The 72089-nt window shown below is 36.7% G+C and overlaps 1 pseudogene; it reads left to right on the top strand.

Moving 5' to 3' along the window:
* The first annotated feature begins 19273 nt into the window (after positions 1-19273).
* LOC145121889 (putative mitochondrial saccharopine dehydrogenase-like oxidoreductase At5g39410 pseudogene) lies at positions 19274-46916 on the top strand (annotated as a pseudogene).
* Positions 46917-72089: the final 25173 nt, after the last annotated feature.

Genomic DNA, 72089 nt, shown 5'->3' with positions numbered 1-72089 from the left:
TATGAATGAAGCACACAAAACCCGATACTCCATTCATCCAGGTTCAGACAAGATGTATTTGGACCTTAAGAAACTATACTGGTGGCCTAACATGAAGTCCGAAATCGCTACCTTTGTGGGCAAGTGCCTTACTTGTGCCAAAGTCAAGGTAGAGTACCAGAAACCTTCAGGTTTATTACAACAACCTGAAATCCCTGAATGGAAGTGGGAGCGGATTACAATAGACTTCACAACCAAATTACCCAAGACTTCGGGTGGTTATGATACTATTTGGGTAATCGTCGACAGATTAACCAAATCCACACACTTCTTGCCAATAAAAGAATCCGACAAGATGGAGAAACTAACCCGAACTTACCTCAGGGATATTGTTAGACTGCATGATGTACCAATATCTATTATTTCGGACCGAGATAGTAGATTCACCTCTCGTTTTTGGCAGTCTTTACAAAACTCTTTGGGAACTAGGCTGGACATGAGTACAGCCTACCATCCACAAACCGACGGACAAAGTGAGAGGACGATTCAAACACTAGAAGACATGTTGCGAGCTTGCGTGATAGACTTTGGAAAGGCATGGGATATTCATTTATCCCTTGTTGAATTCTCTTATAACAATAGTTATCACACTAGCATAAAGGCTGCTCCATTCGAAGCCCTCTATGGCCGCAAGTGCAGATCCCCTCTGTGATGGGCTGAAGTGGGTGACACACAGCTAGCTAGAGGTCAAACTCCTGACAGTGCTCTCACTGGTCCGGAAATCATTCGAGAAACCATCGACAAAATCGTACAAATTCGGGAGCGACTTAAAGCTTCCAGAGATAGACAGAAAAGCTACGCTGACAAACGGAGAAAACCCTTGGAATTCCAGGTTGGTGACCGCGTCTTATTAAAGGTCTCACCATGGAAGGGCATGATACGCTTTGGAAAGCATGACAAACTGAGTCCAAGGTACATAGGACCCTTCGAAATTCTTGCTAGAATTGGTCCTGTAGCTTACAAACTCCGACTTCCCCAAGAACTAAATAACATTCATCCTACCTTCCACGTTTCGAACTTGAAAAAGTGTCTATCTGACGAGACTCTTGTGATCCCACTCGAGGAAATCGAGTTAAACGAGAGCCTCAACTTTGTGGAAGAACCCGTAGAGATTCTAGACAGGGAAGTTAAGAAAACCAAACAAAGCCGTATCCCGATAGTGAAGGTTCACTGGATTGCAAAACGGGGACCTGAATTCACTTGGGAGCGGGAGGATCAAATGAAAAAGAAATATCCACATCTTTTTCCCTAGTCTATTTGAAATACTAATTTCGGGACGAAATTCTCTCTAACGGGGCGATAATGTAACAAATCGTTATTTCAAACCTATGTAATAATATAGGTCAATGTGTATTTCTTTTTATAATAATAAAGAGAAATTTTAGCATAATGTCCATATTTACATAATTGACCCTCAAAAATAAATTATTTAGCAATCTCGATTGGGATGAACCAAGTGATAGAGATTGTGACAAGGTTTCCAAAAACATAAAGAACACTAAAATCCGAGTTATAACGAAGAAGTTATGACCAATAGAAAATCCGCGACAAAACCGGCAAAACACTGTTCAGTGTAAAAACTGAATTTTCAATAAAAGGCTTTTTAGCCTTAACAATCTAAATGAAAGTTGTAGTTTATGTTAAACCGAGAACTTTCATAAAAAGAACGGAAAAATCTGACTTCGTATGAGGAAGTTATGATTTTTCTAAGTTCCAGTATAGCAGTGTACAACTAAAAACTCGAAATAAAGATCGAGCGATTTTAGCCGACACAACCTAAACAAGAATTGAAGGTCTCGTCGGTAGTAGTACAACGGTAAAAAGACAGACGAAAACGAACGTCGGATGAAGAAGTTATGAATTTTTAACGGATTCTCGTCCCGGTCTGTTTAAAACAAAAATATTAAAAATAAATCAAAATTAGCCGACGAAGTCTAAACGAAAGTCGTAGATTATGATTTTACCTACGTGTGCATATAAAGAACGCCAAAAACGGAGCTCGTATGCGAAACTTATGATTTTCGCAAGTTTTGGCACAAAAATAAAGAAAAATAGGAAAACCGGGCAATTTCGCATGTGCCACGTCACCCTCGCACGTGGCAGCTGCTGAGTGGACCGAAGCCATGCGTGGCACCTCCTGATTCGACCAACTCTGCGGTCCAATCCTACTCGGACAGCCTCGCATGAGACACCCCGGAGACACACCTCGGATGCTGCCTTCGCACGTGTCCTTCTTCTATTGGACCGAAGTCCGGTCCAATCCGAGCCAGCCAGCAGCGAGCCTGCGGTCCGAAGTAAGCCAGAAACCTCGCCACCTGTCCGATGCGTGTCAGCCTCGCATAGCCTCGGGTCCGAACCTTCGGCCTATATAAGGCATGCGAGGGCTTCCGAAGAAACCCCATTTTTCACCTCAATTTTCACACACTTTCACCCCTTTCACTTCCACAAACTCATATACAACCCCTAAAGCCCCGGTATCAAGTGTCGAACCCTAAGCAAGCCTCGAAGCCCCGAGATTCCCGAGAAGTAACCTCTCTCCTGTCGAAACTCTGCCCAATTTGAGCCGGTTTCTCGACAAACAAACTCCTTTTCGTGAAACGAAACTCCGTCCAATTCACCACCTATCAAGTGAGTACATACCCCCGTATTTTCTTAATTTCTACTGTTTTAAGGGGGGGAATACAAGCATAACACAAGAACTTTTTGTTATAAAAATCATGATTTCAAATCATGATAAAACAACATTAAATCATTAATAATACTCAAAACATAAACTCTTATCATCTTATATTTTTCCCAAAATTCATATTTGTATATATATATATATATATATATATATATATATATATATATATATATATATATATATATATATAACTAAGATTTAAAAGGCTTAGGACTGATAACTCATTCTGGGTCATTTTCCTTGTTTGGATGTGGGCTTATAGTTCCGGTTATTTGTCCGAGTGTCGTTTAAATTTTACTTGTATATGAAATTGTGTATGTATATAAATATAAAAGTTATTTCATCAATTCAAACACCTTTGTAACACGTTGAGCAAGGGGTTACATGCTAAATACAGTTATATACACATTCAGAAAGTACATATAAATTATAATAGGTATAATTTATACATAGAATAATAATTCATGATACAAGAATACATAGTCTTACAAGAAACTAGGGTTTTGATACAGAACAAATCAAGGTTTACACTTATTAAATATATGTTTGAAATACTAAATCAAGAACATACTGTCAATCATTTATTTCAGAATGATTGGGTTTTCATAACTAATATACATGTAACGTTTATATGCTTTTTATGAGACATTCAATTCAGGTTGTTTAATTCATTTTAGACAACCAAGGTAAAGTCCTGACAATATAACCAGAATCTCCAGCCTTGGGAATCGAAACAAGTTGTGTGTAGATCTATATCGGGATTGACAACCCCGCACTCAGGCTGCTAGCTACAGTCAGGCATACACGCCGATGAGTGGCAATTGTTATCAACAGTTTAAACGCCCACAAAGCGTTTGTTTCAGGCCATCCGTCATAGTATGGTTATAAGAACTCATTAAAAAGATATTAACAATACGTTAGTGTATAAACAAGTAAACGAAAGTACACCTTCAAAGTACCAGTTTTCAGAATACAAACTACAATAGTTCAATACAGTTTTCAATAACAGCTGGCGGAGCCAGGCACACTCTCAGTTACAAGTTTTCATAAAGGAATACAAATACAAAACATTGATACAAAGAGAACGGTTTATGGGAATAAAACTACTTTTCATATACAACAGAAAATATAGGATTTTCTGGAACAGTTTACATATACAAGATACAGAGATACTCTTTCAAACATAAACACTTATGCACTCACTCAACTTTATGTTGATACTCTCTTTTCAAATTACTTGTATTCTCAGGGAAATAATACACAGGTACTCCCCGAGCTTTTTGAGAAGATGGAGCTTTGTTGAGTCATATCTTCTTTTGTATAACTATATTTTGGTTCAACATACAATTATTGAACACATGTAAATACTTATACTTTTTAAATACAATGGTTGCTTGTACTTTGATTACTATGATGCATGTGTTGTGATACAACAATTCAAGTCCTCCACCCCCAGACGTTTCCGCCGTCTGGTTTGGGGGTGTGACACTTGGCCCGCCATGGCTTCCCTGTAGTTGTTAGGTTCATCCAAATTTACCAGTGTGATATCACTGATAAACGTATCACCTTCACTTGTTATATGAAAACCATATAACACAGGTGGAACACTAACTCTACTGGAACGTCTCAGAGGTAAGGACTGGTCAACTGGTTTAACAGGAGTCTCATCCTCAGGTTGAGTGCTAGTGTTAGAGGTTCCTTCATCGCTTAACTCTTGAAGCTCTTCAAGGTCAATTTGCCTCCCACTATCCTCTTGGCATATGAGTTCTCTTTCACGAAAGACACCCCTTCTTGCTACGAAGACCACATTCTCAGTAGGTCTATAGAAAAAATATCCAAAGGATTTCTGTGGGTAGCCGATGAAAATACAACGTTCACTATGAGTTTCGAGCTTATCGTGAGTCTATCGTCTTACGAAAGCCTCGCAACCCCAAAATTTGATATGTGCTAACGAGGGAACCTTCCCTGTCCACATCTCGTGAGGTGTTTTAGCAACCTTCTTAGTTGGGACTAGATTAAGGATATGGGTGGCAGTCTCTAAGGCATACCCCCAGAATGAGATAGGTAACGAAGCTTGACTCATCATGGAAAGAACCATATCTAACAAGGTTCGATTGCACCTCTCAGCCACACCATTAAGCCGTGGTGTTCTAGGTGGCGTCAATTGTGAAACAATTCCACATTCCTTAAGATAGTCGTGAAACTCAATACTAAGATACTCACCACCTCGATCATATCAGAGCATCTTTATCTTCGTGCCCAATTGATTCTCCACTTCTTGCTTAAACTCTTTGAACTTTTCAAAGGTTTCCGACTTGTGCTTGATTAAGTAGATATATCCATGTCTGCTATAATCGTCGGTAAAGGTTACATAGAAGCGGTTAGCATCCCTTGTGGTGGATCTGAAGGGCCCACACACATCAGTGTGTATGAGATCCAACAAACCCTCACCTCTTTCACAAGTACCAGTGAAAGGTGACTTGGTCATCTTTCCAAGCAAACAAGATTCGCACATGTCATCCGACTTTAAGTCAAATGATTCCAACACTCCATCCTTTTGGAGTTGGGCTATGCGCTTCTTGTTGACATGTCCAAGACGACAATGCCACAAGCATGCTTTGTCCAAACCATTGGACGAATAAACATGCAATACATTATTTCCTAAGTTATCTAAAACCATCACAGTTTCATATACACCGTTACAAGGCAATGCTTCAAAATAAAACTTATCATTAAAGAAAGCATAAATAGAACCAATTTCATTGTTAAATGAAAATCTAAAACCTTGTTTATATAAACTATGAAAAGAAATAATGTTTCTCGCCATATCGGACAAGTAGCAACAATTGTTCAAATCTAGCCCTAACCCATTACTAAGCAATAAAGAATAAACTTCAATCTTGGTGAGATGCGACACTTTCCTATTCCCCATGATCAAGTTCATCTTCCCGTGCTCCACATCCCTACTTCTTTTTAGACCCTGCAAATCAGAAACAAATGTGAAAACCACATCCTGTATCAAGGACCCAAGAATTAGCATGTGATGAGTTGTTAGATTGAATAGTGTAAATACATGTGAAGGTGGGATTTATCTTCCCATCCTTAATGTCCTGCAAGTATTTAGGGAAACTTCGTTTCCAATGCCCTTTTTCATGACAATGGAAGAACTTTGCTTCCTTTGGATTGGATGAAGGGAGTAGCAGAACCACCTTTGGACCCACTAGAAGAGGATCCATCACAAGACTTTCCTTTGTGATTCTTTGAAGGAGCTTTCCTTTTCTTCCCTTTACCATGTCCAATTGCCAGGACTGGGGAAGCAGTAGTAGGATTGGGTACAACAGACTTGCCTTTCAAACTACTTTTAGCAGTTCTTAGAAGGCCTTGAAGCTTAATTAGGGTGCCCTCCTCCTTATTCATATGATAAGTCATACGGAACTGGTCATAACAAGAAGGTAAAGAGTGTAGGATAATGTCGATAGCCAACTCTTAGTTGAAATTGACATTCAACTTAAGCAAGCGGTCCACATATCTTTGCATCTTTTGCAAGTGGGTCGTGATGGACTCTCCATACTTCATTTTTGTTGTTATCATGGAGGCAATGATTTCATACCTTTCTTGTTGAGCACTCTGATGGTACCTTTCCATCAAATCTTGGTGCATCTCAAAAGGCCAGAAGTCCACGTAGGACTTCTGAAACTCAGAGGTCATAGTGGCTAGCATGATGCACGACACCTTTGTCGCATCCTTCTCATGAGCCCTATACTCAGCGAATTGCTTAGGAGTAGCAGGTTCTTCATCAATCTCCTTTAGCTCTTTATCGAGGACATATTCCTTTTCCTCGTATCGAATGGCCATATGAACGTTACGAATCCAATCATTAATTTTTGAGCCATCGAACATTACCCTCGCACATAAGTTCATGAGGGAAAAAGAGCCATAAGAGTTGGAGCTAGAAGCGTTGTTTGAAGTAGACATCTGAAAAAGAAAGACAAGTTTCATTAGATAGAAATTCTTTAATATGACACCCAAATGAAATATCAAGGCTAGGACCCAAACACAATAATTCACAACTTAGAAAAGGGATGCCGTAATCTAATTGTAAAGTATGTGAAAGGAGGTAAATGACAATTTATCAATTTTCACCACCCAAAACCAAAATTTACAAGGATTAAGTTTTATGAAAATTCTAGATCTTTGAGATTCATTGAACTTTTCAATGACATGTTTAATCTCGATTATGCCCTTCAAGTTTGTGACTGGGATACCGAGGATCAAAAACAAGGTGTGAATAACCATGCAAATGTGCTTGGTACTCTTGATGTCATTTATCACCTAATTAAATGTGACGGTTAACCACACACGCTCCATTGATCTATTACAAACATCAAGCTACCCTTTGCCACCCTTTTTAGTCCATGTTAGTGTGTCGGTAAACCACACACGCTCCACTAACGACTTGGCAAGGTGTAAAGTGCAATTTCATGGAATAGCACCATTTTCACATTTTTCCTAAAGTAACTAAGATTTGGAATTTAGAAAAGTATTTAGTTACTTCTTATAATTAACATTATACTTTTTAATGAGAATTAATGTCCTATCCTACCCGTTCGGCTAACGACCCTCCACTAGTCAAGGAAGCGGTGGGTGAAAGTGGACACACATTCAATCGCAATTTTATAGACAATTTCCTTATACCCCCCTTAGAGACTAGCTTCGTGAATGAGGCCTACTAATGGTAAGACTGACTGTCTTATACATACATATATATATATATATATATATATATATATATATATATATATATATATATATATATATATATAAGTATTAAGCTTTTAATGTTATAATAGTATAAGGGTTGAATTTTACACTTTTAAAACTCTAGGGTTTAGAATTTAAATATTTCAAAATTAAAACATTTCAATTAATTTTTTAAATCCCAAAACTTGAGGGCAAGTTTTGAACCTTTTCAATCTCTTGGATCAATTTGATAACATTTAACTTAATCATATAATTAATTATATCACAAAATTGACCTAATCTAATTTCATATAGCAAAATGATTCAAGTCAATTCTACAAATAATTAGTTTTTCACAAAATCAAGTAATTATCTTAAAATTTGACAATCATCATTGAATTGGATGAGGATAATCATTACCTTATTAGACAAATCAAATTTTAACAGTCAAAACAGTTTGTGGTAATGATCCTAATCCAAAACAGACCAAAAAAAAACTCAAAAATCTGCAAACAGAGGATCCTACTCGTCGAGTTCATGGCATGGACTCGACGAGTTCATCACATATGATCCAACTCGTCGAGTTCCCATATGGGACTCGACGGGTCCAACAGTCAGTGGCCAAAAATGACATTTTTTCAGCTTTAAAAATCAAACAATTGCATCAATATAACAGAAAACATCCTAGGCTCTGATACCACTGAAGGGTTTTGAGCACTATAACAATCCTATGGAGCACATATAACCCTAAATACTTTGGATCTAAGTTTTCTCAAGTTATACATGCATTTTCATTTTTGTCCAAAGCATGAACCCTAACTAGCATACAATTGGAGATATACAACGTAAAAGCTAGTTAGATGATTACCTCTTGTAGTAGCTTGTAGTTCTTGATCCTTCAAGAGCTTAGTACCTCAAATAAGTTACAAACACCAAATGCAAATGAAGGATTATGAAAGAGGTTAGGAATCATCAAAAATCGGCTAGGGTTTGCTTCTAGGAAGTGTTGGCCGATTTTTAGAAGGCTAAGGGTTACTTTTATAGTGTGGAATCCTTAGGGTTTCTTACATAAAACCCTAATTCACTTAAAACTTTAAGTATTCCAATGATCCATATGGAAAGCCCTTTGGACTAAATCTTTATGGACTCTCACATAGATTTAGTCCATCCCTAATCATGGACCATTAGCCCAAACTATAAGTATCACTGATTTGCTTAATCAGTCCCTAAAAATTTTAATCAGTCTCTTTTGATCACTATATTAATTCCAACTTAATTCTTGATCAATACCAATTAAATAATATGATTTCTCAATTAATATATTATACTTATAATATATTAATAAATCACAAATAACCTCTTTCTCAAATATCCATCCTATCAAATTGCTATGGTGAAGGCAACCCAAATGGACCATGCTACTATCGGGCCAAGTACATACCAATTATAGTTATGGGCTTAGACACCTAATCCAACAATAACCACTCGCACCAACGGCCCCTTGGTATTCCTAACCAACAACCCACTAACCTTATGCCAATCTAAACAACTATGGGTTATCAGCAACACTGCGACTTTAACGGTCCTGAGGACTATCAACACTCTTTGAGTTATCAGCAACTTCAAAAATACTCATAACAACCATCAGCTACTAAGACTCAGCTAGAAGAGTCATCTAGTCTAGCATGCGCACCATAATGACATAGGGAGATAATTCACATGATGTTTCACCAAAAGGAATACAAGTCCGATAGGAAAACTCTAACAAGACTTGTCAACAACTACTATGACCTTCGCAGCAAGTCAACACTCTGAAACTGTCTCACTCAATCTGCCGGTCACTGAGACACTAGTGACGACGCTATACTGCTCAAACACCCGTCAAAGGCACACGATTAACGAGTCCACACCCAGGTCTTGATTACTCAATTGCCGACCTTATCCATGAAAATGAACCCCAGGATGGCTTACAAAATGATGCGACATCATCCAGCCTTTGGGATGAGAAGCTCACGGCTCCTCACCGTTCTTGCCATCACCCAACCACAAATATAAATATTATCGACCCATATCCAATGGACTAAGGACATACTTCCATCATTCCACTTAGGAACCCAGTCAACATCTCACTCAGCACTCGCCCGACTACTGGAGCCATACCATCTTGAAACATGCACTCGTCCACAGTCCAACTGCCACTGACACAACGTCAGACGAAACATGACCACACACAACCAGAGAACGAAAAGACCACCAAGCTCATGCAATAACTTGTAAACCTGAAATGACATATTCCCCAGGAGGGAACACAACGCTCATCAAGCCAACTATGTTTCTTCTTAATCGTGACCTTACCCAGAAGGTGACGTACCTGCAAATCAAACGAAACAATGAACTTCTACTACTATCATACACATTCTTCTAGCAACTTCAACCTGATCCCACACCCTGATGAAACTGTACAGATCCCACTAATGCACAAATAGCAAATAAAACTTCCAATATCAGAGGAGAACTCCTCAACTATCTAGAACACAGCCAAAAGATCTGGCGGCAACATTTAGAATACCAATCCAACCGACACAATCTGCCTGAAACCACACTTGACATAACCATGATGGTACCCGAAAAACTGAAAAACGTTGCTCCAATATCTGATCTTCCAATAACTAAGGCTAGCTAACAACTCAACCAAAAGAAGCAAAAAAAATCACAACCAAGGAATCGAGAAGAAACATGCATAACGACCAAGGTACCAGCTTTACTGAGCTTTAGTAAGGGTTGACTCATCAATTTCACCTTATATGATACAACTTGAATCTTTCGAATAACCTCAACTCCTACTGATAACGAAACAACCAACGATCAAAAATGGGTCGGGAACTAAACTCGATGAGTCTACATATACTAGATACAACCCTCGTGAAATACTCTTATTGAACTCTAAAATTGCCTGCCACATCAATGACTGCCCATTCCCATCCATATATAGCCGACCCACACATCGACCCAACCATTATCTCTAAATCCGATGCAGAAAAGAGTGGTTCAACACCCCTCCATCTAGATTTGTGGAGCTACCCCAAAAGGAACCATTAGCCACAAAAAGTTCCTTACCCATCAACCTTTATTTCGAGGACAACACACTCAACTAAGGACAACTTTCTGTACACTCACGATCTGACAAAACCTTCAAGTCTCCACGTCCAAGGAGGACTCTGATGGATCCCTGAGGAACATAACGAAAAACTTCCAAATCACGAAAAATTCAATGATAGTCCACTTCCTTCCTCCATGTACCCATAAACCTTGAACTAAAATCCTACATCCCTGAACTGCAGGTTACTCTGGCCCATCGCAATGAAACCATAAAAATCGAACCGACCAATGATCCTCCAAGTAGAATACTTAGTTCTACCCCACTTAAGGTTCAAAACATCATCGAATGACGTCTGCAACACTGAAGCCTTAGACCAGCTTAACCATGAACATACCCAACTTGACTCTCAAGATTCATATCACAACACAAGATGATCCTAAAAACAAGAAATCTCCGAATCTCAAATAGAGACTTCGGAGACCTTTCTACCAGCATCACCCTTTAAACTTAACGAAATTAGCCAGAAAAGTTCGCACCTTCCGAACTGAACTTATGCACATGAAATATTACACTTAGAGGGTTGATCCATAACCTCATCCTCCAATTGAATCTTCAAGAATCCCCCTACACTAGTACAAAAATGACATACGGTCACACTTTTCAAAAAATGGCCTATGACACTTTTTATTAAAAGTGTGGACAAATGTCACTAAAAAATCCAGTGACTGCTTTTGGATACATTTAAATTAGTTTCTGTGGCCATTGTACAAATAATCAAAACTTTAACCACACTTAATTATACCAAATGTGACAATTATTAGCCACACTCGAACGATGTGACCAGATATCACCATCAGCTACGAATATTGATTAGCATTATGATACATTTTATATGAGACAATAGATAAATATATGGTGACATGAGACAATTCTATATGTTTCTATATCATGGTGCCCTTTTAGACATATGAAAGTCAATGTAGGTAAAAGGTGATACATATGGTCACATTAAATATTTGTGTATCCATAGGTGGTGTTTACTAGTGACTTAGTAAAAGCAAGAAAACAAGTTACTTTTAGTGGTATATGGTTATGTGCCTTTTATTATGTGTGTCAAAATATGATGAAGTGACTTTAAAAAACAAATATTGTGAGCGTAAGTAACATTTGGTTATGGTTACAATTAGTGATTAATAATAATAATAATAATAATAATAATAATAATAAGGATTATTAGTGATTAATTAAGTAAATTAGATTATTTTTATTAAATGTATACTTGCATGTCTAGGGTGCAAATTGCTATTTTCAGAAACCACTTTAGTTAAATTAAGTTGAAGTTAGGGTAGATTCCGTCATTATGCCTAATCCCAGGGACTAGAATTGACAAGTTTCAGAACTTCATTATCTTCTTCTGTTTTACCATTGCAGGAGCGCAACATGTCATTTTCCCCCATTTTCCCTCTCTCGGACCTGTAAGGACTCGATCCGAAAGGCATTCAACTCGACTAAAATTATCGATATAAATATCCTAGCATTAGAGACTTTAGGGTTTAGGGTGAGAGAGTGGGTGTGTGTGTGTGAAAATAGTGTTCATCAGCATTGTCACTCAAGCAAGCAGTAACTGATGGATGGTTCAGGTCGATTCCTTCCCAACAACCGAAGAGAAACCTCGAATATGGTTGGGTCTGGACATCGTCGAGCCTTCCTTTTGTTTCGCTGCCTCACCGCCGCCTCCATGGGTGTTGTTGAAACATCGATTTTGGGGGAAAGAAGGCAGTGGAAAATGGAGAATCGAAGATGCAGCTTTGGTCGGTTGGTCTGTGCGTTAAGTAGTAAGCCAGTGAAATTGTAGGGCTTTTCAATATTACTGGATGATGGTGGCGAATTCCGTAATTGAATATCTCTTCAAATGTAATAACCGATAGTTTGAAGTTTGAAATTTGGGTGTGGAGAATATTAATATTTGTGTATTGCTAGTCCTGCTTGTTTTCATAATCATCCACTCCACAACAAGTTTAACAAATGTCATTCATTTGCCAACTGAAATCAATTTAGTGTTTGAAGAAAAAACTTACCGATAAACTAACTTGCAGATTTGGATATGGATGTTGTTGTGGAGCCGATCCAATCAGAGGAGATGGAGTGAAGGAATGAGAAAGAAGGGAGAAAGCAATATTAGATTAGAAGGAGAAAGGGAAAACAACATATAAAATTTAGGAAATAATTTTGCCTCTGTAGAGGCGATGAGCAGCAGGGGCAATTGGATTTAGGGTTCTATCCAAAATCATGAGGAGTGGAATTGAAATAAATAATAGGAATGAAAGGAGGGAAAACAACAAAAAGCAAGGGAATGTGAATTTGTAAAAAAAACTAAAATTCGAAAGATTTTGAATTCATGGAAATTGAATTTTATTTGTTTGTTTGCAAAAACAAAAAGGAATGTCAATTTACTCATTTTATATAGTTTTTTTATGGTTTATGAATTTATAAACTTTTTATGGATTTTGCTTCCTAAGACCTTTAAATACTAAAAATATATATCTTTTTCTTTTTATTTATGATACTCTATAAAGAAACTAAAAAAATAGTCATTATGGTTTGTTATATGCTTTCATACGTTTTAGTAATTTGGTTTTCGATTGATCTCTCTTAAAATTGAAAAGGTTATATTATCGTTCAAATGACTATCGGACTCGTGTTATAAGTTTGGGTTTAGTGACATGGATCGACCATTTTATCATCGTAACGATTGCATATATATATATATATATATATATATATATATATATATATATATATATATATATATATATATATATATATATATATATATATATATATATATAAGATTAAATTGTGGATATCGGAGGTCGAAGTTAGAGATGGAAGGATCAAACACGATGAAGTTAGTTGAGGTCGGTGAAGGTGTAGCATCGAACATGGTGTGGTCAAACCGGATCTAAATCATTAAAGATAAATGGAATAAAAAATTTTGAACTCATTTATGGTGACGTAGGTGAGATAACGTAATGATAAGGGATAGATGATGAATGATAGACAAAACGATATGTTCGACTGAGGTGGGATGGCTGGTTGTGGTAGTAGGGGTGGAGGTGGGGTGTATGGAGTATGTGTGGTACTTAGCGTTTAAAATATGGTAGGATGTACGTAGGGGTACTTAAGGTGTGGGTATAGATACATGTACAGGTGGGTTTGGGTAGGATGGGTGGATATGGGTTTAAGATATGGTAGGATGTACGTAGGGGTTTATATGTAGGTATTGGTGGCTTATGGCTTAGGGCCTATCGTGTATGGATTAGGGATTATGACTTATGGATTAGAGATTAGGTCTTATGCTTAAGGTTTAGGGCTTATGTATTATAGATTAAGGCATATGACTTATGGCTTAGGACTTATTGCTTATGCAACTAGACATAAGTTATAAGATTTAAGCCTAAAGCCATAATCTCTAATCCCTAATCTACAAGTGACTAGACATAAGTTATAAGAGTTAAGCCTAAAGTCATAAGCCTTTAGCCTTAATCCATAAGCCATAGGTTATGTAGCTGAAGCCATAAGACTTAATCCCTAATCCATAAACCCTAAGCCCTAAGGTATAAGCCTTAAGTTGTAAGACTTATGGTTAATGCCTCATGGCTTATGTATTAAGGCTTATAGGTTAGGGCTCATGATATAAGGCATATGGGTTAGGGCTTGGGGTTTATGGCTTAGACATAGGTTTTATGGCTTGTGGGATATAGTTTAGATACTAGGGCTTAAGGATTAAGGCATTAAACTTATCATTTAAAGCTTAGGGCTACGACTTACAGTTTAGGGCTTAAGTCTTAGGGATTATTGCTAACGACTTAGAGCTTGAGTCATACATATTATGGTTTAGGGCTTAATACTTAAGGCATATGACTTATAACTTATGGCTTAATGCTTAAGGTTTAAAGCCAATTCCCACAAACCCATGTTGATACCTACCCTATCCCACACCCCACGGCTACCCATACTTATACCACCCATCCCACCCCACATCTACAACCACACTCCCATGCCCATCCACTCTCACTCCATATAACCTACAAGACCTATACATAGACACACCTACCCCACACCAACATGCTTACCCTATACCCCCATATTTATGTGTTTGTTTATGTTATTTCAACTTATTATGTGGTTGGGTTTTAACAAATGTAAAATAAAATTTGAACATTTTTTAATTTATTTATCATCATACCCACCGTCATCACTTATCTTCATCGCATACCTAATGTTTTTGAAAATAAAAATCTTTATCCGAGCTTTCCCTCTCTATCTTATATATATATATATATATATATATATATATATATATATATATATATATATATATATATATATATATATATACATATATATATATATATATATATACATGTGGTTGGGTGTGCATTGGTATGTATAGGTAAATGGTGTAGGGGTGTGCGTGGGGGTGTACATGTATATAAAAGGTGGGTCTAGGTAGAGGCGGTTGGATATAGGGATTTAGGATATGGTAAGGTGTATGTGTTCATATTTAGGTAGGGATGCATGGTTGTGATGGCCAAGGTAAGGTGAGGGTGGGGTAGGGTGTGTATGGTAGGGGTGACACTTACCAATTAGGAATGGGTGTTAGATTAGTGGGTGTATCGGTGTCGTGTAGGTGGGCTTATGGCTTATGGCTCATGGTTTATGGCTTATAGCTTATGACTTATGGATTATGGCTTATGCTTATGACTTATGGATTATGGCTTATAGCTTATGACTTATGGAGTATGGCTTAAGGCTTTTTAGTGCTTAAGGCTTAGGGTTTATGACTTAATATGTCTTATGGCTCATTACATATGAATTAGGGATCAAGTCTTAGGGATTATGGCCTATGGATCAAGGCTTAGATCTTATGGCTTATTGCTAACTACTTATTGCTTATGGATTGTCGCTTAATTATACCTTGTGGCTTATGGCTTATACATGTGGTTTAACTTGTGTGGCTTGGCGCTTAAGACTTATGGGTTATAACTTAAGGCTTATGGCATATAGTTTAGAGCTTGTGGCATATAGTGAATGACTTATGAGTTATGGTTTGTAGCTTAGTGTTTAAGGCTTATGGATTATGGGTTATGGATTAGTGTTAACTACTTATGGCTTACTGGTTATGGCTTATAGCTTATGGATTATGGTTTATGCTTATGGCTTATGTCTTAATAGCTTATGGTTTATGTCTTGTGGCTTATGGCTTTTGGATTTGGCTTATGTCTTATGTCTTATGTCATATGTCTTATTTCTTATGTCTTATGTCATGTCTTATGTTTTATGTATTATGTCTTATGTCTTATGTCTTATGTCTTATGTCTTATGTCTTATGTCTTATTTCTTATGTCTTATGTCTTGCGTCTTATGTATTATGTCGTATGTCATATGCCTTACGGATTTTAGCTTAGGGTTAGGGCTTAAGGTTTTAAGTTAGGGCTTAAGGTTTTAGGTTAGGGGTTAAGGCTTAAGGCTTATGGCTTATGTTTTAAGTTTAAGGCTTATGGCTTATGAATTATGGCTTAAGGTTCATGACATATAGGTTTTTAATTTATGCTTAATAATAAAGGCTTCCAATTTATGGTTTAGGGGTAAGACTTATAACTTATGGCTTAAGGCTTATGACATATGGCTTATAGCTTGTGGCCTAATGCTTAAGGCTTATAACTTAGGGATTTAAGTCCTTTCCCACATTCCCATACTAACGCCTACCCCATTCCACCTTCACACCCACACCCACCCACCCACCCACCTACCCTCCCACACACCCCTACCCTACCCCCACCTCACCTTATGCTACATATCCTAAGATCCACAACTACATACACCCCACACCTTACATTTAGACTCATCCACTCCACCATACCCTTACACCACCCCCCTAAGTGTGAGGTATATTTTTACATACATATTATTAAAAATTAGAAAAACATATTTGAAATTGATTTCTAATCACAACAAAATTATATTCTCCACTTATATGCCTTGTGTATTTATAAACAAACACACACACACACACACATATATATATATATATATATATATATATATATATATATATATATATATATATATATATATATATATATATACATATATATATATATATATATATATATATATATATATATATATATATATATATATATATATATATATAAATTATGGTTAATTTGTTGAAAATTTATTTAATAATATATGTCAATCATTAACTTTGAGAGTTTGATAATTTTAGTTTTTGTATAAATTTTCAAAATTAAATATGATAATTTCATGTGTAAGAGTTTGAAAATTTTAGTTTTTCTTTAAAAAAATTTCAAAATTAAATCTGATAATTTCAGGTTGCCGCTCTCATTTTCACTTCCCGCTTCCCAGTTTCAATTTCCCTCATTGGTAGACCTAATTCCATTTTGGAACACTCCTGATATGCTCCTCCCCTCTATTCTCTACTATCTATCTTCTCTCTAACCTAAAATCAGCCGCCGACAACACACAATGCCGGTTAATTCACCATCGTCGGTCCACATATGGCGACCTTCCTTCTGACACATCCGATAGTCAAGAGCCACTCACCATTGTCGACCTCCATACCATAACCCACGAGAAACTATGATGCAATACATGACACACACACACACCCTTCACCACTACACGCCACCTACACAAGAACCATCGCTACAACCATTAAATGCCTCATCACCTCATCCCAGTTTTCTCTGCTTCATCTCGAATGTAGCCTTTCTGCCTCTTCGAATTGGTTGATTAGGAGTGAATTGGGTTTTGGGATGATCAATAGGCGCCTTAGAGAAGACGAAGGGGCAAGAAAATTTCATCTGCTTATGAACTGATTGAAGTTTTTATGGTTGATTGCAGAGTAAGTGGCTTATTCTTGTAAGCTATGGCAGATTCGTTTAGCATTCTAGGTTGTTATAGGTTACTTTCTGAACTTTGTTTTATCATTCACTATGACGATCTAGCATTTTAGTATCCAGATTTTGTGTAAGCTTCAATGGATACGCAATGAGGAAGAGAGGTCCTGTTTTGGTTTCCATGTTCAATCCCATTGGCACTATCATCACTGTTGTCATTTCTCGCTTCTTAGGTCACTCCATTGCTATTGGAAGGTATCATACTATACTCATGCATTAAACAGTTGTGCCATGTGCTTTACTGATCTAACACTAGACATAATTGATCATTTGTTTTGATTGTTCATCAAGTTTTTATCTTGTTTACACAGCCTTACAGGTATGTTTGTGATGTTTACTGGGTTGTACTTTGTTCTATGGGCTAAAGGAAAAGAGGGATTTTTACAAAAAGAAGAAAACGAAATTTGAAGGGAGTATTGTGATGTGGAGACGCCTCTACTTCAATGACACCAGTATTTCGTTATATTCGTTTTGAAAAAAAAAAGATGTTCATTTTCTGAAAGATAAAAATATACTATTGCTAAGTTGACACAGATTAGTGTATGGAAACTTGATTGTTATAACTTATTAGTTAGAATTATGCTGATAGGGTAACAAAACTTGTTAAGGGACTAACATTGCAGGTTGATATAGTCTTTGGACTATTTTGTAAAGTTTCCAACCATACTTTTCCCAATAAGTATACAACTATACATGCAAATTTAGTCCAATCAAAACCTGCAATGCTCTGACCCAAGGGGGTCCTTGATTTTATTCTTATTATGAACTACATTCATGCTAAGCTTCTTGCAATTGTTTAATTATTTTACATGGTGTGACTATATGATGTATAATAGTCATGGTTAAGGCTGATTATTTGTCGTCCACTAGGGCTTTAGGGTTGGATTAGAAAAGGAATTCCTTTGCTTATTGAAGCATCAAGGTAAATTATGTTTGTAGATGCGTTGTTTAGTAAATTATTCTTGTATGAACCTCTGGCACCCTTGTTATACAGGGAGGTCGAGCTCTCACACTAGACCAACAGGTTACAAAATTAAAATATTTTATGGATGTTGGAAAGCCAATATATAGCTTCCATCTGCAATGGCTAACAAAATATGTCTGTGACGATCTCCTCAAGGTAAGATTATGTCTTTTGAAAAATATATAGCTTCCATTTGCCATGGCTAACAATTCCATATACTATACATGCTAATACACGATTGATTAAGAAAACAAAGTATTGATTCATCAAAGTCAATTATTCACATTTCTTTAATATTAACAATTTCAATTATGCATGTTTTCAGGTGTGCCATTCTTTCGGTGGTGGAACATGATTTACTTTCTGTTTAGTGTAACAGGGACCTTGTCCTTGGTTTTGAATTTTTGGCTCCTATCTTTCAAGTAACCTGATTATTTTTACATAGACAAGAAGGTGGGACAAAAGGGATGATGTCGTCAATGCATAAAGATTACATTCAACATCTTCCATTAGTTCCTGAATAGATGCAGTCATTTGATAAGCTACTAGAATTGGATGGTAACTATTTAATATTGTTAGATAGAAAATCTGAAATCAAATAATTCGAGACTGTAATGTAATGTTGGATCTTGAAATGTAGTTTCCAGATACCACAAATTTTCTACCTCCAAATACAGTTCACCAAGGAAAGATGATATTACTCGAGACATGAAAAGATTGGGAAGGTGAATTGATACCTACAACTTTTTGTTGCAATGGGTACCAAATCCAACATCCAATCAAAACACTTAACTTCACATTTCGAAGAAGCAAAAGAAATGTTTTACAACGCTAGATGGAATGATCAAGCAGACAACGAGCTATATGAACAAGCCAAAACTATCGAAGATATGGTTCTTAATTTAGGTTACAATATATCGATTCCAATCGTAAGGTTTGTAGATATGTCTTTATTACAAGTTTTTGTCTTTACTATTTAAATTGCGAACTTATGTATAAGTTTTCTTATTTTATTCTTAATAATATTCTCTTTTTGGGTTTTATCATTTTTATAACTGTTGATGTTCAATCAAACTGGTGACCAAATGTTACATACAACTGCAATTACAAAAATTTCATGTGGCTTTAGATAAATATTAGTCATATCATAATCAAAAAAACGTTTCAACATTGAAAATTTTGGTGTGTTAAAAAGATATCACATGTCACTTTATTAAATAATCATGTGACTAATGTTTTATGTATTATCACGTTTAAACAATACTTGTGTGTCAAAATCATAGCAGTGTGTCATGCATTATTACATCCATGTGACTACAAGTTCTACAATAGTCACAATTATAAAAAAACATTATGTGACTATAAGAGATGTACAACTATGGTTTACGCATATGTATCTGACTATAATACAAACAATAGTCACACTCAACAATTTTTAATGTCTAAATGATAAAATCGGACATATTTAAAGCAAATTGTTATGGTCATAAAGTGAATATTTGTCACAATTACAAACACTATTGTGTCTATAAATAGATTACGGTTATTTTTTAATTAATTTTCTATGTCGAAAGAATATAAAATAGTCATAGTTACGACTTTTTGTATGTCTGAATGATAGCATCAGTCATGATAAGCGTTACAAATATGGCCGTAAGCTAATATTAAATCCTTAATTTTTATAAAATGTGTGTCTTTATAATACTTATGCTCATGTTTCACTTAATTTTGTGTTTCTATACGATAGACAATAGTCACAATAAAAGATTGTTTTTGTAACTAATTATTAGCAAATCGCGACTTATGAAATTAATTACATGTGACCATTTAATGAACATGGTCATTTTTACCGTAATTACATGTCTACAAAAGATACCCAATTGTCTTAATAAACTTTGAATTGTGTGACAATTTACTAGCAAAACGTCACATTGAAACAACATGTATGTCGCCATTTGGTGATATACAGTTACTACAATTACGAAATAAATGTGTCTACTGGCGGTTTAACGCCACAATATTGGATAAAATGGTTGATTTTAGGAACAAAATTCTCTATCCAATTGCCACACTTTTATAATACGGCCACATATTTTCATATCATACGGACACTACATTTTAATGTGACCATAAGACCCATACAATGGCGTCACCTTCCGTCACACTTTCAGTGAAAAAATAAAATGTCACTATACGCATATGGTCACACTTTTATGGTGTGTCCGTAGGTCATTTTTGTACTAGTGCTATAGGTGCTTAAAATACAGCTCTAACAAACTCAACACCTCCACATAACTCTTCTGCCCAGAAGAGGATCAACTCGATGTCTCCCCGGATACACATGATCTTCTAGAATCTACGTTACATATTCCACCTGCGACATGGCCTTCACCTTGGTCATCGAACCACAAGAACCACTTAGTCTCAAATATCCCTTCTTTGCGACCCGGAGAAGATTTACAACGAATCAGAATTCTCCTTCCTTCAGCAGAACCGATGAGGAGAACACCATCTCCTATCTTAACCATTAACTTACCCACAACCGATCTCTCCTTCTTTGAGCACAGGAAGTAGGAAAACACAACCCCGATGCAGCAAGTAACATCCCTTGCCATCGGATTACCACTCAGCTTTAGGATGGAATCCTCGAGCTGATCATCACAACATCTTCGTTTTTAAGTCGCGCAACTCAGGCTGACACTACTTCAAGCAAGGTCCTCGATGTCTCTAAATTAGCTAAACCTCTCAGGTTTGCACCAACCAGACCCAAACTGCCTCGGATACTCTAGCCTAATTGATTACCGGTCCCATTCTATGTAATCATAGTGGACAGGCTGACAGTGATGAGTAAGACTGCAATTAACATTAGTTCTATACCACACTACCAACCCTCCACTAGTTTCTTAGAAACCCTTTTTACCCTTCCCGATCCCCATACAGATCCTGTGCATTAAGTAGTATGGGCCCCTACTACCTTCCACACCTATCCGTATGTGTTCCAAGAATTGCCTCCAAGTCTCTAAGTTAGTATACCATACCACTATCAATCTCATATACCTGTGCTACCACAAGTTTTTATTCAAAAATCCGGTTTCACAACCGGTAAAATGACAACGGAAGCTTTAAAAAAATGTTGAATAAAACTAAAACTATTTTACCCACCAAGGATCATTTTTCAAGAGTTAGAAAGATTAAAACAACCATAGAAGGGAAAGCATAACAACCTTTGAAGACTTTGATCCTCATAGGAGGTTGGAAGTTGATAAAGTGTGGCATGAAACTCTTAAACAAGAGTTATCTACAAGTATCCACCAAGAAAGAGTAGAACCATCAAAACATGCTAGTTCACAAGCCTTTGAAATATATACCTAATATATGTTCAAAGGTGAAGCAACAAAGGGACATTCTTTGATATCAAAATACAATAGAAAGGAGGATAAGTAAAGACTTAAACTTTGAAAATATGGCAGCCCTTTAGAGCCTCTCATGCTCACGATTTTGGCTCTAAGAAGAGGAGGAAGAAGACCTGCAAAAAGTGTATTAAAACCCTTCCATGCCCTCCCTTATATAATGCCCAAAAAGAAAAAGGAGATTATAAAGCAAAAGCATGGACAACTTTTTCGCAAGCATGGCATGAATTGATTAAACAATTCAAAAGAGAGCCATGCTTTGTCTCTCCATCAATTTTCGGAAAAACGATGTCTCACATGAGACAAAAGTTGTCTCATGGCTAGTTATTATATATATATATATATATATATATATATATATATATATATATATATATATATATATATATATATATATATATATATATATGTGTGTGTGTGTGTGTGTGTTATCTTAATAAAAATCAATCATTTTTATAAATAATTCCCAACATATATATATTTATATAACTAGTCATATATAAATATCTTATTTTATATAAAACTATCTTTTATATAAATTGTAACTAGCTTAAACTATCTTATATAATTGAACTAGTTTATTAAGATATAAATATAACTTATAAATAATCATACTTTATGATATATTTCATAATTTGTTGTTTCTCCAATAAATATTATTTTTACAAATAAAAAATTCTCAATTAGTAAAATATTATTTCCATGAAATAATAATTTTCCAATTAAATACAAGTGTTGATATATTTATTAATAATCAAATTATACTAATAAATAATCAATTGGCAGTAACTTGCTATATGGTGTGACACTATATGATCATATTTTATTAGCAATATCATTCTAAAATGACTCTTCGACATACTAGATCTTTCAATATGGATACTTAGGAAATCACTTTTCGAGCTCCAGTTGATTGTACACGTCGCATCATCCCTTTTCTGCTCTTGATATGAATCTTTTCTAAAAAGGTTTATAAAAACTCTCAGCTCCATAGTTTGAGTTTGGAATCCCAAGAGTGTTCATCTAAATCCCTCAAACCAGGGCTCTGATACCAACTTGAAACATCCAAAAACCCAGGCCAAGTTTTTCCTTTTTAATAATGATACATTCAAATAAATCATTTGTTTAAAAACCGTTATTCATAAATCAAAGTTATAATGAAGACAACACATAATCTTGAATCATAAAGTTGCTGATGTGTGTGTATAGTGCCGCCTTTGCAAACCAAATGATTACCTGCAAAAATATTTAATCAACAACTGTAAGCACAAAGCTTGGTGAGTTTTTCGAATATCTCATACAACACACCATATAACAACTGATGGGTTTTGAGCACTATAACATTCCTATGGTGCACATACAACCCTAATGCTTTGGATCCAAAGCATGAAACCTAAAACTATCGTACAACTTTGATATTTGAAACATAAAAACTAGTTAGATGAATACCTATTTGTTGTAGCTTGTAATACTTGACCTTTCAAGAGCTTAGCACCTCAAATGTGATGCCTCTAATAAGTCACAAACACCATAAGCAAATGGAGGATAATGAGAGAGAGGCTAGGAGGCACACAAAAACGGATAGGGTTTCATCATGGAACACATTAGCCAATTTTAGGGTGTTTAGGGGTTACATTTATAGTGTGGAATTCCTAGGGCTTCACTTGTAAACCCTAATTCACTTCCTTGGGCCTTTAGTGTAATAATCCATATGATAAGCCCTTTGGACTAACTCTTCATCGACTCCCACATAAAATTAGTCCATCCTAATCAACATGGATTATTAGCCCAAACTATATGTATTACTGATTTACTTAATCAGTCCCCGTTAATTTAATCAGTCTCTTTTGATTACTAAATTAATTCCAAATGAATTCTTGACAAATACCAATTAAATAATATGATTTCTCAATTAATATATTATTATTATAGTATATTAATAAATCACAAATAACCTCTTTCTCAAATATCCATCCTATCAAATTGCTCCGGTGAAGGCAACCCAAAAGGACCATGCTACTATTGGGTCAAGTACATACCAATTATAGTTATGGGCTTAGATACCTAATCCAACAGTCTCCCACTTCGATAAGTCTAATAACTATAAATGCAAGTACGACTTCAAAAACCGACTAGCAATCGTAGCTCTCAAAAGCTGTTGTTGAACTCTAATCAATAACGCGTCCTTTAGATAAGGGATCATATATTCCTCCATTCTTCAACATATCGTATGGACTGAGACATGGATTATAATCATTCTCTTTGTCCATGTGTTGTTTCCCGACTTTCGATTTATGACGACTGACAACAGACTACATTGAACACATCAACATAGTCCAAGCTTGGCCAAGCGCTTAGGGTGTCATCACTAAATCATCGAGGGGCCCATAAATATCGCTTTTATCCCTCTCACGGTAAAAGGAACGGATAAACTTTGACTCATATGCTTGCTCAATTTACTCATCAAATCACACACAACTATATGTTTTATAACACCAAGTTACTAGTGCGTTTACACATCATCAATGTGCAACTCACTTGTAAAATACAACTCATATGTCTCTGCTTCAAGAATATAAGATATTATCGTCTCACAATCACTCGTGATAAAATCCATGAAGTGATTCACGTGAGCGTGGGTTTAATCCAATACTCAAATTCCTATTTCAGGAGTACTCATGAATACTGCAGAAAACATTTGCTATGTCTAAGCTTTTAGACAATCTACAGACGGATTCATGACAGTCTTTCCTCATTACTTACTTCCAAAGTATGATCGATTGTGGATGTTTGAATAACCTAGTTATTTGGGAAGTAAAACATGCGAAGTGAAACACAAGAATAATTTAATCCAATATGGTCTCAAAACTTTTGAATATAAATACAAAAACACTTATTATTTAATCACCATATCGATTACACATTATTCATTGTATAATGTTTCGACTAATCAACTTAATACTTGAATTAAAACAATAGTTATCCCATGCTCTAGACATGCACACTATGTTTAACTATGGTCCTTTCTTTGTGAAACAGATCAACTGGAAACATTTCCAATGATACTCATTTCACAATTCCAAATCCTTAACACAAGTGTAAGAATACAAAATTCTTGCCACTTCTGAATATGTCAAAGTCTAACTTTTCATGCAATGATCCTTTTCTAATGTCGAGGCACCAAAGTCACAGAGACTTTGCCAATTACAAAACATCCCATTGGAGATCGTTACAAGACAATTCCATAGATACGAAGTCTCATATTCAAAGTACATTCCTTTGAACATCCTTCTTGCATAAAAGTTTCTACACATAGATTCTTAATATCCAACTCCCATTATGGAAACATTTCCATATTTTCCATATGATAATTCGTTCTTAATAGAATCCCATCTGTTCATGATTATTTCAATATGGTACATCCATTACTATACTTCCAGCTGTCCATAAGCAACCAATCTTCAGCGAACTTTAGATCGTGCTTGAAAGTTGTTTAATGACTTTCATCATAACCGGTTCTGGTCCCTTTTCCCTCTCAATGCCCCAAGCATTTGGAAAAGTAGAACAGGTAAATATTATAGCATATGCAATCGATCCTATACCCGAAGCATGTGGGATACAATTCATAATGTCCTACATAAAGACATGATACTTGACCAGTCCTTTGCTATAATATTTCCACATACAAAATTTTCTTATGTTAAATCATTTCAACATAACATTCACATATGTACATGACTAGATTCTATTAAAATCTCAATCTAACCTTTTTAGATTCTAAATGAAGTATTAGTTCTTATCCCTCACCATAGCAAAACAACTTTTCAAACCCTGCAACTTTGCAAATCAAAACTTTGTTTCCTATAAATAGCATTGCTAACTCGCAACACCTATCATAACGATTATGCTCCCACTAGCACAATAATTATGTCCTTACTAGCATAACACTTATGCTTCCACTAGCTTTGACATGTACCCAGAAATCAGATGGACTTCAAGAAATCAATACTTATTAACTTTCTTACCAAAGTTTAGATTTCTGATACAAGATGCTTCGATAAAACTTTATCTAGGCTTCTCAAACTCATACACCTTTCCTTAGATAGCTCATATATGTGTCTAAACTATTTTAGAACTTACAGTAGTAAGTCCCGAATGTTCAGACTATTTGCCATTTCTCACAATTCGAACTATGACGAGGAATGCCGTAATCATAATCGAATTCTAGAACGCAAATATCACATCTGCTAAATTTAAAATCTACTAGTGAATGCATTTCCTCACAATCATATTCATGAGGGAGAGACACCTTTTTCCACTTAGATTTTATAGTGTATGTGTTCCTATCCATGTGAATTTTTCATAACCATAATCATGAGACAAGGTTTGTGACAAATCTGAACTCATATGGACTGAACTTGTTCAATTTTAATTTCTTGCCATTTGTTAGCACAAGGGCCTACCATTGCTTCCAAGTTATTGAGTAGCTCACCCACACATATCAATGTACTTTCACTGATCAAGGTGTTTTGCGTTATGCGATCAAATGAGGACTCATACAACTCACGTGCATAGTCAACTTAACTGGAATGGCATAGAAACAAGAATGTGTCAACACGATAGGTTACGACCCTCAAGTTGTGTGCTAGTGGTAAAATATAGGTTTATTCTTGATTAGTTTTTGAAACTTTTCAAGATATTTAAGACTCCCACTGACCTCTTGACATATAAGATTCTCTTTTCAAGAAACATTCTTGACAAACAAATATTCAAGAGTTCGTGCGGGTTCTTACCAAGAAAAACACTTCATTTAATTGGTCTTAGTTGGTCTTTGTTTTAGCCAAAACATCACAACTACCAATTCCAAATGTGCAAGAGTAAGAAATATTTCTACTCCACATTTCATGAGGTGTTATAAACCTACTTAGGATATGTCACTCATAACTCTAAGACTCGATTTTGGAACAAAGTATGACTCATCCTTTTGATTTTAACCATTTAACAATTCTCGATACCTCTCCTTAGTCATATAAATGCACTAAGGTATCCTTAGAGGATCAATTGAGACATGGTTCCATAATCATAAGGATGATCATAAAACATGATACTAAAGTACTCTCCTTTCCTTTCAGATTGGAGAAACTTTCATCTTTCTGCCTAATTGATTCTTCTTATTCGTTCTGCTTATACTTTGAAACTTTTCAAGGTATTAGAATTATACTTAAACTTGTAATCATAACCATATTTACTGAACCATTAGTAAATCATGACGAATAGTCTTTATCACTCTTGTGGTGGATCTGACTAGTTCACATCAATGTGTACTAGATCTCCTAGTCCTACACTTGACTCACATACATATGTGAACAAGGAATTAGTCTCAATTTCCTAAGTACCAAGATTTTCACATGATTCCAAGTTTCTGTCCAATTGAAACTTGGGCGATGAGAATCTTTCCTTACTTAGAAAATCACGACACTACCACAATCGATATAACTAAGAATCAAACTATTGCTATTAATAGAAACATACAAACAACAATTTTCACAAATGTCATTGCAAGAAAACATAAAATAAGATAAAATCAAAATTTTCTTTATTTATAAAATGCGGAAAGCTTGTCCTTACTAAATAATCCTAAGAAATTTATCATAACTCCTAAGCAACATCTCAAAAATCTGATCAACGAACCATGCGATCGAAATCCATCTCTTCGCAACCAGACTCGGCTTACTCTTCCTTTAAGATTCCTTTCTTTTCTTTGATCCTACAAAATATCAAAATGCAATCTTATCATATCATGTATTAAAAATCTGCAAATAGGAACTTAATAGAGTTAGATAGTGGACTTACCTGAAGTAGAGTCATACATTTTGACTTTGCCATCCTTGCGATCCTTTAGGTAGATACGACAGCTTCGCATCCAATGCACCTTCTCTTGGCATTAGAAGCAAACAGACCCTTTCGGAACGGTACATGGGAGTATCTCAGATTCAGGCTTTCCCTTTACCATTTGGTCAAACGGTTTGACCTTGGCTAATCCCTTTCCATTGGGAAGAGAAAGCTTTTCTGGATTTCCAATGTAGCCATTGTTAATGTCCATGGAAGTTTGAAAGATTGATCTTCCAGACAAATTTGCTTGACCAGTGCTCCAAATCATTGTTGATTCAGCAGCAATAAGCAAATAGGTTAGATCAATAAGGGTCATGTCGTGGTCTGTCATATAACAGTCTTTAACGAACTGACCATATGACTTGGGGAGTGACTGAAGAACCAAGTCAACGGCCAACTTCCTCTGGAAAACGACACCCAACATTCCTAGCCTTTCAATACGCAACTTCATCTTAAGACGTGAGCACATACAAACTTTCCATCTTCGTGTTTGCTTGCCAATAGGGCTTGAGTGACCTTAAACTTTGCAAGTCGTCGAACATGTGGGTCAGGGAGAATAATTGGAGGAGGTGGAGGAAGTGAAGTATGATTTCCAATTCCACCAATGCACGAAAAAGAGATTGATCTTTCATCTTGATCGCCATGTGGAATATCATTTTCATGAGGAAACCTTTTTCCAAAAGGATAAGGAAGACCATAGTTGTCAAAACTAGACCTCTATAAGGGGAGAAATTCAAGCAAGTTGATTTAATCCTTAGTATAACACCCAAATGAAATATTAAGGCTAGGATCCAACACAATAATTCACAATTCGGAAGAGGGATGCCATAATCCAATTGCAAATTATTTGAAGGTAGGTAAATGACGATTTACCAATTCCACCACGAAAACGAAATTTTAAACGAATTAGGTTTTTAAATGAAATTCCTAGATCTTTTGAGATTCATTGAACTTTTCAATGGTATGTTTAATCTCGATTATGCCCTTTCAAGTTTGTAACTGGGATACCGAGGATCACAAACAAGGTGTGAATAACAATGCAAATTAGCTTGGTACTCTCGAAGTCATTTATCACCTAATCAATGTGCCAGTTAACCACACACGCTCCATTGATCTATGACAAACTACAAGCTACCCATTGCTATCCTTTATTAGTCCCACATTAGTGTGCCGGTTAACCACACACGCTCCACTAAAGACCAACAAGATACAATGTGCAATTTCATGGATTAGCACCAAATTCACATTTTTCCTAAGTAACTAAGATTGAGAATTTATAAAAGGTTTAGCTACTTTATAATTCATTATACTTTTAATGAGAAATAATTTCCTATCCTACCCGTTCGGCTAACGACCCTCCACTAGTCAAGGAAGCGGTGGGTGAGAGTGGACACTCATTCAATCGCCATTTTATAGGCAATTTCCTTACCCCCCCCCCCCCCTTATAGACCAGCTTCGTGAATGAGGCCTACTAACGGTAAGACTGACTTTTACTTATACATACATAATATATTAGACTTTTAATTTTATATACTATAAGAGTGTATTTTACACATTTAAAATACTAAGTGGTTTAATCTATTAATTAATTAGTCTTTTAATTTAATTAAACTTAAACCATGTCATTATGGATATATTATTCTCTCTTTTAATTAAACACTTGATTAATTTAATAAAACCGTAAGAGAATAATTTGAACTATTCAAAATATCAAGGTTCTAAATTTAAGATTTCACAATTAAGGCTACTTAATTAAATTTTAAGTTACAAAACCAAGAGGTGCATTTTTTGAACCTTTTCAAATTACTAGGGTTTTAGAATTTAATGTTTCATAAGTGAGACTTTTCAAATTCCAAAACTTGAGGCAAGTTTTGAAACTCTTCAAAACCTTTTGGATTCCAAAACTTGATGGCAAGTTTTGTAACTCTTCAAGACCTTTTCAATTCCAAAACTTGATGGCAAGTTTGTAACTCTCTAAAGCCATTTAGATCAAATTTTAAACAAGTAAAATAATCACATATTTTTATCATTTACCAATTTGATCTAATTCAACTCATACAGCAAGATAATTTTAAATCAAATAATACAAATAATTAGCTTATCATATAATCTAGTAATTATCTTAAAATTTGACAATTTATCTTTTAATTGGATGAGGATTGTCATTACCTTATCATAAAAAAATGATTTTTATCAGTCAAAACAGTTGGTGGTAATGATCCTAATCCAAAACTTGACCAAAAACTCGAAAATTTGCTAACTGACGAGCCACCACGTCGTGGTCACCAGACAGATTCCAAAAAACAATTTTTTTTTTCTTTGAACAATTAACCAATGCATCATTATAACAGAAAACACCCTAAGCTCTGATACCACTGATGGGTTTTGAGGCATCATTATAACAGAAAACACCCTAAGCTCTGATACCACTGATGGGTTTTGAGCACTATAACATCCCTATGGTGCACATACAACCCTAAGGCTTTGGATCTAAGTTTTCTCAAGTTATACATGCAATAAAATTATCCAAAGCATGAAACCTACAACTAGCATACAACTTTGATAATTGAAACATAAAAACTAGTTAGATGAATACTTCTTTGTTGTAGATTGTAATACTTGGCCTTTCAAGAGCTTAGCACCTCAAATGTGATGCCTCTAATAAGTCACAAACACCATAAGCAAATGGAGGAAAATGAGATAGAGGCTAGGAGGCACATAAAAACGGCTAGGGTTTCATCATGGAACACATTAGCCAAATTTAGGGTGTTTAGGGGTTACATTTATAGTGTGGAATTCCTAGGGTTTCACTTGTAAACCCTAATTCACTTCCTTGGGCCTTTTGTGCAATAATCCATAAGATAAGCCCTTTGGACTAACTCTTCATGGACTCCCACATAAAATTAGTCCATTCTAATCAACATGGATCATTAGCCCAAACTATATGTATTACTGATTTACTTAATCAGTCCTCGTTAATTTAATCAGTCTCTTTTGATCACTAAATTAATTCCAAATTAATTCTTGACCAATACCAATTAAATAATATGATTTCTCAGTTAATATATTATTCTTATAATATATTAATAAATCACAAATAACCTCTTTCTCAAATATCCATCCTATCAAATTGCTTTGGTGAAGGAAACCCAAAAGGACCATGCTACTATCGGGTCAAGTACATACCAATTATAGTTATGGGCTTAGACACCTAATCCAACAACAACAACCTTGGAACTATCAGAAATTCTGAATATCACACACAACACACAATATAACGACTATGATTCTTCAACAACCCTGGGGACTATCATCAATCACAATGGCTAATAGCACGCCATGTGGATTAACAGCACACCTCATGGATTATCAGCAACCCTGGGGACTATCAGCAGTCCTATGGACTTAAAGTAGTCTAGGAGTTATCAACACTCAATTTACATACAACAATAATCAACATATAAGACCCAGCTTGTCAACATATACTACCACTCACGCAAGTATAGTGATAGGATTCACCTCACAAGTAGTAGCTAAATTTCACAGCTCTCACTCAGAAAAGACTCATCCTACATGGCACCTAACAGCAATAAAGAGTACCCTCTCAGTTTGAAATCCAAAACCCTTAGTTTGACCAAAAGTCAACCATGGTTAAAAAATTCAACATCAGCAAATGGTCACGTCCTGGCCACCCATAGGTCACATCGTGACTGGAAAAGGACAAAATAGTCGCAAACACCACATCTCACGATGTAACAGGCTATTGCTCATGTCGTGAGATCTACTCTGATCAGCTTTGAGCATTAAGTTCTTAATCCATTAATACAATCATTGAAACTTTCCATAAGGTCCCCCTCCAACCCTAAGTACCATAAAAATTGAAGCTTTACAGTCATGCATGTCCAATGCATGACTTGAACACCAATTAGGTCAATAAGAGGGAAAATGAGATCAAGACTCATACTTGGAGTCTAAATCAATACCAAAACTCATATATGAACTCATACTAAAAGGAAATGCCTTAATAACGCATAAAGTTGCTAACTTTATGGATCTCATGCATGTTATCAAACCCATCCATAAAAAGGAAATCATAAACCATAGATCTAGCATGCATTAGAGATAAAGGTAGAACCTTTATGACATATAAGGGTCCAAATGCACTTCAAGGTGATGAGGTAGGAACTTGATTGCCAAAAGGATGCACCCAATGAGTCTTCTTCTTCTTCAAAGAACCAAAAATCACTAAATAAGCATCAACCAACACCATGAAGAACTAGGGTTAGCATTTCTGAGATTTAGAGAGATGGAGGATGGGAAATGAACCCTAAAAACGAGTTTATGGTGCTTAAATACGAAGCAAACCCTAAAATATCATGGGCTTGGGCTGCAACAGCTCTCACGTCATGAGCCCTTATGTCTCTCGTCGTGAAAATGGTCCAAAACGTGTTTCTCGTATTTTGCTTGTCACGTCGTGACACTAGATTTTCCTCAAAAATCAACCTTTCTACTCCTTGAAACCTTAAATTGATCCATCTCGGAAAATAGGTGTTACATAATTCGTGCTTTTACTGAATGGTGAAGTATTAGCTTAGAAGAGTACCAAGTAATACACCATAGTAGATTTAACAATTAACTTAGAGTATATTGCAGCTAGTCAGGCTGCAAAGGAAACATGTGTGACTAAAAGTGATTCATCAGTGACATCAGTGTTGAAATTCAATAATTGATGGTCCTTTTGAAGTTTCCTGTGACTATAAGGGTAAATTGTTGAATCCATGTGCCCAAGAATCATTATTGAGTGATATTGTTAATAATATATGATCCTATAGGGTCACACCTTTATCAAGTTGTCACATTTTGTATATTTTATTAATAAATAATATCAATTCTTGTATTTATTTAGGGAATAATTTTTGTTTTGTGAAAATAATAATTAAAGAGTATATAACTAGTTATTGTATCATATGGTATAATTTAATAAGCCATGTACAAAGTTTTGGACATTTTGGTTAACCATGATCAAGTTAACGAGTTAACATACCCTGGTTAATAAACTAGCTAGACAATTTTTATCTTCTTTTTAAGCATGGCCAAAATTATTATTATAAGAAGAGCGGTTGCTTGTCAACTTTTTTCTTTTGTCCCTCATACTTTTAAAAGGCTACCAATACTTTATATTATTATAATCTAAAGGTATGTCTTGCATGACAGTACATAAGGAATGCATTTGCATGAGTTTTTGGCTAGTTATTCAAGCTCCTTTCTTCTCTTCCATATGATGGTTGCAATTTGTTTTATTTTCATCATCTCTCCTTTTAAAGCTAGCTTTTTGGTGATTAGAAGCCCTCTCGAGTTGTCTCATTTAGTGCTTATTTGAGTTAAGTACTTAAAGGCTTAATACACTCAACAATACAAGAAGGAACTAGCATTCCAAGTGCCTAGATCTTGATGGTGGATACTTGTAGAGAAAATCATACCCTTTGATTTTTCTCTCTTTATCAACACCCAAAAACCAAGTGGGTTCAAAGGCTCCAAAGTTTATCATTCTAAAACACTCTATGGTTGTTTTTAATATCATTCTAACTTCTATAAATGGATCCTAGATGGGTTGATTTTGTTATAAAATCAAAAATAAATTTGTTATTTTTAACGCTCCCGTTGACCAGTTTTTATGAAAAAATGGCTTATACTTTGTATCGAAACCCCATCAGTGGTATTAGAGTCATTTTTTATATGTTAGAATGATTTTGTTATGTTTGATAATATTTGGTTTTTGGAAAAACAAGCAAGTATTTCTTTTGGTTAAGAATTATCCATATTTGTCTTCTTTGTCAACTTCTTGCTTAAAACTGTTTATTTTTATTTATAACCATTTTTCATGAATTTTGGTTATACAAAAGTTGTCTTAGAAAAAACAAATAGTTGTTTGTTATTATATTTGATAAGTTGTGTATAAACAAGCCATTTGGACCTTTGTGTTGTGTTTGGTTGATATTTATTTATTCATAAGATGTAATAGATAAATAAGTATTTTTTTTCATTTGCTGTAATAAATTAGTTAGACTAGTTGTATTTATTTTTAAATGTAACACGATGAAGAGATGACATTTTTGAAGATGACTTCACCACTTGAGACCATAATCCCAACCATGAGCTTCTACTCTTGGTTTTGGGCTTAATTATAGTCTTAATGGTTTAAGTGCTACAACCTTTACAACATGAAGATTTGAAGTTCTTTTGCAAACAAGAGTTGTCATGGAAAGTGGGTGCTTGAAGACCTTTTGAAGTTTCCATTAAGTCCTCTAGGAAAGGCATAATAATTTTCATGATGGCTCACAAAAATTATTACTAGACATGGTTTGGTTTATCCACATTTTAATGCATGCATGTGATGTTTATTTTATGATTGTTTTATGTTTTGTTTAATGTATGAAAATGGTTTTTACAAGCTACAAAACATTTTATAATAAAGTAATATCACTTGGAGTTTGAGTAAAAAAAATATTTAAAAGATAACATAATATGTTTATAAATGGATATTTATTAAAAACGTTTTTACCGGTTACCGGTTAAAAATGGATTTTTTGTTAAAAACGTAGTTTTATTGTAAGACTTATAAATAGTCAACTTTAAAATATTTAAAATGGTTTAAAAGGTGCTTAAACGTTATATAAACTCCATGACTTTATAATAAATAAGGGGTTTTTATTAAAAAGACAAAAATCAGTTTATAGCGTTATAACGAGAAATAATAAAACTAGTGATTGTTTTTAAGTCGAAACTTAATATATGATATTAGTGTTTTAAACATAACACAACATGTTGATACTATGTTTTATGCATGTCAAATGAGATTTAAAGCATAAGTATCATCACCTAAGTTTTGGTTTATCATATATGAATTTTATCATAAGATGTATAAAATTGAGTTTATAAAATAAAGTGAGTTTATTCTACAAATTCATAAAGTCATAAGATTTTGAATGTTAAAAGGAGATTTAAAATAGTTGTTTTAGAACTCACCCAAAATTCTAAGTCTTAAGATTAAAATGATGTATTATTAAGACTATTAACGGTTGTTAAAACCGCTCTACGATTAAACTTTAAAATATCGAATTTTAGTTTATAATTGATTGCATAAAATAGTAAATAAAATGAAGTTTTATTTCATACCTAAAGAACCTTAATGTGTTATGAATTTTACAAAAGGGTACATGAATTGTTGGATGCATGCAATATTCATGAGACCATATTTTTAAAAAAAAATATAATTGTAAAACATATATAAAACCTTTTTCTTAAAAATACAAGTTGTTTCTGTCTTTTTGAAAAACACTCGGTATCATTTGTATGGTCTTAGTGGGCGATGGGTCACCTAACCACTAGGATTGTCTTATGATGTTCGGGGTAGTTTTCGAGTTTCTGGTGACTAAAGGGTCACCTTGTCGTTGGTTAGTTGCAATACTACAAGTTGTTTCAAGTAGGAAGACGTGATCAGAATCTTGTGTGACAAAGGTCACCTAAGCATGAGAGGTTTGAGGCATAGATGAGATCAAACATGCCAAGATGAGAAATAGTTGTTTAGGATCCCATTATCTAGGAATTATTGTATGCAATTGGTAATCGCTACTTACCAAGTTTGATTAAGTGGATGGGATAAAGGTCACATACCGTGTACTTGTTTCGTTACTTGGATCGTAGACTTTAGTAAATTAATGTTTTAGAAACAATAAAAGGTATTAATAAAGACTTAATATTGAAAATACTACATCAAACTTTGTTAAATTCTGTATATAACTGTTAATACTCGGACGCCCTATAAAACCCTTCTCTTGTTGAGTTTCAAGAGATAGTAACATTTGATGGTTATAATTTTTATAACTGGTATAATATCTTGACGTTCTTTCTTAAGGATAAATAGAAATTATATATATTGAAAGATACAATACCTGAACAAAATCTGAAAACCAGTCAGTCTAATCATGATGCTTTGATGGAAGTATTATTACGATGATATTGATGTATCTCACATCATACCGGAGTAATTAACCCTGACTTGAAAAAAGTCTAGGATAATTGTGAAACATATGGGATGTCTCGTCAATTAAAGCAAATATTCAATCAGAATAGTAGAAAGTGATTCCAGTCTGTTCAAGCATTGAATAAAGGAAGTCTAAGAGATTGTGTACTCAAATAGACTTATAGTTCAGTTAAGGGAAAAACAACATAAACCCATATATCAAGAAAGTTTCAAAATGATTAGTGGTGTTTCTATTGTAAAGAAACTGGACACTAAAAGAGGAATTGATCTTCTTATCTCACCAAGTTGAGGAAGTCTGACATGGCCAGGACTTCGGATATCTATATGGTAGAACTATTAATTTTTCCATCATTCACTTGAGTATATTATACTTCAGGTGACGATAATACTTGATATTATGTGCTGATGATTGGAAGAAATAATCAACTGATTACAAACGAATCGTATTTCATGCTAAAGATAGAACAAGTGATGTTATAGTCTTTATTCGAACAATAGATGTTTTGTATCTATTCTTATAGGAACATGTAACAGTTGTTATTTATGAATAAATTTAGATTTACTTATTGTTTGATGGATGTTCACATTCATGTTCTGAAACGATGTATTATGTGTTAAAGAATATTTTCTCATAATGTTATTTATAAAGTAAATCTATAAGGTTTCATTAAATTGATAGTTCTGATCATCACACCTAAATAATCAAATGATATATGATTTAAACTTATCTATGTCATAATCATCATGAATATATAAATATGAAAAACATATACCAACTTCAAAATGATGGAATTTTTGAAGGCAGGTGAGCTTGATTCATTTGATATATGTGAATCATATTTATATGGGAAGATGATTTGCAAGTGTCTTTAAATATTAGTAGTTAAAGAACAAAAGGCTTGACAAAGAATTATATATAAGTTATGTATGTAATCTTTTCAATCTATGAATAGATTTCGTGATATGTAACATCCTGAAGATCAAGAGTAAAAATTTCATTTTTATTATAATCAAAACACCATTGTAACTTTATCCAAACATTTAAAAGCATTACAGAATAAGAAAATTATCAGAGTTCATTCCCAAAGATCATATATTGCGGAAAACACGGGTGTATGTGCTGCGAACAAGACGGACCCTTCCCTTTCGAACCGGAAGTACCTAAAACCATAAACCACAAACTGTAAGCACAAAGCTTAGTGAGTTCCCCAAATACAACATACCACACATACCAATCGAGCCATAAATAACATTCATATCAACAAGCCATACTTATCATACGTATATCACAATCAATAAAGCTGCTATGGGCCATCCATAGTCTTGCCATTATGCCACGATCTGCCCCATGGTCTTCCTTGTTAGGCCGGGGGCCAAAACCCTAGGTCTTACAGACAAGTGCCAGGAGCCACCTCCTGGTCTTCCATGCGAGCATCACAAACACCACTAGCATACAACCTACAACTACTCAACTAATAATTGCAAGAGTTCAGACTCTGGTCTGTCATAAAGGTTGCCAAGAGTCGCCTCCTAGTCTTTCATACAAACTGCCAAGGGTTACCCCTGGGTCTTCCTACAATGCATAAACCAAATGGGCCGGCATTGGTGCCTTCGAACCATAGAACAATGAGGAGACTCACCTCGAATGCTGAAGCTCACTGAAAGAAATCCCTAGCTGCTGCCCTGACGACTCCCCCGGCTATCAATACCAAAATAACGCCCAATTAGCAATTGGGTTCCAACTATGATTCATACTCCATACTTGGGGTAAAATGACCATTTTACCCCGGACCCAACATGAATCAAAACTGAGGCCCAAGCTCAAAACTAAAAAGGCCCAACATGAAAAGATCCACAAAGGCCCACTAGTGGCCTAATTTTCCAAATTGGGCCCAACCCCATATGGGCCTTATCCTAAGCCCATAATTTCCTTAGTACAATTCAGATTACCTCAAGCACCTCCTTAGGAGAAACTTGGTCCAAGACAAAAGTAAAAAATCAAGATCAACAATCCATTTTGACCCAACATGCTGAGTTGACCAACAAATTCGTCGTGTTCTCCATCAACTTGAAACGGGGAAAACCAATCCAACACGTCGAGTTGACCAACAAACTCGCCGAGTTCGTCCAAGACCCAACAACTTAATACATTAAGCTGGCTTCATCGAATCCAAGAGCTCTAAAGCTCAAATCTTGACCAAAATGAGACCTAGAAGGGTAAAGTTTCCAACTTTACCCCTAGGAACCTCCGAAATGGGTCCAAACCCAAACCCTAGACTTAAAAGAGTGAGGGCTTAACCATTAAGCACTTAATCTTCAAAGACAAAGCCCCAAATTGCAGATCTGACACCCTAGAGCGGAAAACCACGTAAAGTTGCCAACTTTACATTCATGCATGCCTAGGAGAAGCTCAAAAGCTCAAGAAGGGCTTAAAAAGGGACTTAATGAATGCATGAAGCCCTTAAATCCATAAATTTGGCACCTTTACGCCAAAAGAGTCCATGAAAACCCCAGATCTAGAAGAATAAGGCTTTGGGATGTCCTAATCCCAACATCCATCCAATCCATGGCTAAAACACAGTAATTTAACCCACAAGAGAGATCTAAGCATATAACCATCAAGATAAGAACTTTATACCTCAAACCCCTTGTAAAATGGGTAGTGATTCTGGATCCAAGACTTTCTTCTCCAAGCATAGCAACTTCAAAATCTTCTAACTCCTTCACAATACACAAAATGAACACCAAACTTCCTTCCAAGGCTCCAATGCTTGACAATGGAGGCTACAACTCATTTTAGGGTTTTGATAACAATGGATGCTGATAAGGAGGCCATCCAAAGGAACTTAAGGCCTTTAAATAGAGCGCAACACCCTAAAAATTAGGGTTTCCTTCCCAGATGCCAACACGCCGAGTTGAGGCACCTCAACACGTCGTGTTGGTTCATTTAATCCCCGCGATTCTTCCATCCTAAACACACTGTGTTGGTCCCTCCAACACGTCGTGTCCAACTCGAAATAAGCTTTATTCTCAACAATTTCTCCTCAAGATTTTGGATGTTACAACTCTCCCCCACTTAAATTAGATTTCTACCTCGAAATCATTTCTTACCATATCCAGGCATGCCAAACAGCCTGAAGAACACAACCACAACCCTGATCATACAACGGCCTTTCCAAAACTAATGGAACCACCCTTAACATAGTTCTTCAAACCCGATGAAGAACGAATCCTCAATCCCTTGTATAAAACCAATCCTACCTCGCCTGAAATCTGAAACCTAGATTCTCAAATGGTCTGACTCCCTGACAGACCTCCCACACTGAACCGCTACCAAGCCAACCTCATAGAGTTTTATACCAAACAAAATGCTTCCAACCCCCGATCACCTGGCTGCTTCAAAGGGAACAAATTCACTGACCATATACAGCTACAAAACACTTATACTCGACAGAAGGCTCAGATAATCCTTCGAGTAGAAGATTCATCCCCGCAACGGTTAGGCTCAAACGAGAGATGTGCAACAGGGTCAAATCAATTACTATAAGATTATTTAATCCCACTGCGAGTGACATAGCATTTCCTAATCAACCAGTTACCCCACTCCCACACGAAACCTCAAATCACAATTACTGCCCGAAGCACCACGCTGCCTCCTGTCTGCTTCATACAAGCAGCCGATCCCTGGTCCCAACTTGTCTGCCAACTATCTGAAATACAGGATTCCTGCCCGATTGTTGAATCAAAAGACATTCACACAGTTGCCCCACACGAAGTCCGAAAGAAAACCTCAACTGACAATAATTACCTAAACCATCACGACACCAACTCGAAGCTAAACTAAACGCTACAGGACCACTTGTAGTCATATCTCATACCCAGTCTCCCACTACCTACCAATTCCTGATTCCAAACATGTTGTGGCCCTCTCACAGCCTTGCGAACAGGCCCACCATGGCCTAAACCATATGAAGAAATCTACGGGCAGTTCAAAGATTTGCCACAATCTCACCACTTCACAGGGACCAGTGAATGTTATGGGCCACCCTGCAGTCTTACAACACTTCCCATACTAACTGGACGCTAGTGAATGTTACGGGCCACCCCGCAGTCTTACAACACTTCCACCTTGCCACAACTGCCGACCAAGCCTTACCGCTGATCTATCAATTCGAACGCATCCAGAGTCGAGCACGCACTCGACCCAACACCCGAGCTGAACTCAAGTCATGAATGGAACCCCAACCTGGGTCCCCCAAAGCCTGCTATCAAACACCAAGAAGATGCGAACCCAATGTTGGGAAGTTTCCCGAACTCCCAACTCACACGAACCTCAATCCAGACAGCCACTTGGATCGCCTTCCTCCCCGATGGGGATGCGAAACTTATCCTAGTTTTACACCTACTTCTGTCTTGAATACCCGAACGATTCTCCCCCACTTTGATTAGACTAAGTCCTCACATCACATGAGAATTGAAGGATTACCAATCCTTCTTACCATCCAATGATCGATCTTCTGACAACCGACACTCTCTAATGCTAGTGTTTCGTTACTAGACATCCAAAAAGACCACACAACCCCTGAAGACCAGCTGAACACTTCCCGAATCCCAACATTACTGATAACCCTAGATGCTTAAAATGATATCACACTCAAATCTTGAAGTCCCAAGGATGAATGTTTCAATCTAAACCGCAGCAACAGACCACTTCCCTCGGCACCCTCAAAATCCAATCCGCGCACCAATGCTAAAACCACTGAATCCTGGCGATATTGGATAACTAACCCGCTGAATTTTGACTATAAACCTGTTGGAAAAGGTGTCTAAGCCCATAACTATAATTGGTATGTACTTGACCCGATAGTAGCATGGTCCATTTGGGTTGCATTCATCAAAGCAATATGTTAGGAAGGATATTTGAGAAAGAGGTTATTTATGATTTATTAATATATTATAAGTATAATATATTAATTGAGGAATCATATTATTTTACTAGTATTGATCAAGAATTAATTTAAGGATTAATTTAGTGATCAAAAGAGACTAATTAAAATGATACATATGAGTTGGGCTAAGGATCCATGGTTTGATTTGTGATGGGCTTATCGTTGATCCATGAAGTAGTTATCCAAATCAAATGGATGGGTCATGGGCTAATGTGTATGGATTAGGGTTACACATGACCCTTGATATTCTACACACACACACACACATATATATATATATATATATATATATATATATATATATATATATATATATATATATGTATCTTTAAGCTTGAAATCGGTTACAATTTGCATTCCAAGAAGTAGAATCCGATTTTAGAGTCTCCATAACCTCTCTATATTCCTCCTAATTGTTCTTGGTGTTTTGTGATTCCATTTGAGGTATTGTTCTTGGTGTTTTGTGATTCCATTTGAGTCATCACACTATTGGTGCTAAGCTTTCTTAAAGCCAAGTTATTCAAGCTACTACACAAGATAATTTTCTTACTAGTTTTTATGATTCAAATATCACCTTGCATGCTAGATTAAGTTTCATGCTTTGGAAAATGTTTATTGCATGTATAATTAGAGAAAACTTAGATCCAAAGCATTAGGGTTGTATGTGCACCATAGGAATGTTAGAGTACATAAAACCCAACAAAACCTTCCACACAATACCCCGGAACCGATCTTGACTACAAAACAAGATAACACCGAACACTCCAAACCCGCTACAAGGGAAACAACCCTTCACTAAACCACTAATGATTCATGGTATGCAAATGGCATATAACAATTCTTGAAAATATAACCCAAAAATAAGCAGAGAAATAAACCAAAGATACGCTTACCCAAAATCGATGCAAGATTCCAAACAACAGAATTTAGATAAAACCGAAAAGAAAGCAAAAGATACATACCCGCAACATCGCCTGCTAGAGTCCTGACCTCCCCTGTCTGACACTGCAAAGCCCGACTCCTCTCCGTTGGGGCTCCTGCCCTACCCTCTCGTCCATCGGTAATCCTCAAAGTAGTCGGAGCAGGCGCACTCACTGGTCCTTCCCTCAACATCGGACAGTCGGCCTTCTTGCGGCCCACCTGATCGCAATGAAAACAAACCCTGCTTACGTGACCAACCTTGCCACACTTGTAACAGCCCAAACCCCTAGAACGACAAACTCCATCGTGTAGTTTACCACACGTGTTGCACTGAACCCGGCCCTGCTGGCCTCTCAAACGTTGATCATAAGTCTTGGGTCTCTTCCCGGGACCCTCCACTGCATGCACCTGATCTGATCCCCTTATCATGAGGTGCTCCAAATCGGTCTCTCAATCTCGGGCTCTAGAAACCATATCATTCAGGGTCTCGCACCGTGAAATACTCACAAACTCCCTGATGTCATCTCGCATCATATCATGATACATCACTTTCTTCATTTCCTCATCTGTTGCATACTGCGATACCAATAAAGCCCTCTCCCGGAACTTGGCAGTGATCTCTGCCACAGTCTCAGTAGTCTGGAGGAGATCCAGAAACTCTCGTGGAAATTGTTGCACCTCAATCGTCGGTTCAAACTCAGCTCTGAACCTGGTCGAGAAGTCATCCCATGACATAGCATCGACCGCATCATCACCCAACTCACTACTAACTTCTTCCCACCAATCTCGTGCCCTGTCCTTTAATAGGCAGGAAGCATATCGGACCTTCGCCTCCTCGGGGCAGAAACTCGTACGGAACGTGGTAGCCATATCCGCTAACCACCTCCTACAAACAATGGGGTCCCTCTCCCCATGGAATGCAGGAGCTCCACAAGCACGGAACTCCCGGAAAGAAAGAGTGAGAGCTCCAATGATAGCCATAACCTCCGCACGGAACGCGTCCAAATGCTCATCCAATATCTCGGAAATACTGCAATAAATCTCCGCTGAGATGAACTCCCATAACTGCTCGCTAATCAGCTCAGTACCTGCACCTGAGCCGGAACCCGGACCAGAACCTGAACCATCTCCCTGACTGCTCATCTCCAAACTGAAATACAACAAGCCAACGATCAAAACATGCCCAAATATCCATCTTCCATAAGCTCCTTAGATCCTCCAAAACTCTCGCCGATTCGAGTATGGATCCTGTGCTTTCAGTAGTATGGACCCAATACTACCTTCCACACCTATCCATACTTTCCTCAGCAATCCTCCTGAATCCTCTAAGTCACCTCCTCAAACCAATGCACCAAAGCTCCCTAACCGCACCACTAACCCGTTGAAGCATATCCTAGGCTCTCCTAGGTTCTCGACCTTAACCAGCCCTTAGCTTTTAAAGTACTCCCACCAATGTCAATGAGCTTCCTCATGAATACAGTCACATGCAATAGAGATCAAATAATCCTTTGAGTAAAAGGCTCAACCCTAGAATAGTTGGACTCAGACAAGAGCTGTGTAATAGGGTCAAATCCATCACTCTAAGATTATTTAACATGTGCCACGTGTGACTTAGCATATTCACTTAGCAGTCAATTCACATCACTAAGAGTCGCACAAAGCACAAAGCAAGCATCATTCAGGCAACGGAAAATCTAACCAACATATACTTATCAAGCTATTCCATCCACTTATCAGATATACATACTAGCATGCGATACTAAAGCTCATACATTCAGACATATAAAGGAATCTCTCTTATCATATAATATTGAGCAGATCCTTACCCCTAATCTAGCATGCAGTTCTCATAATCATATCATATATCATAATAACATGTATTGGTATTTTAGGAACCACTTATTTGAGCCCGGCCAATTGCACGCATCACACCCCTTTCTTTGATTAGAAATTTCTTTTTAATTTAATGTTTATTTTATAAAAAAATTTCACCAACCCTCAGTTTGAGTTCAGGAACACCCGAGGGCATGCCTGAATCCCTCAAACCAAGGCTCTGATACCAACTTGTAACATCCCAAAAATCAAGGGTAAAAATTTCTTTTTTATTATAATCAAAACACCATTTTACCTTTATCCAAACATTTAAAAGCATTTCAAAATAAGACAATTATCTGAGTTCATTCCCAAAGATCACATATTGCGGAAAACATAGGTGTATGCGCTGCGATCAAGTCGGGCCCTTCCCTTTCGAACCGGAAGTACCTGAAACCATAAACCACAAACTGTATGCACAAAGCTTAGTGAGTTCCCAAAATACCACATACCACACGTACCAATCGATCCATAAATAACATTCATATAAATGAGCCACACTTATCATACATATATCACAATCAATAAAGGTGCTATGTTCCATCTGTTGGGTTTTTTATTCAAAAATTCGATTTCACAACCGGTAAAAATGACAACGGAAGCTTTAAAAAATGTTGAATAAAACTAAAACTATTTTACCCACCAAGGATCATTTTGCAAGAGTTAGAAAGATTAAAACAACCATAGAAGAGAAAGCATAACAACCTTTGAAGACTTTGATGCTCTTGGGAGGTTGGAAGTTGATGAAGTGTGGCATGAAACTCTAAAGCAAGAGTTCTTTACAAGTATCCACCAAGCAAGAGTAGAACCATCAAAACATGCTAGTATTCACTTGTAATTTGTTGTTCATAAGCCTTTGAAATATATACCAAATATATTTTTAAAGGTGAAGCAACAAAGGGACTTTGCCTAGCATCAAAATGCAAGATAATGTAGGAAAAGAAGAGCCTTCAAATCTCGAAAATTTGGCAGTCCTCTAGAGAGCATGGAGCTCTTGGATTTGGCTCTAAGAAGAGGAAGAAGAAGACTAGCAAGAAGTGTATCAAAAACCCTTCCATTATCTCTTTTATATAATGGCCAAAAAGTGGAAGGAGACCATAAAGTAAAAGGAGACACAACTTTGTCCCAAGCATGGCAAAAGAAGACCATGCTTGGTCTCCTTACAATTTTTGAAAAAGCTAGCCGTAATGAAGACAGAAGTTGTCTCATGGATAGTTTATATATATATATATATATATATATATATATATATATATATATATATATATATATATATATATATATACATATATGTTATCTTTATAAAAATCAATCATTTTTATAATGAATTCCCAACATATATATATTTATATAACTAGTTATATATAAATATCTTATTTTATATAAAAACTATCTTTTATATAAATTCTAACTAGCTTATTAAGATATAAATATGAATATATAAATATCTTATTTTATATAAAACTACCTTTTATATATATTGAACTAGTTTATATATATATATATATATATATATATATATATATATATATATATATATATATATATATATATATATATATATATACGAGTAGGATCAAATGAGAACACCCAAAAGGTTGAGAACGCGAGAAAGATCTGAACCATTTAAAAAACTAAATCTAAGGTTATTATTGAATGGGCCATTTATGTAAAATTTTAAAAGTTACAGGTATTAAAGTGTAACTTCAAATGGTGATAAGGGTATTATAGTAATTGGACCTTTACCACCGTTATTTAATTCCTATAATTCCTCAATCACTTGCCTGTTTCCTTCTATTTCCCATCTCTCTCTTCATCTCTCTCTGTAAACCTAGGTACGCCTCCACCCTACATCATCGATCCACCAAAAAAGGGAAAAGAATGGTGAGATAGATTGGAATCGATGAAGCCAAAAAGGGGGAAAGGGAAATAGGATCTCTGAATTGCTTTTGATCAGAAGGAGAGGATTCACGAACGGGGAGGGGGAGGAAACGACAACAGGGGGTGTTTGGAGGGAAGCTAAGCTCGTCCTCGATTGCGTTGGACCTTTTCGCCTTTACGGTGAGCCCGTCGTCGCTGCCTGTGTTGAAGCGGGGTGCGATTACCTGGATATTTCAGGTGAGCCAGAGTTCATGGAGAGGATGGAAGCCGTGTACCATGAGAAGGCGGTGGAGAAAGGTAGTTTGGTGATCTCGGCTTGTGGGTTTGATTCGATTCCGGCAGAAATAGGGTTGATGTTCAATTCCATGCAGTGGGTTTCGTCGGCAGCTCCCAATCGGGTTGAAGCCTACCTGTCCCTTGAATCGGATAAAAAGATAGCAGGTAATTTTGGGACTTTTGAGTCTGCGGTTTTGGGAGTGGCTAATGCTGATAAGCTGGCGGAGCTTCGACGATCAAGACCCAAAAGAGCTCGACCTACGGGAAGGCTATATTTCCGGCTTGTTTCGTATGATACATTCATCATTTCGTGTGATCTTTCCTGCTGAATTCAAATTCCGAAATAATTCTGACTATATTAAACTTTTGATTCGTTCGAATCTGCCTTGTTTTCTCTCAGATCCCTGGTCCTCCTCCTCCAAAAGGATCAACCATAGAACACCAAAAACAGATCGGACTTTGGGCTGTTAAACTACCATCAGCCGACGCCACCGTTGTCCGGAGAACGCTTTCCATTCTTACAGAAAACCCAAACGGTCTTGAAGGAGTCAGCGAGGATCCTAAACACGCAGAGAAACGCTCCTCCTTTTGGTCTACAATAAAACCTGCTCATTTCGGAGTAAAGATTGCCACCAAGAATCTTCTGGGTATGATTGGAATCATCGCCGCCGGGATATCAATTGGGCTTCTGGGCAGCTTCTCATTCAGGAGGTGGCTTCTATTGAAATTCCCCTCTTTTTTCAGTTTTGGAGGGTTCAGAAAGGAAGGTCCCACAGAGGAAGAAGTCGCTAGCGCCAGTTTCAAGATGTGGTTCATCGGCCATGGCTTCAGTGCATCCTCTCCTCTTCACCACTTCTTTTTCTTGTTCCAGTTACTGTCGATGAGAGGGGGTGGAAGGCAGAAAGAAAACGACAACAGGGGGTGTTTGGGTTGCTTGGTGTGTCGTAAAACTGTGGCAGAAAACGGAGGGGGCTGCTGCCCGTGGCTCGCCGGAAACCACCAGCAAACACCTCTGGTGGGGGTGTTTTTGTTGCACCTCGAAGATAGGAGAAAAAGAAGGGAGTGTGAGAGGAAATGGAAGAATGAAAAATTGTATTTATCTATGAATAGCAGTTATTCATTTGTGGATAGCAGTGCATTCATGTGTGAATAATAGTGAATGAATAGCATTGCATTCATGTGTGAATACAAGTGTATTCATTTGTGAATAACAATGAATGAATGTATTTATTTATGATTAGAGGCATTCATTTATTCAATTCTGAATAACAGGGTACTCATTTGTTAATAGCAGTGTATTCATTTGTAAATAACAGGGTACTCATTTGTTAATAGCAGTGTATTCGTTTGTGAATAACAGTGTAAGAATGTGTTAACGAGTATATTTATTTATGATTAGAGGTATTCTTTTTACGAAGAAATGATAATTTTTACACTCTTTTTATTTTCAATTGATTAAAAGAAGGAATTAGATTACTTGTAAATTGATGTGTATTTATTTGTGATTGGAGTAGTATCAGGTTTTTCGAAAAAAAAATCATTTATGAATACAAATGTACTAATTTGGTGTTCGATTTCTATTCATTTTTTTAAACACAAAAAAACGTGAAATAGGAGAAAAAAAATTGATTTTTTTAAGAATTTTTTTTTCAGTTTTAAAATAAATTTTGGCAAAAATGTTTTTTATATTCTATTAATAAGAAAAATAAAAAATTGAATATTTATTTCTTTTTTGGTAACTGATCCTAAATTTAAGAGAATTTGATTAAATTTTATTTTATTTTAATTTAATTAAAATATACATTTACTAGTATGCCCTTATATATTGATTGGTCCAGAATTGTTCTCGCGTTCTCAACCTTTTAGGTGTTCTCATTTGATCCTCTCCCTATATATATATATATATATATATATATATATATATATATATATATATATATATATATATATATATATATATATATATATATATATATATATATATATATATATCAAGGTTGTAAAAATCGTTTAACGGTAGCTCGACGGTCGACTGGTGTTAAGGAATTAATCGGTCTTGGCGGGGATTAATCGAGGATTAATCGGGGACCATAGATTATTAATAAAATATTAAAATTAATTAAATATTAATATATCTTAAGAAAAATAAGTACTTCAAAATTAGAAAATAAGAAAAACTGTAATTTGGAAATACGAAAATATGAACATTTTGGTATAATATTTGAAATTTCAAAATTTTAAAAATTTTGGAGTAAAAAAAAAGTTGGTTTTTTGAATTTTTTTTAAATTTAAAATTTTTTTTTTGACCTTTTTTGACTTTTTTTTGACTTTTTTGACTTTTGTTGACCGATTAAACCCGCCAAGGCCGATTAATCCCGCCAAACCCGATTAATCCTAAATTTCTGATTAATGTCCTAATCCTCGACGGTTAAAGAACGGCAAGCGATTAATCCACGATTAATCGCCGATTAATCCCGATTTCTGCAACCATGATATATATATATATATATATATATATATATATATATATATATATATATATATATATATATATATATATATATATATATATATATATATATATATATATATATATATATATATAATCATACTTTATGATATATTTCATAAGTTGTTATTTCTCCAATAAATATAATTTCCACAAATAATAAATTCCCAATTAGTAAAATATTATTTCCATGAAATAATAATTTTCCAATTAAATACAAGTGTTGATATATTGATTAATAATCAAATTATACTAATAATCAATTGACGGTAACTTGCTATATGGTGTGATCCTATATGATCATACATTATTAACAATATCATTCTATAACGACTCTTGGGCATACTAGATCTTTCACCATCCATAGTCTTGATATTATGCTAGGAGCCGCCTCGTGGTCTTCCTTGCCAGGCCGGTGGCCAAAACCATGGGTCTAACAGACAAGTGCCAGGAGCCACCTCCTAGTCTTCCATGCGAGCATCACAAAGATCACTAGCATACAACCTACAGTTACTCAACTAATAATTTCCAGAGTTCAGACTCTGGTCTTTCATACAGGTTGACAGGAACCGCCTCCTGGTCTTTCATACAAACTGCCAAGGGTTACCCCCGGGTCTTCCTACAATGCATAAACCAAATGGGTCGGCATTGGGGCCTTCGACCCATAGAATAGTGAGGAGACTCACCTTGAATGTTGAAGCTCACTAAAAGAAATCCCTAGTTGCTGCCCTGACGACTCCCCGAGCTATCAATACCAAAATAACGCCCAGTTAGCAATTAGGTTCCAACTATGATTCATAATCCATACTTGGGGTAAAATGACCATTTTACCCCTAACCCAACATGAATCAAAACTGAGGCCCAAGCCCAGTACTAAAAAAGACCCAACACCAAAAGATCCACAAAAGCCCACTAGTGGCTCAGTTTTCCAAATTGGGCCCAACCCCATACGGGCCTTATCCTAAGCCCATAATTTCCTTAGTACAATTCAAATTACTTCAAGCACCCCCTTAGGACAAACTTGGTCCAAAACAAAAGTCAAAAGTCAAGGTCAACAATCCATGTTGACCCAACACTCCAAGTTGACCAACAAACTCATCGTGTTCTCCATCAACTTGAAATGGAGAAAACCAAGCCAACACGCCGAGTTGACCAACAATCTCGTCGAGTTCGTCTAAGACCCAACAGCTTAATACATCAAGCTGCCTTCATCGAATCCAAGAGCTCCAAAGCTTAGATCTCGACCAAAATGTGACCTAGAAGGGTAAAGTTTCCAACTTTACCCCTAGGAACCTCTGAAATGGGTCCAAACCCAAACCCTAGACTTAAAAGAGTGAGGGCTTAACCATTAAGCACTTAATCTTCAAAGACAAAGCCCCAAATTGCAGATCTGACACCCTAGAGCTGGAAAACCACGTAAAGTTGCCAACTTTACATTCATGCATGCCTAGGAGAAGCTCAAAAGCTCAAGAAGGGCTTAATAAGGGACTTAATGAATGCATGAAATCCTTAAATCTATAAAGTTGGAACCTTTTTGCCAAAAGAGTCCATGAAAACCCCATATCTAGAATAATAAGGCTTTGGGACATCCTAATCCCAACATCCATCCAATCGATGGCTAAAACATCGCAATTTAACCCAAAAGAGAGATCTAAGCATCTAGCCATCAAGATAAGAACTTGATACCTCAAACTCCTTGCAAAGTGGGTAGTGATTCTGGATCCAAGACTTCCTTCTCCAAGCTTAGAAACTTCAAAATCTTCTAACTCCTTCACAATACACATAATGAACATCAAACTTCCTTCCAAGGCTCAAATGCTTGACAATGGAGGCTACAACTCGTTTTAGGGTTTTGATAACAATAGAGGCTGATAAGGAAGTCAGCCAAAGGAACTTAAGACCTTTAAATAGGGCGCAACACCCTAAAAATTAGGGTTTCCTTCCCGGATGCCAACACGCCGAGTTTAGGCACCTCAACACGTTGTGTTGGCTCATATAATCCCCACGATTCTTCCATCCTAAACACGTCGTGTTGGTCCCTCCAACACGCCGTGTCCAACTCGAAATAAGCTTTATTCTCAACAATTTCTCCTCAAGATTTTGGGCTTTACATGATAGATATTTAAGTCAATTTCAATGACGACTTTGATTCGTTATTGATGAAACCTTTGATTTGCTCAAACTGTTTCATAGTGAAGATTGAAATACAACTTAATAAGACCATCATTGACCTTTCGTTGTGATAAAGCAAATGAGTTTTGTTAAACAAGTCTTCTTGGAGCATCTTAGGAGTTGTGGAATCAATTCACAACTCATTTCGTCAAAAATACTCACTCGTCATTAGTATGGTTATTGTGCCACATGATCACCTGGTCGCTTGGATTTATCTAATTATGTTCGAGGTAGCCTTCGTATTCTCTAGTGGGATAGGGTCACCTGGCCACTGGTTGAATATCGATAATATAAGTTTTTGAATTGGATAACATATACCTTGCAGTCTATTACATGGTGTTTTAAAGAACTATTTACTTTATAGAATTTTGGAGTTATGCTCACTGCAACAAATATATATATATATATATATATATATATATATATATATATATATATATATATATATATATATATATATATATATATATATATAGATATATATATATATATATATATATCTAACCAAACAAGTGGATTAAATACCTTCATTAGACTAAGGATGTAATGGTTTATCCTTATCTAAAAGGTATAGAGTTATGTTGCTTATGTTAGACAATAAGCTCACCCACTCTAGCATCTACTAATTGCATTTATGTAGACTATCCTAAATGATTGTTTCAAATGAAGTCTCTACTTCTCCCTTTAATTGTCATTCCAGAAGTTATACACTTAAAAAGTTCTTTTTTCTAAGTGGTAGCAATATGGAACTTTAAGAGCTAAGGAACCATAAAATAAATGAATCATAGTTTGAAACTAGCAAGTTTTCAACTATTGTTGAATCTGCTCAATAGTTGATCAGAAACTAATAGAACACACATATATATATATATATATATATATATATATATATATATATATATATATATATATATATATGCATTCATGTACGATTATCATGTATGGGCTTGTTTAATTTTCCTTTATATATTACAAATATATATAAAGAGTAAGTGAGTTTTCAAAGGAGAAAACATACATGAATGAAAATATTTCCAGATTTAAGCTAACATTTCAAAGTAAGAATCTTCTTCTTATAAGTTAAGTTCATAGTGTGATTTAATTATAAATCAAGATGACTCTTGTGTTTTTATAAAAAGCTAGTGGGAGCGCAGTAACATTCCTAGTCTTATATGTAGTCGACATACTAATTATTGGAATAAGGATCTATATAGATAGATCGTGGAAACTTAAAGGATTAAGTAAAATTGCATTAATTGTCAAGGATCTTAAAAAGATTAAGATAAAGGACTCTAAGAGAGATGTCTTATCAAATACCACATGATGTGATTTTGAGCACTCCTTAAAATCCTAGTATAATGATTTGAACTAGATAATATAATTGTATTCCATATGTTGCTGCAATTGGATCAATCATTTATGTCATAATTATGTATGAAGGCCAGATAAATCGTATGCTTAGAGCATGTCGAATGATACCAGTATATCCTAGAATAAGTCACGGTGTGACCTAAAGGTACATTATAAAGTACTTGCGAGAACTAAAGAAATATTCCTAATATGCAAAGTATTTGAAAGAAAGCTATGTTTAAGTTGTTACACATATGTTGAACATCCAAAAAGAATGAGATGACTCTTAATCACAATTGGGCGTGTCCTCATTTTAAATAAAGAGAAATTACATGGATAGTAGTTCCATGTAGATTTTAATTTCAATTACACATCAGAGTTATAGTACATTGTGGTTTGGAAAAACACATACAAAGATGCTTAATGTATAGTTTATTATGACTATGAATAATCCCATTATACAAGTATTGGTATCTAAGTCATATTTAAGCATTTAATACATTCTCAATATTTTTTCTCTATATATATGAGTTACATATAAAAAACTAAAAATGTTTGTATTCGCAAAGTTTGTACAAATCAAGTTTTTTGAATCTACTTAACTAAGTTCCTTCATTAGCTAAAGCATGAAAATCAAGCTGGTGCTATAGGACCTTGTTGTCCCAAGTAGATGTATTTGATTGAAATTTAGTATCTGGATATTGGAATAGTATAAGCAACATATACTATAATGAGGTTATATCGGATATGAGTCTTTCATTAAATAATTGTTGTGTTTTATATTATCATGTTTAAATCCTTGAATAATGGGTTATTCTAAATGTCCATAGTTGTGGGAGCATCTATGAGGTATGACAAATATGAGTGGATTGGTTGATTCTTATAGAGATGAGAATAGCAAGAGCTGTTACCACCTTCGTAGGTACTTGATTAGGAGAATAAGTATTTGACCTGACCCGCATCAAAATGACTTTATGGATTGTAGTCATGAGTGATGTTTTGATCAAAGTTGTATCTTTGTATTCTTATACCCGAGATGCATATTTGGGACTGGAAGTGTAGGAATTATTGTGCTTTGACATGGTTTAACGTTGTTCCGAAAAAGGCAATCATAAGGGCCATCATTGGGCATGGCATGAACTACATGATGGGTGTATGTAGTCCAGATGGGATTTTTTGCTCTTATTTGTTAAGAGTTCGACATCTAAGGCCTTACAAAAAAGTTGAACACCATATGAGATTGATCGCGATCAATATCTCATGTTCAACATGATGTCTGAGACAAAGGAATAACGGATACCGCGCCTTTAATAACAATTGTAGATTAGAGCTCCTGGAATTGGTTGTTGATAAGATGCCACCTTTCAGATGTTGTTATGGGTAGTAGCATGTTGCTAGACGCCGACTACTGTCTATATCAGTCTGTAATGAATCTTGTGCAAGTGGGAAATTGTTGAATCTATATGCCCAAGAAGCATTATTGAGTGATATTTCTAATAATATATGATCCTATAGGGTCACACTTTTATCAAGTTGACACATTTTGTATATTTATTATTAATATGATTATTAATAAATTATATCAATTCTTGTATTAATTTAGGGAATAATTATTGTTTTGTGAAAATAATAATTAAAGAGAATAAATAATAATTAAAGAGAATATAACTAGTTATTATATCATATGGTATGATTTAATAAGTCATGTATAAAGTTTTGGACACTTTGGTTAACCATGATCAATTAAATGAGTTGACTTACCATGATTAATAAACTAGCTAGACAGTTTTTTTCTTCTTTTTAAGCATGGACACAATTATTATTATAAAAAGAGAGTTGCTTGTCAACTTTCTTCTTATGTCCCAATGCTCCTAGAAGGCTACCAATACTTTATATTCTTATAATATAAAGGTATGTCTTGCATGAGAGTATATAAGGAAGGCCTCGGCATGAGTTTTTGGCTAGTTATTCAATCTCTTTTCTTCTCTTCCATATGATGGCCGGAATTTCTTATACTCTCATCATATTTCCTTTAGAATCTAGTTTTTCGTGATTAGAAGCCCTCTTGAGTTGTCTCCTTTAGTGCTTATTTGAGTTAAGTAATTAAAGGCTTAAGACACTCGAAAATACAAGAAGGAACTAGCATTCAAATTGCCTTAATCTTGATGGTGGATACTTGTAGAGAAAATCATACTCTTTTATTTTTCTATCTTCATCAACACCCCAAAACCAAGTGGGTTCAAAGGCTCTAAAGGTTGTCATTCTAAAACACTCTATGTTTGTTTTTAATATCATTCTAACATTTATAAATGGATCCTAGATGGTTTGGTTTTGTTATAAACTCAAAAATAAATTTGTTATTTTTAACGCTCTCATTGAACAAATTTTATGAAAAATGAACTTATACTTTGTATTGAAACCCCATCATAAATTTACCTTGAGTAAGGATCCCAAGTCACACAAGCTCACATGGCATATACTTAGTTAGTACCATCAAATTTAAGAGTGTGTTGAGTGTAATGACGTTATAGTCAATTGGGTCATATTGGAAGAAGATCTTGTCATTCCATTCTATGAGCCAATGTCAACGTCAAAGTTTGATAGTCAAACATGGTCCATAGGCATAGATTTGCAAATGAGTTGGCTAGAGCGTATTTAGTTTAGTTTTTTTAGATTTGAGAACTTATGTAACATAAGTATTCACCTGATTTGACGATTATTAAGTGGAGATCTTAATATATGATGGAGATCATTCATTTCAATTAGCTTATCACTATGTTCTCCTTTTGCACATTTGGAACCCACTTCCCGAGTATTAATTTACTCAAATTTCCATAATCGGTCATACTCTTGGAATTAAGTAGTGATTTAAGACTATCATGGAGTATTAGTAGATTGTCCATGATGATTGGACATACCATAGAGATTACCACTAACGTTCATGAGTACTTAATGGAGATTTAAGTATTGGAACAATCCGTACTTAGAGATTACTTCATGGATCAAGTCATGAGTAATTCTAAGATAATAATATCTCTTGTTCTTCAAAGCAAAATGAATCAGGGTTTTGCTTTACAATTTTGTTATGCATTGGTTTACTCCAACATTATCCATAACTGTTAGTAATAAAGGGTATGTCCATGTGTGACATGATGAGTAGACAAAAACTATATAGCCAAAGTTGATTTGTTCCTTCTGTCACAACAGGAGAAGAGATATCTATGAGGCCCTCGATGATTTGGTGCTAACATCAAAATGTTGGGTCGAGTTCTCAATGAAATTGATGTGTTCAATTTAGTTGTTTGGCGTGGTCATCAAAAGTATTTATCAAGAAACAAAATCTTGAACACTAAGATTGGCCCTTATTTGTGTCTATGGTTCCTGAAGATATCTAGAACAAAGGAATAGTTGATCACTTATCTAAGGGTTGAATCCTAATTAGATCAAAGTTCGAGAGTTGCATTGGATGACTAACTCTCTGGGTATCATTAGAGAAGTACTAAACCTTATATAGTTGATGAGTTGTCCAAGCGAGAGACTGTTGGAAAGAGTTTCCAAGGTCATTAACTATTGGTAATATTTCTAATAATAACATGGTCATCTTGGATTGCCCTCATGACCCATTGAGGAATTAAAAAGAAAAGGAATTAAGGAGAAAATGAAGTTTATTAATTTGTGATGGTTTGACAAATTAATTAGAAACTATTTTTGAGTTAATTAGGAATTAATTAATTCAAGGTACTATATATTAATTAATTAAATGTTAGTTAATTGGAATATTCCAAAAACCCTATAGGATAAAGGGGTGGATGAAATTGTGGCTTATCCCACATGGTATTGGAGTTGCTTTGGAGCTAAGCAATTGCCGCCTATAAATAGGGTGCTAGGGGTTAATCCCATTTGCTTGAAATTTCAACTCTCTCTTCTTCCACTCCTTAACGACAAAGTTCTTAACCCTCATCAGGGTTTGTATAATTCGATACTCTTTCCTAGTTTTCTTTTGATTCTCTCTTTGGTGTCTTGGGTGTGATACCATTATAGGAATTCTACTTTGGATCCTTCCATCCAAGTAAGGCGGCAAGGACGATATCTCAAGCAAGGAGATCATTGGTTGTTAAAGAGGTATGTTATTCTATTCTATCTAGTGGTAGCAGTGATAGATTGAAACATAGATCATTATAGGTTGCATGTGTACATATGGATTTTGTTTTAAGTCTTCCATTTCTATATTCATGTGTATAAGAATTCCCTATAACCCAAAAAAATGCATCTAAAATGGCATTGCTTTTTATATTTCTCGAAGATAAAAATTAACAACAAATATTCTTATAATAGGAGACCAACAGAAAGGCTACTTAGATAATCCTAGATGATTCTTCATAAACTAGATTTTTCTCAACATTATTAAACACCATGATGTTGCATAGATATATACTGTTGGATTAATGTCTAAGTCCATAACTATATTTGGTATGTACTTGACCCGACCCGGCATGGTCCATTTGGGTTGCACTTCACCGGCACAATTTATATGGATAGTCTTTTGAGAATAGTATATTTATGATTTATATTAATATATTATAAGTTCTAATATATTAATATGGAATCATATTATTTAATTAGTATTGATCAAGAATTAATTTAGAATTAATTAAGTGATCAAAAAGAACTAATTAAATATGGACTCTTATATATATGGAATGGGCCAAGTTCATTTAGGTTGGGCTAAGCTTTCATGGATGGTCCATGGAGCTTTTAACCCATGGATCCTATGTATATGAAAGGTCATGGGTATTAGGGTTTACATGGATGTAACCCTAATCCTCCATAATATATAAAGGGGTCCTTGGCTCACAAAATTGGCACAAGTGTGTGAAAAAAAGAGTGGGCCGATTTTAGTGTGCATACATATTCTCTCAAGTTCTTCCAAGGTGCTTTGGTGATTTGTGATTCCATTTGAGGCTTCCACACTATTGGGGCTAAGCTCTTAAAGCTTGAAGACATCAAGCTACATCAAAAGGTATGTCATCTAACTAGAACTTTGTAGTATAGGTGCTTCATAATATGCTAGTTAGGATGAAACCTTGGAATAGTTAATATTTGCATGTATAATAGAGAAAACATAGATCCAAGGTTTATAGGGTTGCATGTACACCATAGGAGCGTTAGAATGCTCAAAACCCAACAGTGGTATCAGAGCCATGGGTTGTTTTCTGTTATATTGGTGCAAATGTTTTATTTTCAAGTTGAAAAAAAAGGAAAAAAAAACATGACGTTTGTCAAATTTTAAGATAATTACTTGTTTTATGAAAAACGAATTATTTGTAAAATTTGAATCATTTGTTATATGAGTTGAATTAGGTCAAATTTAGTAAAAGATAAAATGATATGATTATTTTATTAGTTTTAAAAGTTTGATCTAAATGTTTTAAGGAGTTACAAATTTTGTCATAAAATTTTGGAGCTCAAAAGTTTTTTTAAAGTTGTGATCTTAAGAGTTTTGAAACTTCCATAAGTTATGGATATGAAAGTTTTTTTTTAAAAAAAAAATTTGATTCAAAGTTTTTATGGAGTTACAAAATTTGGTGTTAATGTTTTAAAGAATGCCATAACTTGTTCTTAAGTTATGGAACATGAAAAGTTTCATCATAAAACAAGTATTTAACTTCATAAGTTATGGAATCCAAAAGTTTTCAAGAGTTACAAAACTTGCCCTCAAGTTTTGGAATTTCGAAAAAGTTTTTTTTTATGATAAAAAAAAGAATTGAATTCTAAAACTCTTGGGTTCATAACTTAAACAATTAATTAAATGGTTTTAATTTTGAATTTAAATAATTGGAATTATGATGTTTTTATTGAATAATTCAATTAACTCTTATGGACTTTATTAATAGATAATTAAAGTGTTTAATTAAAAGAGAATTAATAATTCCATAATGACATGGTTTAAGTTTAATTAAATTAAGAGTATAGTTTAATTAATAGATTAAACCACCAAGTATTTTAAATGTCTAAAATACACCCTTATACTATTATAATATTAAAAGTTTAATATATTATATGTATAAGAGCAAGTCGTCTTACCATTAGTAGGCCTCATTCACGAAGCCGGTCTATAAGGGGGATATAAGGTTACTGTCTATAAAATGGCAGTTTAATGGGTGTCCACTCTCACTTATCGCTTCCTTGACCGGTGGAGGGTCGTTAGCCAAACAGGTAGGACAAGGACTATAATTCTCCCTTCATTATAAGTATAATGATAAATACTAAGTAACTAAAACACTTATAAATTCCCAATCTTAGTTACTTAGGAAAATGTGAATAAGGTGCTAATCCATGAAATTACACTTTGCACTTTGTTTAAGCTGTTAGTGGAGCGTGTGTGGTTAACCGGCACACTAACCTGGACTTAACAAGGTGGGCAAAGGGTAACTTAATGTTTATCATAGTATCGTTGGAGCATGTGTGGTTAACCGGCACATCGATTGAGGGGTAAATATTAAGGGTACCAAGTATATTTGCATGGTTACTTCACACCTTGTTTTGTGATCCTCGGCATCCCAGTCACAAAACCTGAAGGGCACACTCGAGATTGAAACATGCCATTGAAAAGTTTAATGAATCTCAAAAGAATCTAGGAGTTTCAAAACCAATTAAAACCTAATAATACATTTCGTTTATCTTGGTGGAAATTGGTGAATCGTCATTCACCTACCTTCAAATATTTTATAGCTTGGATTACGGCATCCCTCTTCCAAGTTATAAAATAGTTTGTTGGGTCCTAGCCTTAGTATATCATATTGGGTGTTATATTAAGGACTTAAATCAACTTTACGTGAATTTATCTCATTGTTGATGTCTGGTTTAGACAACAATGATCTTCCCAAACCAAGCTTTCCTAATGAATATGACTTCCCGAGTTTGGCTCATGGAAGTCATACTTCTCTTCCTCCACCTCCTCCAATTATTCTCCCTAACCCACAAGTTCAAGGTCACTCAAGCCCTAATGGCAAGCAAGGTCTATGTGTGATCACATCTTAGAGATGAAGTCACATATTGACAAGCCGGGAGAGTTGGGTGTCAAAGTCTTGAGAAAGTTGGATGTTCAATCACTTTCTAAGTCACATAGTGAGTTCCTTTGGGACTACTATGAAACAGACTATGACATGAACCTTAATGATCATATCTATTTGCTTGGTGCTGCTGAATCAGCAATGATTTGGAACGATAGTAAAGCAAATTTGATTAGAAGATCAACTTCCCAAAAACTTTATGGACAGTGACAATGGTGACACTGGAAATCCAGAAAAAAGCATTCTCTTCCCAATGGAAAGGGATTGGCCATAGTCAACCCGGTTGACCAAATGGTAAAGAGAAAGGCTAAGTCTGAGATAGTCCCATTACCAAAGGGTCCATATGTTTATTTTGCCAAAGGAAGGGGCGTTGATTGCAAAGCTGCCAAATTTACCTAAGGATGTTAAAGTCAATAAGTTTGACTCTACATCAGGTAGAGCCCATTATCTAACTCTGTTAAGTTCTATTCTGAGATCCTCATTACATGATGTGACTGGGTCACATGTTGATGTTTTAAGAATCAAAGAATAGAGAGAAATCTTAAAGGAAGTATATGCTGATTCTGATCGCGAAGGTGGATTTCGATCGCATCAGAATTTTGAAGTATATGCTGATTCTGATCGCGAAGGTGGATTTCGATCGCATCAGAATTTTGAGCAGTTGCTTAAGAAGTTATGATATATTGCTAAGGAATAGATAACAACAATTTTCCATGTGGATTGTAAGGATAAGTTTTTCCGCAAAGTTTTAAAATAAAAGAAAATTGTTTAATTTTATTTATTTGAAGTATCCTTACAATGGCATTTGTGGAAAATTGTTGCTTATATGATTCCACTAACAGCAATATTGGAAAATGGATTTGATTCTTTCATTTGTGGTAGTGTCTAAATTTACCAAGTAAGGAAAGATTCTCATCACCCAAGTTTCAATTGGACCGAAACTTGGAATCATGAAAGTTGTATAGTATGATGAATGAGAAGTTTCATTTTTGGAAAAATTTAAGACTAGTTCCTTGTTCACATGTATATGTGAGTCAAGTGAAGGACTAAGGGATCAAGTACACATCCTTGTGCACTGATCAGAGTCCACCACAAAAGATCGATAAGACTACTCGTCATGATTTATTAAATTTTAGTAAATATGGTTATACTTACAAGCTTAAGTATAAGTCTGAGACATTGGAAAAGTTCCAATGTATAGCAGAACGAATAAGAAGAATAAAATTAGGCAGAAAGATAAAAGTTTCTCAAATCTGAAAATATGGGAGAGTACTTTAGTATCATGTTTGTGATCATCTTAATGATTTAGAAATCATATCACAATTAGTCCTCTAAAGGTCATCTTAGTGCATTCTTATGACTAAGAAGAGGAGTCATGAATTGTTGAAATGGTTAGATCAGGAAGATGAGTCATACTTCGTTCCAAAACAATTCTTAGAGTCATACTCCAAGATTGTAACTTGAGTGACATATCTTAAAGAAAGGTTTAAAACACTTGTCAAACGTAAGAGTAAAAGTGTCCTACTCTTGTACATTTGAAATTGGTAAGTTATGATGTTTTGGATAAAACAAAGACCAACTAAGGCCAATTGTGTGAAGTGTTTGTCTTGATAAAGAATCCGCACTATCTCTTGAATATTTGGCAAGATAGTCTTATATGTCAAGAGGATAGTGGGAGTCTTAAAGATCCTAAAAAGAATTTCAAGAACTAATCAAGAATAAAACCTGAGGTTCTTCACTAGCACGCGACTTAAGGTTTATAACCTATCGTGTTGACATATTCTGTGCCCATTCCAGTTAAAGTTGGCTTTGCATAGGAGTTCTAAAAGTTCTCAATTGGTTGCATAACAACTTGGAAGCAATGGCAGGCCCTGTACTGCCAGGTGGCAAGAAGTTAAGATTGCATAAGTTCAGTCCATATGAGTTTGGATTTGTCATTATCCTTGTCTTGTGACTATGGTTTTGACGATTCACATGGATAAGAACACATACACCATAAAATCTAAGGTTCATAAGGTTTCTCTCCGATTCATGAAAATGATGGTGAGGAAACACTTCCACCAAGTAGATTTGAAGCAGATGACAAAAGGTCTAAACAATTGAGACTATGATTACGGCATCCCTTTTCATAGTTCTGAAATTGTTTAGACACACATGCATGCTACCTAAGGAAAGGTGTATGATTTTGATAAAGTTTTATCAAAGCATCTCGTATCAGAAATCTGAACTTTGGTAAGAAAGTCAATAAAGTATTGATTTCTAGAAGTCCAGCTGATTTCTGAGTACATATCAAAGCTAGTGGGAGCATAAGTGTTATGCTAATAATCATCATGTTAGTGGGAGCATGATAATTATTATTAGTGTTGCAAGTTAGCAATGTTAATTATAGAAAACAAAAGTTTCAATTCGTGAGGCTGCAGGGATTGAAAAAGTTGTTTTGCTATAATTAAGGGAGAGGATATACTTCATTTCAGTTCTAAAGGCTTAGATTGAGACCTTAATCATCTTTAGTCAAGAATATATATATGAATTTCATGTTGGATTGGTTCAACTTAAGGAAATTCTATATATTGCGTTCTCAAAATTCGATTATGATTACGGCATCCCTCTTCATAGTCAAATTTTGAAAACATGGCAAATAAAAATATTGTAGCAAAAGACTGGTCTAGAATCATGTCTTTATGTGAGACATCATGAATCGTGTACCATTTGTTTTGGGTACAGGATCGATTGCATGTGCTATAATATTTGTCATTTCTAAATTTTTCCAAATGCCCAGAGGCATTAAGAAGGGAAAAGGTCTAGAATTGGATATGACTAAAATGATTAAGCAATTGTCGAGGACAATCTGAGGTTTACCAAAGATTGGTTACTCAGGGACAGCTGGAAGTATAGTGCTAATTTTGGAAGGACCATATTGACATATTCTGAAAAGAGGCATCTCTTATTCAGAAGTGATAGTCAAAATGAGAATATGGAGTTGTCTCCATAGGTGGAAGTTATCTGTGTAAGATTAGAAAACTTAATGCAAGAAGCATGTCCAAAACAATGTACTTTGAATATGAGACTTAGTTTCCATGGAGTTGATCTCCATTGGAATACCTTATAATGACTGTTGACAAGTCTTTGTGACTTTGTACATATTTATTACAGGAGGGTCAGTGCATATAAGTTTAAAATCTAAACAGATTTCGATAAATGATAGGAATTTGAAATTCTCACATTTTTCGATAAGGATTTGGGAGTGTGAAATTAGAATCATTGAAATTATGTTCAATCGATCTAGTTCACAAAGTAAGGATCATAGACAAACATAGAGTGCATACTTGGTGTATGGCAAAGCTATTGTTTAAGAAAAACATAGTGTACATGCTTGGAGCATGGGACAACTAGTGTTTTTAATTCAAGTATAAAGTTGATAAAACCAAAACAATGAGTAATGAGTAATCAGTATGGTGATAAATAAAAGTGTTTATTTATATTCATAGGGTTTGATACCATATTTGATTCATTTATTCTTGTGTTTCACTTTGCATGTTTTGACTTCCAGAATAACTAAGTCTCTCTTCCTGAATGATTAAGTTATTCAAACCATCCACAGTCGGTCATATGTTGGAAGTAGATATGAATCAAGACTGTCATGGGTTGGTTTGTAGAGGTCCAAGTTGGTGGACAAAGTGGTGCTACAACACTCATGAGTGCTCATAAGTTCTGAGTATTGGATTCAACCCGCGCTCATTTGAATCACTTCATGGATTTTATCACGAGTGATCATGAGACGATAATATCTTATATTCTTCAAACCTAGAGATATGAGTTGTTACTATGAGTTGGTTATACATTGATTGCACGAAAACGCATTTGGTAACTCGATGTTATAAAACGTGCCTTTGTGTATGATTCAACAAGTAGTAGAACAAGCCATATGAGTCGAAGTTTATCCATTCCTTTTACCTTCGGGATAAAAGCGATATCTGTGGGCCCCTCGATGATTTAGCGATGACACATGTGAGTGCTTGGCCAAGCCAGGACTGATTTGATTTGTTCAATCAGTCAGTCATCATAAATCGAAAAACAGGAAACAACAAATGGACAGAGAGAATGATTATAATCCATGTCTCAGTCCATATGATATCTAGAATGGAGGAATATATGATCCCTTATCTAATCGACAAGTCATTGACAAGGTCAGAGTTCGACAGCGGCTTTAAGAGCTACGATTGCCAGTTAGGTTTTGAAGTCATACTCAATAATAGTTTAAGACTTATCCAAGTGGGAGACTGTTGGATTAATGTCTAAGTCCATAACTATATTTGGTATGTACTTGACCCGACCCGGCATGGTCCATTTGGGTTGCACTTCACCGGCACAATTTATATGGATAGTCTTTTGAGAATAGTATATTTATGATTTATATTAATATATTATAAGTTCTAATATATTAATATGGAATCATATTATTCAATTAGTATTGATCAAGAATTAATTTAGCATTAATTAAGTGATCAAAAAGAACTAATTAAATATGGACTCTTATATATATGGAATGGGCCAAGTTCATTTAGGTTGGGCTAAGCTTTCATGGATGGTCCATGGAGCTTTTAACCCATGGATCCTATGTAAATGAAAGGTCATGGGTATTAGGGTTTACATGGATGTAACCCTAATCCTCCATAATATATAAAGGGGTCCTTGGCTCACAAAATTGGCACAAGTGTGTGAAAATAAGAGTGGGCTGATTTTAGTGTGCATATATATTCTCTCAAGTTCTTCCAAGGTGTTTTGGTGATTTGTGATTCCATTTGAGGCTTCCACACTATTGGGGCTAAGCTCTTAAAGCTTGAAGACATCAAGCTACATCAAAAGGTATGTCATCTAACTAGAACTTTGTAGTATATGTGCTTCATAATATGCTAGTTAGGATGAAACCTTGGAATATTTAATATTTGCATGTATAATAGAGAAAACATAGATCCAAGGTTTATAGGGTTGCATGTACACCATAGGAGTGTTAGAATGCTCAAAACCCAACATATACAACACATGATGAAGCTCAGAATGTCCGATTAGTGACCATGTCGTCATATGATGTGGAGGAAGATGATAATATAATGTTATTTAATCAATAAGATATTGCTTGAAGATTCATGACAGAACACCATACATTAAACAAAATAAGGTTATAAAATGAGATCTCATAGGATGATCAAAAGGAAATTCTCAAAATCTGGAGTTGTGGTCAACATAATCAAGGCAATGCAATCGATGCACATGATTAAATGTTCTTCTAAAAACAGTTCAAAAGAAGATTGAAAACGAAAGGGAAAAAAAGGTTGAAGAGAGTAAAGGTTATGAAATTAGTTGTCAATATAGTCAAAGAGAATGTAACTGGTGAATATGATTAAATGTTCTTTTAATAAAGGAGAAAAAAAAGATGAAAATAAAAGGAAAAAACTAATCGAAGAGAATAAATGTTATGAAATGAGATCTTATGATACGATAAAATGATAATTTCATAAGAATGAGTTAGATTCAATAAAAATTGTTCTTCATTGGAAAGTAGATGTACAACCTTCTTTGTTGAGGACATTACCAAGATAGATCGATCATGAAGGATTTCTGTGAAAGCCTTCTATATCATGTAACATCCCGACTCCCAGGTATAAATTTTAATGCTTTATATTCATATTATTATGGAAACTAGACGAGTTGGAGGCCCCAACTCGTCATGTAGAACTTGGTCAGCCTGCATGGTTTATGGTATCTACTCGACGAGTTGGAGGACCCCAACTCGACGAGTAGAGGTTGTGCATGAAAACCCTAATTTTTAGGGTTTGCACCCTATTTAAAGGACCTTAAATCCTTTCCCCCAGCCACCCTTGCCACTTTTGACGTCCAGAAGCAAACCCTAATAGATCTAACCCTAGTTTTTTAGTGTGTGAGAGACTAAGTGTGTATTTTGGTGCATTCTTTGAAGAGGCTTGAAGATTTACAGGCTCGGAACGGGAAGAAGCTTGTAGATCCAGTATCTACATCGTGTTGGCATCCAGTTGAAGGTAAAAAGTCTTCACCTTGGCCTTCCATTTCTTAGATCTCTTCTTATGTTAGTATATGGGCATTTTGGTGCAAAATGGAGTCACCTTCGGATTTGAGCTTGCCAAGAGGGCATGGTTTCAGATCTGGACTCCTCTAGGCCCTTTTGGACATAAAGCCTCAAGCTTTATGAAGCTTTGGCCCTCCTTCATGTCCAAAACCTTTTCCTAAGGCTAGTTTTGAGTGTTTTAGCTTCCTGAAGCCTCGCATGCACGTAAAGTTAGCAACTTTACGTGATAACTAGAACATAGGAGCCTAGATCTACAGTTTGGAGCTTTGGTTTCGCTCAAAAGCGTCTGAATGAGAAAAGAGCCAAGGAACTCGACGAGTTGCATAGTCAACTCAACGAGTTAGATGTGGGTTTTCCCTTCCTTTGGTCACTGCATGAACTCGAAGAGTTGGTTGGAAACTCGGCGAATTGACTCGAGTTTTCGGTCAACGAGTTAGATGTGGGTTTTCCCTTCTGAAGGAACTCGACGAGTTGCTAGGTGCACTCGACGAGTTGGGTCAACAAGGACTATTGATTGTTGACTGTTGACTTTGACCAGGGTTGACCAAGTTTGACTTCAAGGGTATTTTGGTATTGGGTTTTTATAGAATTGGTCCTATGATGATTGTAGGTATTGGAGTTTGGAGTTGTGTTTAGGGAGTTTGACATCATCATCCAGTGCTACTCGTGAGGTGAGTTTTCCTCACTATACTCAAGGGTCTAAGGCACCAAGGCCGACCCTTTGGATTGTTATCCCGTTTTGTTATCGTTATGATCTGTTAGATCGGTATCCTAGTAGATAGGATGTTTCTATATGATTATGATCTGTTAGATCGGTACCCTGGTAGAGAGGATGTTGCTATGCTTAGTGATCTGTAGATCAGCTTGACTGTCTATAGACTGTTATGTGATTATTGATATGTGTGCACATGTTTGATTGGTTGTTGAGGCGTCTGCTTTGTGCATGAGCCAACAGACCTGGTTATTCCAACCCGATGGTTGTGGGCCGAGAGTATTCCATCCCGAGGATGATTGGACTCATAGTAGGTGGGCATTCCACCCCGATGGTTGTGGGCCGAGGGTATACCATCCCGAGGATGATTGGACCCACAGTATGTTGGCATTCCAACCCGATGGTAGATGGCCTGAGGCATTCCATCCCGATGGTTGATTGGGCCCATAGTATGTTGTCATTATCTATATATATGTGTTATATGTTGTGCGGGTATTTTGGGGGGAAACTCACTAAGCTTCGGGCTTACAGTTGTTGATTTTGTTTGAGGTACTTCAGATGATCGCGGGAAGGCGAAGGCGTGATCGTGCACCTCCTTATGTTTTTACGATTTGATTTCTAGGATACTCTGAGTTGATACTATTTTGAAAATAATTTGTAATAATTACCGGTTTTTGATTGGTTGGAAAAGTTTTAAATTGGCTTGATTTTTATGGATGTTACAAGTTGGTATCAGAGCCTTGGTTTGAGTGAATTGGAGGAACACTCGTGTGAATCCATTCTCAAACCAAGGAAAAGATTTTCAAAATGATTTTTTCAAATGGTTTTCAAAATATTAAAGGAGGATGCGATGTGTACGATCATCGGAGCCAGTAAGTAGACTCGAAAATACCGTACTATTATTTGATATTCTGATATGTTAGAACAGCATGCTAGTGATAGGCTAGGGATCTTCAGGAATTGCATGATAGAATTGTCTGACTATATGATACCTGATAGCCTAGAGTTTTTCCTTATATGAAATTGACATCATTATTGTAGTTGCTTAGTGTATGCATCACGACTGTATATAATTAAGATCTTATAGCCTGAGAATGTTTGGTTTGGCCTTATTTCTTGTTCTTGTTTGATGAAGGGCTTAGGGTAGGAGCAGGAATTCGAAAGTCTATAGGGTCCAACGTTATATATGGCTAGCATATACGAGCGTTGCAGGGTTGGTGGAAGTTTCATGGATGAGTTGTGCGGGGTTAGTCGGCCAGTTATGAGATATTTAGCCTTCCTTTAGGAGTGAGGATTGAGCGTTCGCATATGCTTATGTATATTGTTAGGGTGTTGTGGTGATACTTGAGAAAAATCTGGGTAGGTGTGGAAGGTAGTATGGGCCCGTACTACTGAAAGCACAGGACCCATACGCGTAGCAAGGAAGTCACAACCTCTAGGGCTTTGTTAGGAGTTGGTTCCCGTGGATATATGGAGTATCTGATATCTTTCTGGTATATTTTCAGTATGGTGGTTACGAGGCAATTTGTGACTGGATCCGGATCGGGATCAGGACAGGGCAGTCAGGGTGCACCAGCAGTGCCCGAGACTATCAGCCATGACAGGCCAACATTGACAGAGGATCGTGTCGGGGAGATCATCCGCGAGGAGGTGGTTGAGATTGTCCGGGGTTAGATTCCGGAGATGTTGGGGTCTATCAAGACCACCATGATGGAGTATTTTGATGATAGATTCACAGCCATTGCTGAGACTGCGGCTGCTGCAGCCTGTGCAGCCGTGGCGGCTGCAGGTGCGGGGGCAGGTCGGGCTTTTTAGTACCGGGACTTCGATAACACGAAGCCCCCGACTTTTGATGGGACTCAAGACCCGATTGTATCCATGAGGTGGCTGTCTGACATGGAGGGATGCTTCTTCACATACTCATGTCCTACTGACCAGAGGGTTAGGTGTGCTCTGAACCTTCTGAGGTCCAGAGCAAAGGACTGGTGGAGGTTGATGATCGGGTCGTATACTGATGAGCAGAGAGCTGCGGTTACTTGGGAGCAGTTCAGGGATATGTTTCGCGCTCGCTACATTCCATGGGTTGAGCGAGAGCGGCTGGCTCAGGAGTTTTTGGATTTGAGACAGGATGCAGAGTCGGTAACGGAGATCACCCGTATGTTCACTGAGAGGGTGATGTTTTGACTGGAGTTTGCTTCTGAGCAGGCTCAGATGACACATTATCTGAGCATGCTCAAGACTGAGATCCGACGGTTTGTGGTTACCCACCGTTGTGATACACTTTTGGTGTTACAGGAGGCCGCTAGGCGCTGTGAGCTTGAGATTACTCTGCAGTTGAGAGAGCAGCGCCAGGCTCTGGTGCAGTCGTAACCGGCGCCAAAGCGGTCCAAGACCGCTGATTCTATGTCGGGAGGTCAGCACGGCCGCACTTTTAGGAAGTGTGGGAAGGTTTATTCGGGGGTTTGTTGATCTGGTGGCGGGTGCCACAAGTGTGGCAAGCAGGGCCACATTCCCAGGGATTGTAGGCAGCAGACTCCAGCTTCTGGGGTCAGACATTGTTATCATTGTGAACAGGTGGGCCATATGAAGGCCCAGTATCCCCTACTAGCTGCCAGGCCGGCGCAGGCTCCAGCACCGGCTACACTGAGGATTACTGACGGGGGTCAGGGTATAGCAGAGCCTCTGAAGGCTCGGGGACGTGCCTTTCAGCTTACGCCCGAGGAGGCCAGGACAGCACCGGATGTGGTTGATGGTATGTTTCTATCCCTTATCTTGTTGATTATATTTGTTTTATTCTTAGATGTTTGTATCTATGATTAGGTATATTTTTAGTGAACTCCTTACCTGCTTTGGTATTATTTGACTCTGGGGCAAGTCGGTCATTTGTCTCTCGATCGTTCAGTAGGGAGTTCGGTTTGTCTGTAGGAGAGCTAGAGTGTCCGTTGCGAGTCTCCATCGCTAACGAACACGGGATTTCTGCTTCTTCAGTCTATCGGGTTTGCGTTCTGAAGATCCTTGGGGTGTCCTTCCCAATTTATTTGATTCTGATTCCCATGGGGGAAGTATGTGTGATAGTGGTTATGGACTGGATGAGTCGATTCGGTGCCATGATCGACTGCGAGGGTCAGCATGTGGTAGTTCGAACCCCAAGTGGGGGAGAACTGTTTATCTTCAGCGAGGGCACCAGAGTGGGTTCAGGGTTTTGCTCAGCTGCCAGGGCTCGAAAGTACATTCAGCACGGGTGTGCGGGTTACTTAGTGTATGTGGTGGATACGCGGGTCAGGGATTAGGTTTCGGTTTCGGACATTCCGATTGTCATGGAGTTCATTGACGTGTTTCCGGAGGAGTTACCCGGAGTGCCTCCGGAGAGGCAGGTCGAGTTTAGGATCGACCTTGTGCCAGGTGCGACCCCTATCGCCAAAGCGTCGTATCGATTAGCACCACCTAAGATGCAGGAACTGTCATCTCAGCTGCAGGACCTGCTAGGCAAGCAGTTCATTCGTCCGAGCAGTTCTCCATGGGGAGCACCGATTCTCTTCGTAAAGAAGAAGGATGGTTCACACCGGATGTGCATTGACTACCGGGAGTTGAACAAGCTGACGATGAAGAACTGTTATCCACTACCACGGATCGATGATCTCTTCGATCAGCTGCAAGGGGCATCTTGGTTCTCCAAGATAGATTTGAGTTCTGGGTACCATCAGGTCAGAGTACGGGAGGAGGACGTGGAGAAGACTGCGTTCTGGACTCGTTATGGACACTACGATTTCATGGTGATGTCGTTTGGGCTTACCAACGCGCCAGCTATATTTATAGACCTGATGAATCGAGTATGCAGACCGATGCTCGATCGCTCAGTCATTGTGTCTATAGATGACATCTTGGTGTATTCCAAGACCAGAGAGCAGCATGAGGAGCATCTTTGGGAGTTATTGGGAGTTTTGAGACGAGAACGACTTTATGCCAAGTTCTCGAAGTGCGAATTCTGGTTACGAGAGGTTCAGTTTCTTGGACATCTCGTTAACCAGGAGGGGATTTTGGTCGATCCGGCCAAGATCGAGGCTGTTATGCAGTGGGAGGTTCCAAAATCTCTCTCGGATATCAGGAGCTTCTTGGGATTGGCAGGATACTACCGGAGATTCATACAAGATTTCTCCAAGATTTCAGTACCCCTCACTCGTCTGGCAAGGAAGGGGGTGGATTTCTGGTGGGGCCCTGAGTAGCAGAGGGCATTTGAGACCCTCAGACAGCGACTTTGCGAGGCTTCAGTCTTGACTCTCCCAGAGGGAGTTGAGGATATTGTAGTGTTCTGTGATGCATCCATCACGGGACTGGGAGCGGTCCTCATGCAGAGAGGACGAGTGATAGCCTACGCGTTGCGGCAGTTGAAGCCGCATGAGACGAGATGCCCCACGCACGATTTGGAGTTGGGAGCGGTGGTATTCGCTCTCAATATTTGGATACATTATCTCTATGGGGTCTGTTGTACCATTTACACGGACTACAAGAGTTTGAGATACATCATGGATTAGCCAAACCCGAACATGAGGCATCACAGGTTGCTGGACGTAGTCAAGGATTATGACTGCGAGATCCTTTACCATCTGGGTAAATCGAACGTTGTGGTGGACGCCCTGAGCCGCAATTCGGTTGGATCTTCTACTCCAGCGACATGTATGAGGATATTAGTGGATTCTCCACTTGTGAGCTTGATCAGGGAAGCTCAGGCTGAGGGTGTACGGCAGGAGAACTGTAAGCTTGAGAGGATTAGAGGTGAGATCACCCGATTTGTGCAGGACAGTCGGGGATTGTTGACCCGTTGCGGTCGGGTCTGGGTTCCGATGTCTGTTGGGGTCAGACAGGTGGTACTGGAGGAGGCTCATAAGTCTCGCTTCTCTATTCACCCGGGGGCCACCAATATGTATCGGGATATAAGTTTGAGCTATTGGTGGTCGTGCATGAAGCGAGAGATCGCTTGATACGTTGAGAGGTGCTTGACCTGCAGAATGGTCAAGGCCGAACACCACAAGCCGCATGGCAAGCTGCAGCCTCTAGAGATTCCCATGTGGAAATGGGAGCAGATCACGATGGACTTCATCACCAAATTGCCGAGAACGACAAAGGGTTTCGACGCTATATGGGTCATCGTGGATCGATTGACCAAGAATGCCCATTTTCCGCCCATTCAGGAGAGCTCATCGGCAGAGAAGCTGGTCTATGTGTATATACGTGAGATGGTTGCTCGCCATAGGGTTCCGGTCTCTATCGTTTCATACGGTGATGTTCGGTTCACCTCCCGTTTCTGGCAGAAGTTCCACGAGGAACTGGGCACGCGGTTGCATTTCAGTACAGCTTATCATCCGCAAACAGACGGCCAGAGCAAGCGGACCATTCATACCCTCGACGATATGTTGAGGGCCTGCGTTATTGACTTTGATGGGAGCTGGGACTCCTACCTACTCCTTGCAGAGTTTTCCTACAACAACAGCTATCACTCCAGCATTGGTGCTCCACCTTATGAGTTGTTGTATGGACGGAGATGTCGTACCCCATTCTGTTATGGCGAGGTTGGTCACAGGGTGATGGGTCGGACCGAGGAAGTCCTATAGACTACCAAGATGATTCGGCTGATCAGACAGTGTTTGCAGACTGCTCAGAGTCGGCAGAAGAGCTACGCCGACCGGTGCCGATCTGAGTTAGAGTTTCAGGTTGATGACATGGTACTCTTGAAGGTCACACCCTAGAAGGGTGTGATTCGCTTTAGGAAGAGGGGGAAGTTGGGTCCCCGATACCGTGATGTTCGGTTCACCTCCCGTTTCTGGCAGAAGTTCCACAAGGAACTGGGCACGCGGTTGCATTTCAGTACAGCTTATCATCCGCAAACAGACGGCCAGAGCGAGCGGACCATTCATACCATCGACGATATGTTGAGGGCCTGTGTTATTGAATTTGGTGGGAGCTGGGACTCCTACCTACCCCTTGCAGAGCTTTCCTACAAAAACAGCTATCACTCCAGCATTGGTGCTCCACCTTATGAGTTGTTGTATGGACGGAGATGTCGTACCCCATTCTGTTATGGCGAGGTTGGTCACAGGGTGATGGGTCGGACCGAGGAAGTCCTACAGACTACCGAGATGATTCGGCTGATCAGACAGTGTTTGCAGACTGCTCAGAGTCGGCAGAAGAGCTACGCCGACCGGTGCCGATCTGAGTTAGCGTTTCAGGTTGGTGACATGGTACTCTTGAAGGTCACACCCTGGAAGGGTGTGATTTGCTTTAGGAAGAGGGGGAAGTTGGGTCCCGGATACATCGGGCCATTCAGGATCAACGCCTGGCAAGGTGGCATATTGACTAGATCTCCCGGAGGAGCTTAGACAGATCCACAACACTTTCCATGTTTCACAGTT

The sequence above is a fragment of the Lactuca virosa genome, chromosome 6 (genome assembly GCF_052849685.1).
Source record: "Lactuca virosa cultivar CGN04683 chromosome 6, Lactuca_virosa_CGN04683_v6, whole genome shotgun sequence".
Taxonomy (NCBI): domain Eukaryota; kingdom Viridiplantae; phylum Streptophyta; class Magnoliopsida; order Asterales; family Asteraceae; genus Lactuca; species Lactuca virosa.
Note: the sequence above shows the minus strand (reverse complement) of the source record. Positions and strands in the feature narration are given on the sequence as shown.